The following is a 72,089-nucleotide window of genomic DNA, read 5'->3' on the forward strand; positions in this document are numbered from 1 at the left end:
AAAGTATGGTTTGTTTCAATAGGAAAACGCTGCCCTCTAGTGGTTAGGATATGAACAGATACCTGTGTTGTTGAGATCCCTGTTTATTATTAACTCCACATTTTCAAGTTTGGATTTGGTTCTGTCATTTTACAAAAAATTAGGCACATTTTTATTTGTTTAATTGGTCAGATTTACATGAACAATTATGTCATAAAGACCAAGTTCTAAGTCCCAAGAAACAAAGAGATCTTCTGTTGGATCTGACAATTAGTCTTGATGGTTGTACAGTCGTCTCAAATAAAACTGTGAAGGGCCTCGGCGTTACTCTGGACCCTGATCTCTTTTTTGACGAACATATCAAGACTATTACAAGGACAGCTTTTTTCCATCTACGTAACATTGCAAAGATCAGAAACTTTCTGTCAAAAAATTATGCAGAAAAGTTCATCCATGCTTTTGTCACTTCTAGATTAGACTACTACAATGCTCTACTTTCCGGCTACCTTCCTGTTTCCATTGATCATCCTTGAGATCTTTCAACAACTTGATTGGAGCCAACCTGTGGTAAATTCAATTGATTTGAATATGATTTGGAATGGCACACACCTGTCTATATAAGGTCCCACAGTCTACAGTGCATGTACGAGCAATAACCAAGCCATGAGTTCAAAGGAATTGTCTGTAGAGCTCCGAGACAGGATTGTGTCAAAGCACAGATTAGGGGAAGGGTACCAAAAAATATATCTGCAGCATTGAAGGTCCCCAAGAACCAAGTGGCCTCAATCTTTCTTAAATGAAAGGAGTTTGGAACCACCAAGACTCTTCCTAGAGCTGGCGGCCCGGCCAAACTGAGCAATCGGGGGAGTGCCTTGGTCAGGGAGGTGACCAAGAATCCAATGGTCACTCTGACAGAGCTCCAGAGATCCTCTGTGGAGAACCTTCCAGAAGGACAACCATCTCTACAGCACTCCACCAATCAGGCCTTTATGTTAGAGTGGCGAGACGGAAGCCACTACTCAGTAAAATGCACATGACAGACCGAGAGTCAGACTCGGCCGATGTCATGTGGCCCGAGTCTTTGGCAGTATTACTTATGGCTAGGATGCAGGGATTGAGCTCTGGCCAATTCCGGTGTGAGTTATCTGGCCCAAATGTATTACTTAGGGCTCGGGCCGATTCCGGTGTGAGTTATCTGGCCCAAATGTTTTACTTGGGGCTCAGGACAATTGTGGCTACTCTCTGGCAGATGATTACACCAGCTGCTTTATATAATTAACATTTTATTATTTATTTATTTATACAATGCTCTACTTTCCGGCTACCCAGATAAAGCACTAAATAAACTTTAGTTAGTGCTATACACGGCTGCCAGAATCTGGACTCGAACCCCCAAAAATAATATTTGATCATTTTACTCCAGTGTTAGCCTCTCTCCACTGACTCTAGTGGTTATAGCGTTGGGCCAGTAACTGAAAGGTTGCTGGATCAAATCCCCAAGCTGACAAGGTAAAATCTGGTATTCTTCCCCTGAGCAAGGCAGATAACCCACTGTTTCTTGGGTTCTGAAGATGTAGATGTTGATTTAAGGCAGCCCCCCCGCACGTCTCTGATGCAGAGGGGTTGGGTTAAATGTGGAAGACACATTTCAGTTGAATGAATTCAGTTGTACAACTGACTAGCTATCCCCCTTTCCCTTCTTGCTAAGGCTGATTTCAAGGAGGGGTGCGTGGGTTGAGTCACTGATGTGATCTTCCTGACCAGGTTGGCGCCCCCCTCTGGTTTGTGCCATGGGGGAGATCTTTGTGGCCTATACTCAGCCTTGTCTCAGGGTAGTAAGTTGGGGGTTTGAAGATATCCCTCTAGTGGTGTGTGGGCTGTGCTTTGGCAAAGTGGGTGAGGTTATATCCTGCCTGGTTGGCCGTGTCCGGTGGTATCGTTGGACGGGGCCACAGTGTCTCCCGACCCCTCCTGTCTCAGCCTCCAATGCTGCAATAGTTTATGTGTCAGGGGGCTAGGATCAGTCTGTTATATCTGGAGTATTTCTCCTGTCTTTTCCGGTGTTCTGTGTGAATTTAAAGAATTTCTTTATTTAGTTATTTAGTTTATTTAGTTACATCGGCTGATGTAAAAAGGGCTTTATAAATACATTTGCTTGATGATTGATTGAACTCCTAGAGCAAGCATTTTAGCAAGCATTTTAGCTAGGTAGCCTATGACAACAAAAAACTAAAAGTTTACTGTATGACATTTTTTTTAATGCACGCACAAACACAGAAATCAGTATGGGCAGCCACATCATATCTTGCAACATTGAGTGGACTAAATAGTTTTTGGTATCTTTAAATTTGTATATATATATATTTTTTTTAACTAGGCAAGTCCATATTTACAATGATGGCGTAGGAACAGTCGGTTAACTGCCTTGTTCAGGGGCAGAATGACAGTTTTTTCCTTGGCAGTTCAGGAATTCGATCTAGCAACCTATCGGTTACTGGCCCAACGCTCTAACCATTAAGCTACCTGCCGCCCCATATATACAGCGTATACAGTGCATTCAGAAAGTACTCAGACCTCTTGACTTTTTCCACATTTTCTTACATTACAGCCTTATTCTAAAATCTTTTTTTTTTATCTCATCAATCTACACACAATACTCCATAATGACTAAGCGAAAACAGATCTTTTTAAACATTTTTGCAAATGTATTAAAAATAAAAAACAGAAATACCTTATATACAGAAGTATTCAGACCTTTTGCTATGAGACTCGAAATTGAGCTCAGGCGCATCCTGTTTCCATTGATCATCCTTGAGATCTTTCAACAACTTGATTGGAGCCAACCTGTGGTAAATTCAATTGATTTGAATATGATTTGGAATGGCACACACCTGTCTATATAAGGTCCCACAGTCTACAGTGCATGTACGAGCAATAACCAAGCCATGAGTTCAAAGGAATTGTCTGTAGAGCTCCGAGACAGGATTGTGTCAAAGCACAGATTAGGGGAAGGGTACCAAAAAATATATCTGCAGCATTGAAGGTCCCCAAGAACCAAGTGGCCTCAATCTTTCTTAAATGAAAGGAGTTTGGAACCACCAAGACTCTTCCTAGAGCTGGCGGCCCGGCCAAACTGAGCAATCGGGGGAGTGCCTTGGTCAGGGAGGTGACCAAGAATCCAATGGTCACTCTGACAGAGCTCCAGAGATCCTCTGTGGAGAACCTTCCAGAAGGACAACCATCTCTACAGCACTCCACCAATCAGGCCTTTATGTTAGAGTGGCGAGACGGAAGCCACTACTCAGTAAAATGCACATGACAGACCGAGAGTCAGACTCGGCCGATGTCATGTGGCCCGAGTCTTTGGCAGTATTACTTATGGCTAGGATGCAGGGATTGAGCTCTGGCCAATTCCGGTGTGAGTTATCTGGCCCAAATGTATTACTTAGGGCTCGGGCCGATTCCGGTGTGAGTTATCTGGCCCAAATGTTTTACTTGGGGCTCAGGACAATTGTGGCTACTCTCTGGCAGATGATTACACCAGCTGCTTTATATAATTAACATTTGATTATTTATTTATTTTTCCATATTTTCTCATTATTTCTGTGATAAAAAAATTTAATTAACATTTAAATTGAATTCTTTAAGAGTCCTGTTTAAGTAGTATTTAGTATTTTGATACTTTGTGCATGGCAATTGATAAGCATGAAAAACTTTGTGGATGGGTCCTCTCGAGTGGCGCAGCATCTAAGACACTGCATTGCATTGCAAACTACGTTGCTACAGATGCTGGTTTGATAGCCGTGCCGGGCGTGACAAGGAGACCGATGAGGCAACACACAATTGGTCCAGCGTTGTCCGGGTTAGGGGAGGGTTTGACCGGCCACAATGTTCTTGTCCCATCGCACTGTAGCGACTCCTGTGGTGGGCCAGGGACATGAACGCTGACACGGTCACCAGGTGTACTGTGTTTCCTCAGACACATTGGTGCGGCTGTCTTCTGGTTTAAGCGTGCATTGTATCATGAAGCAGTGCAGCTTGGTGGGGTTGTGTTTCGGAGGACGCACAGCTCTCAACCTTCGCCTCTACGGAAGTTGCAGCGATGGGACAAGACAATTGGATATGACAACAAGTATGTAAAAGAAATTGTGCATGGGTATAAAATGTATAATAGTAGTATTTAAAATGACTAAATAGGGTAATTATGTTTACATTTATTTAAAAATGCATCGGGCCGCTTCTGGAGGGATTCTGGTAAGATCCCTGCAAAGTCACCTGAATTCTGGTAGACGGAAACAGCGTGATGTACTTAGGCGATTCAGGGCAGTCATTCATTTTGATTCCGGGCCGAGTCCGACACCCGATTCCAGGCCGGTTCCTCATTGCTAGCTGGGAAACAACATTGCCCAGCTATTTACCGCTCCCGAATGCAGATGTCGAAGTTATCTTTTAGTTTTACTGCAGCCAACATTTTCGCCCTCTGGTTGGTATTATTATCGGATCAATTAAGTCTTCCTTTAAAAGCAGACTATGGGCGATGTATCTATTTGATGTTCATTACATACAACTGAAAAAAGGATTTCCTTGTTTACCACAGCAAATCTATTGTGGCAGTTTACCCAACACTTTGTATGAGTTAAAAACTAATAGTGTAGCCTACTCATATTATTATATTTGTTTCCAATTTACGTAATCCATTAAATACAACCGTCTTTAAAAGAAAATTGTCTGATATGGTCATTCCTTATTATTATTATTATTATTTCACCTTTATTTAACCAGGGTGGCCAGTTCAGAACACCTTTATTTAACCAGGGTGGCCAGTTGAGAACACCTTTATTTAACCAGGTGGCCAGTTGAGAACACCTTTATTTAACCAGGTGGCCAGTTCAGAACACCTTTATTTAACCAGGTGGCCAGTTCAGAACACCTTTATTTAACCAGGTGGCCAGTTGAGAACACCTTTATTTAACCAGGTGGCCAGTTCAGAACACCTTTATTTAACCAGGTGGCCAGTTCAGAACACCTTTATTTAACCAGGGTGGCCAGTTGAGAACACCTTTATTTAACCAGGTGGCCAGTTCAGAACACCTTTATTTAACCAGGTGGCCAGTTCAGAACACCTTTATTTAACCAGGTGGCCAGTTGAGAACACCTTTATTTAACCAGGGAGGCCAGTTGAGAACACCTTTATTTAACCAGGTGGCCAGTTGAGAACACCTTTATTTAACCAGGTGGCCAGTTGAGAACACCTTTATTTAACCAGGTGGCCAGTTCAGAACACCTTTATTTAACCAGGTGGCCAGTTCAGAACACCTTTATTTAACCAGGGTGGCCAGTTGAGAACACCTTTATTTAACCAGGTGGCCAGTTCAGAACACCTTTATTTAACCAGGTGGCCAGTTCAGAACACCTTTATTTAACCAGGGAGGCCAGTTGAGAACACCTTTATTTGACCAGGGAGGCCAGTTGAGAACACCTTTATTTGACCAGGGAGGCCAGTTGAGAACACCTTTATTTGACCAGGGAGGCCAGTTGAGAACACCTTTATTTAACCAGGTAGGCCAGTTGAGAACACCTTTATTTGACCAGGGAGGCCAGTTGAGAACACCTTTATTTGACCAGGGAGGCCAGTTGAGAACACCTTTATTTAACCAGGGAGGCCAGTTGAGAACACCTTTATTTAACCAGGGAGGCCAGTTGAGAACACCTTTATTTAACCAGGGAGGCCAGTTGAGAACACCTTTATTTAACCAGGGAGGCCAGTTGAGAACACCTTTATTTAACCAGGGAGGCCAGTTGAGAACACCTTTATTTAACCAGGGAGGCCAGTTGAGAACACCTTTATTTGACCAGGGAGGCCAGTTGAGAACACCTTTATTTAACCAGGGAGGCCAGTTGAGAACACCTTTATTTAACCAGGGAGGCCAGTTGAGAACACCTTTATTTAACCAGGGAGGCCAGTTGAGAACACCTTTATTTAACCAGGGAGGCCAGTTGAGAACACCTTTATTTAACCAGGGTGGCCAGTTGAGAACACCTTTATTTAACCAGGTGGCCAGTTGAGAACACCTTTATTTAACCAGGGTGGCCAGTTGAGAACACCTTTATTTGACCAGGTAGGCCAGTTGAGAACACCTTTATTTGACCAGGTAGGCCAGTTGAGAACACCTTTATTTGACCAGGGAGGCCAGTTGAGAACACCTTTATTTAACCAGGGAGGCCAGTTGAGAACACCTTTATTTGACCATGGAGGCCAGTTGAGAACACCTTTATTTAACCAGGAGGCCAGTTGAGAACACCTTTATTTGACCAGGAGGCCAGTTGAGAACACCTTTATTTAACCAGGGAGGCCAGTTGAGAACACCTTTATTTGACCAGGAGGCCAGTTGAGAACACCTTTATTTAACCAGGAGGCCAGTTGAGAACACCTTTATTTGACCAGGAGGCCAGTTGAGAACACCTTTATTTAACCAGGAGGCCAGTTGAGAACACCTTTATTTAACCAGGGAGGCCAGTTGGAACACCTTTATTTAACCAGGTAGGCCAGTTGAGAACACCTTTATTTAACCAGGTAGGCCAGTTGAGAACACCTTTATTTAACCAGGGAGGCCAGTTGAGAACACCTTTATTTAACCAGGGAGGCCAGTTGAGAACACCTTTATTTAACCAGGGAGGCCAGTTGAGAACACCTTTATTTAACCAGGTAGGCCAGTTGAGAGCACCTTTATTTGACCAGGGAGGCCAGTTGAGAACACCTTTATTTAACCAGGTAGGCCAGTTGAGAGCACCTTTATTTAACCAGGGAGGCCAGTTGAGAACACCTTTATTTGACCAGGGAGGCCAGTTGAGAACACCTTTATTTAACCAGGAGGCCAGTTGAGAACACCTTTATTTAACCAGGGAGGCCAGTTGAGAACACCTTTATTTAACCAGGAGGCCAGTTGAGAACACCTTTATTTAACCAGGAGGCCAGTTGAGAACACCTTTATTTAACCAGGGTGGCCAGTTGAGAACACCTTTATTTAACCAGGTGGCCAGTTGAGAACACCTTTATTTAACCAGGGTGGCCAGTTGAGAACACCTTTATTTGACCAGGTAGGCCAGTTGAGAACACCTTTATTTGACCAGGTAGGCCAGTTGAGAACACCTTTATTTGACCAGGAGGCCAGTTGAGAACACCTTTATTTAACCAGGGAGGCCAGTTGAGAACACCTTTATTTGACCAGGAGGCCAGTTGAGAACACCTTTATTTAACCAGGAGGCCAGTTGAGAACACCTTTATTTGACCAGGAGGCCAGTTGAGAACACCTTTATTTAACCAGGAGGCCAGTTGAGAACACCTTTATTTGACCAGGAGGCCAGTTGAGAACACCTTTATTTAACCAGGGAGGCCAGTTGAGAACACCTTTATTTGACCAGGGAGGCCAGTTGAGAACACCTTTATTTAACCAGGGAGGCCAGTTGAGAACACCTTTATTTAACCAGGGAGGCCAGTTGAGAACACCTTTATTTAACCAGGTAGGCCAGTTGAGAACACCTTTATTTAACCAGGTAGGCCAGTTGAGAACACCTTTATTTAACCAGGAGGCCAGTTGAGAACACCTTTATTTAACCAGGGAGGCCAGTTGAGAACACCTTTATTTAACCAGGAGGCCAGTTGAGAACACCTTTATTTAACCAGGTAGGCCAGTTGAGAGCACCTTTATTTGACCAGGGAGGCCAGTTGAGAACACCTTTATTTAACCAGGTAGGCCAGTTGAGAGCACCTTTATTTAACCAGGGAGGCCAGTTGAGAACACCTTTATTTGACCAGGGAGGCCAGTTGAGAACACCTTTATTTAACCAGGAGGCCAGTTGAGAACACCTTTATTTGACCAGGGAGGCCAGTTGAGAACACCTTTATTTAACCAGGGAGGCCAGTTGAGAACACCTTTATTTGACCAGGTAGGCCAGTTGAGAACACAGTTGGCCAGAAACACCTTTATTTAACCAGGTAGGCCAGTTGAGAACACCTTTATTTAACCAGGTAGGCCAGTTGAGAACACCTTTATTTAACCAGGGAGGACAGTTGAGAACACAGGGAGGCCAGTTGAGAACACCTTTATTTAACCAGGGAGGCCAGTTGAGAACACCTTTATTTAACCAGGTAGGCCAGTTGAGAGCACCTTTATTTGACCAGGGAGGCCAGTTGAGAACACCTTTATTTAACCAGGGAGGCCAGTTGAGAACACCTTTATTTGACCAGGGAGGCCAGTTGAGAACACCTTTATTTAACCAGGTAGGCCAGTTGAGAACACCTTTATTTAACCAGGTAGGCCAGTTGAGAACACCTTTATTTAACCAGGAGGCCAGTTGAGAACACCTTTATTTAACCAGGAGGCCAGTTGAGAACACCTTTATTTAACCAGGTAGGCCAGTTGAGAACACCTTTATTTAACCAGGGAGGCCAGTTGAGAACACCTTTATTTAACCAGGGAGGCCAGTTGAGAACACCTTTATTTAACCAGGGAGGCCAGTTGAGAACACCTTTATTTAACCAGGTGGCCAGTTGAGAACACCTTTATTTAACCAGGGTGGCCAGTTGAGAACACCTTTATTTGACCAGGTAGGCCAGTTGAGAACACCTTTATTTGACCAGGTAGGCCAGTTGAGAACACCTTTATTTGACCAGGGAGGCCAGTTGAGAACACCTTTATTTAACCAGGGAGGCCAGTTGAGAACACCTTTATTTGACCAGGGAGGCCAGTTGAGAACACCTTTATTTGACCAGGTAGGCCAGTTGAGAACACCTTTATTTAACCAGGGAGGCCAGTTGAGAACACCTTTATTTGACCAGGAGGCCAGTTGAGAACACCTTTATTTGACCAGGGAGGCCAGTTGAGAACACCTTTATTTAACCAGGGAGGCCAGTTGAGAACACCTTTATTTGACCAGGAGGCCAGTTGAGAACACCTTTATTTAACCAGGAGGCCAGTTGAGAACACCTTTATTTAACCAGGGAGGCCAGTTGAGAACACCTTTATTTAACCAGGTAGGCCAGTTGAGAACACCTTTATTTAACCAGGTAGGCCAGTTGAGAACACCTTTATTTAACCAGGGAGGCCAGTTGAGAACACCTTTATTTAACCAGGGAGGCCAGTTGAGAACACCTTTATTTAACCAGGGAGGCCAGTTGAGAACACCTTTATTTAACCAGGGGGAGGCCAGTTGAGAACACCTTTATTTAACCAGGTAGGCCAGTTGAGAACACCTTTATTTAACCAGGGAGGCCAGTTGAGAACACCTTTATTTAACCAGGAGGCCAGTTGAGAACACCTTTATTTAACCAGGAGGCCAGTTGAGAACACCTTTATTTAACCAGGAGGCCAGTTGAGAACACCTTTATTTAACCAGGGAGGCCAGTTGAGAACACCTTTATTTAACCAGGGAGGCCAGTTGAGAACACCTTTATTTAACCAGGAGGCCAGTTGAGAACACCTTTATTTAACCAGGTAGGCCAGTTGAGAACACCTTTATTTAACCAGGGAGGCCAGTTGAGAACACCTTTATTTAACCAGGGAGGCCAGTTGAGAACACCTTTATTTGACCAGGGAGGCCAGTTGAGAACACCTTTATTTAACCAGGGAGGCCAGTTGAGAACACCTTTATTTGACCAGGGAGGCCAGTTGAGAACACCTTTATTTAACCAGGGAGGCCAGTTGAGAACACCTTTATTTGACCAGGGAGGCCAGTTGAGAACACCTTTATTTAACCAGGTAGGCCAGTTGAGAACACCTTTATTTAACCAGGTAGGCCAGTTGAGAACACCTTTATTTAACCAGGGAGGCCAGTTGAGAACACCTTTATTTAACCAGGGAGGCCAGTTGAGAACACCTTTATTTAACCAGGGAGGCCAGTTGAGAACACCTTTATTTAACCAGGTAGGCCAGTTGAGAACACCTTTATTTAACCAGGGAGGCCAGTTGAGAACACCTTTATTTAACCAGGTAGGCCAGTTGAGAACACCTTTATTTAACCAGGGAGGCCAGTTGAGAACACCTTTATTTAACCAGGGAGGCCAGTTGAGAACACCTTTATTTAACCAGGGAGGCCAGTTGAGAACACCTTTATTTGACCAGGGAGGCCAGTTGAGAACACCTTTATTTAACCAGGGAGGCCAGTTGAGAACACCTTTATTTAACCAGGGAGGCCAGTTGAGAACACCTTTATTTAACCAGGTTGAGCCAGTTGAGAACACCTTTATTTAACCAGGGGAGGCCAGTTGAGAACACCTTTATTTAACCAGGGAGGCCAGTTGAGAACACCTTTATTTAACCAGGAGGCCAGTTGAGAACACCTTTATTTAACCAGGTGGCCAGTTGAGAACACCTTTATTTAACCAGGTAGGCCAGTTGAGAACACCTTTATTTAACCAGGGAGGCCAGTTGAGAACACCTTTATTTGACCAGGGAGGCCAGTTGAGAACACCTTTATTTAACCAGGTAGGCCAGTTGAGAACACCTTTATTTAACCAGGTAGGCCAGTTGAGAACACATTTATTTAACCAGGGAGGCCAGTTGAGAACACCTTTATTTAACCAGGGAGGCCAGTTGAGAACACCTTTATTTAACCAGGGAGGCCAGTTGAGAACACCTTTATTTAACCAGGAGGCCAGTTGAGAACACCTTTATTTGACCAGGAGGCCAGTTGAGAACACCTTTATTTAACCAGGGAGGCCAGTTGAGAACACCTTTATTTAACCAGGTGGCCAGTTGAGAACACCTTTATTTAACCAGGGTGGCCAGTTGACCAGAACACACCTTTATTTAACCAGGTAGGCCAGTTGAGAACACCTTTATTTAACCAGGGAGGCCAGTTGAGAACACCTTTATTTAACCAGGGTGGCCAGTTGAGAACACCTTTATTTAACCAGGTGGCCAGTTGAGAACACCTTTATTTAACCAGGTGGCCAGTTGAGAACACCTTTATTTAACCAGGTAGGCCAGTTGAGAACACCTTTATTTGACCAGGTAGGCCAGTTGAGAACACCTTTATTTAACCAGGGAGGCCAGTTGAGAACACCTTTATTTAACCAGGGAGGCCAGTTGAGAACACCTTTATTTGACCAGGAGGCCAGTTGAGAACACCTTTATTTAACCAGGGAGGCCAGTTGAGAACACCTTTATTTAACCAGGTAGGCCAGTTGAGAACACCTTTATTTAACCAGGGTGGCCAGTTGAGAACACCTTTATTTGACCAGGTAGGCCAGTTGAGAACACCTTTATTTGACCAGGTAGGCCAGTTGAGAACACCTTTATTTGACCAGGGAGGCCAGTTGAGAACACCTTTATTTAACCAGGGAGGCCAGTTGAGAACACCTTTATTTGACCAGGGAGGCCAGTTGAGAACACCTTTATTTAACCAGGGAGGCCAGTTGAGAACACCTTTATTTGACCAGGTAGGCCAGTTGAGAACACCTTTATTTAACCAGGGAGGCCAGTTGAGAACACCTTTATTTGACCAGGAGGCCAGTTGAGAACACCTTTATTTAACCAGGGAGGCCAGTTGAGAACACCTTTATTTGACCAGGAGGCCAGTTGAGAACACCTTTATTTAACCAGGAGGCCAGTTGAGAACACCTTTATTTAACCAGGGAGGCCAGTTGAGAACACCTTTATTTGACCAGGGAGGCCAGTTGAGAACACCTTTATTTGACCAGGGAGGCCAGTTGAGAACACCTTTATTTAACCAGGGAGGCCAGTTGAGAACACCTTTATTTAACCAGGTAGGCCAGTTGAGAACACCTTTATTTAACCAGGTAGGCCAGTTGAGAACACCTTTATTTGACCAGGTAGGCCAGTTGAGAACACCTTTATTTAACCAGGTAGGCCAGTTGAGAACACCTTTATTTGACCAGGTAGGCCAGTTGAGAACACCTTTATTTAACCAGGTAGGCCAGTTGAGAACACCTTTATTTAACCAGGAGGCCAGTTGAGAACACCTTTATTTAACCAGGAGGCCAGTTGAGAACACCTTTATTTAACCAGGAGGCCAGTTGAGAACACCTTTATTTAACCAGGTAGGCCAGTTGAGAACACCTTTATTTAACCAGGGAGGCCAGTTGAGAACACCTTTATTTAACCAGGTAGGCCAGTTGAGAACACCTTTATTTAACCAGGAGGCCAGTTGAGAACACCTTTATTTAACCAGGTGGCCAGTTGAGAACACCTTTATTTAACCAGGTAGGCCAGTTGAGAACACCTTTATTTAACCAGGTAGGCCAGTTGAGAACACCTTTATTTAACCAGGTAGGCCAGTTGAGAACACCTTTATTTAACCAGGGAGGCCAGTTGAGAACACCTTTATTTAACCAGGGAGGCCAGTTGAGAACACCTTTATTTAACCAGGGGCCAGGCCAGTTGAGAACACCTTTATTTAACCAGGAGGCCAGTTGAGAACACCTTTATTTAACCAGGTAGGCCAGTTGAGAACACCTTTATTTAACCAGGAGGCCAGTTGAGAACACCTTTATTTGACCAGGGAGGCCAGTTGAGAACACCTTTATTTAACCAGGGAGGCCAGTTGAGAACACCTTTATTTACCAGGGAGGCCAGTTGAGAACACCTTTATTTAACCAGGGAGGCCAGTTGAGAACACCTTTATTTAACCAGGAGGCCAGTTGAGAACACCTTTATTTAACCAGGTAGGCCAGTTGAGAACACCTTTATTTAACCAGGTAGGCCAGTTGAGAACACCTTTATTTAACCAGGAGGCCAGTTGAGAACACCTTTATTTAACCAGGAGGCCAGTTGAGAACACCTTTATTTAACCAGGGAGGCCAGTTGAGAACACCTTTATTTAACCAGGTAGGCCAGTTGAGAACACCTTTATTTGACCAGGGAGGCCAGTTGAGAACACCTTTATTTAACCAGGGAGGCCAGTTGAGAACACCTTTATTTAACCAGGGAGGCCAGTTGAGAACACCTTTATTTAACCAGGTAGGCCAGTTGAGAACACCTTTATTTAACCAGGTAGGCCAGTTGAGAACACCTTTATTTAACCAGGGAGGCCAGTTGAGAACACCTTTATTTAACCAGGGAGGCCAGTTGAGAACACCTTTATTTAACCAGGGAGGCCAGTTGAGAACACCTTTATTTAACCAGGGAGGCCAGTTGAGAACACCTTTATTTAACCAGGGAGGCCAGTTGAGAACACCTTTATTTAACCAGGGTGGCCAGTTGAGAACACCTTTATTTAACCAGGTGGCCAGTTGAGAACACCTTTATTTAACCAGGTGGCCAGTTGAGAACACCTTTATTTAACCAGGTAGGCCAGTTGAGAACACCTTTATTTGACCAGGTAGGCCAGTTGAGAACACCTTTATTTAACCAGGGAGGCCAGTTGAGAACACCTTTATTTTACCAGGGTAGGCCAGTTGAGAACACCTTTATTTAACCAGGTGGCCAGTTGAGAACACCTTTATTTAACCAGGGAGGCCAGTTGAGAACACCTTTATTTAACCAGGTAGGCCAGTTGAGAACACCTTTATTTAACCAGGGAGGCCAGTTGAGAACACCTTTATTTAACCAGGGAGGCCAGTTGAGAACACCTTTATTTAACCAGGGAGGCCAGTTGAGAACACCTTTATTTAACCAGGGAGGCCAGTTGAGAACACCTTTATTTAACCAGGTAGGCCAGTTGAGAACACCTTTATTTAACCAGGGAGGCCAGTTGAGAACACCTTTATTTAACCAGGAGGCCAGTTGAGAACACCTTTATTTAACCAGGGAGGCCAGTTGAGAACACCTTTATTTAACCAGGTAGGCCAGTTGAGAACACCTTTATTTGACCAGGGAGGCCAGTTGAGAACACCTTTATTTAACCAGGGAGGCCAGTTGAGAACACCTTTATTTAACCAGGGAGGCCAGTTGAGAACACCTTTATTTAACCAGGTAGGCCAGTTGAGAACACCTTTATTTAACCAGGGAGGCCAGTTGAGAACACCTTTATTTAACCAGGGAGGCCAGTTGAGAACACCTTTATTTAACCAGGAGGCCAGTTGAGAACACCTTTATTTAACCAGGGAGCCAGTTGAGAACACCTTTATTTGACCAGGGAGGCCAGTTGAGAACACCTTTATTTAACCAGGGTGGCCAGTTGAGAACACCTTTATTTAACCAGGTGGCCAGTTGAGAACACAGGTGGCCAGTTGAGAACACCTTTATTTGACCAGGTAGGCCAGTTGAGAACACCTTTATTTGACCAGGTAGGCCAGTTGAGAACACCTTTATTTGACCAGGGAGGCCAGTTGAGAACACCTTTATTTTACCAGGGTGGCCAGTTGAGAACACCTTTATTTAACCAGGTGGCCAGTTGAGAACACCTTTATTTAACCAGGGTGGCCAGTTGAGAACACCTTTATTTGACCAGGTAGGCCAGTTGAGAACACCTTTATTTGACCAGGTAGGCCAGTTGAGAACACCTTTATTTGACCAGGGAGGCCAGTTGAGAACACCTTTATTTAACCAGGGAGGCCAGTTGAGAACACCTTTATTTGACCAGGGAGGCCAGTTGAGAACACCTTTATTTAACCAGGGAGGCCAGTTGAGAACACCTTTATTTGACCAGGGAGGCCAGTTGAGAACACCTTTATTTAACCAGGGAGGCCAGTTGAGAACACCTTTATTTGACCAGGGAGGCCAGTTGAGAACACCTTTATTTAACCAGGGAGGCCAGTTGAGAACACCTTTATTTAACCAGGGAGGCCAGTTGAGAACACCTTTATTTAACCAGGTAGGCCAGTTGAGAACACCTTTATTTAACCAGGGAGGCCAGTTGAGAACACCTTTATTTAACCAGGTAGGCCAGTTGAGAACACCTTTATTTAACCAGGGAGGCCAGTTGAGAACACCTTTATTTAACCAGGGAGGCCAGTTGAGAACACCTTTATTTAACCAGGTAGGCCAGTTGAGAACACCTTTATTTAACCAGGGAGGCCAGTTGAGAACACCTTTATTTAACCAGGTAGGCCAGTTGAGAACACCTTTATTTGACCAGGGAGGCCAGTTGAGAACACCTTTATTTAACCAGGGAGGCCAGTTGAGAACACCTTTATTTAACCAGGGAGGCCAGTTGAGAACACCTTTTATTTAACCAGGGAGGCCAGTTGAGAACACCTTTATTTAACCAGGGAGGCCAGTTGAGAACACCTTTATTTAACCAGGGAGGCCAGTTGAGAACACCTTTATTTAACCAGGGAGGCCAGTTGAGAACACCTTTATTTGACCAGGGAGGCCAGTTGAGAACACCTTTATTTAACCAGGGAGGCCAGTTGAGAACACCTTTATTTGACCAGGGAGGCCAGTTGAGAACACCTTTATTTGACCAGGGAGGCCAGTTGAGAACACCTTTATTTAACCAGGTAGGCCAGTTGAGAACACCTTTATTTAACCAGGTAGGCCAGTTGAGAACACCTTTATTTAACCAGGTAGGCCAGTTGAGAACACCTTTATTTAACCAGGTAGGCCAGTTGAGAACACCTTTATTTAACCAGGTGGCCAGTTGAGAACACCTTTATTTAACCAGGTAGGCCAGTTGAGAACACCTTTATTTAACCAGGTAGGCCAGTTGAGAACACCTTTATTTAACCAGGTAGGCCAGTTGAGAACACCTTTATTTAACCAGGTAGGCCAGTTGAGAACACCTTTATTTAACCAGGGGAGGCCAGTTGAGAACACCTTTATTTAACCAGGTGGCCAGTTGAGAACACCTTTATTTAACCAGGAGGCCAGTTGAGAACACCTTTATTTAACCAGGGAGGCCAGTTGAGAACACCTTTATTTAACCAGGGAGGCCAGTTGAGAACACCTTTATTTAACCAGGAGGCCAGTTGAGAACACCTTTATTTAACCAGGTAGGCCAGTTGAGAACACCTTTATTTAACCAGGTAGGCCAGTTGAGAACACCTTTATTTAACCAGGAGGCCAGTTGAGAACACCTTTATTTAACCAGGTAGGCCAGTTGAGAACACCTTTATTTAACCAGGGAGGCCAGTTGAGAACACCTTTATTTAACCAGGGAGGCCAGTTGAGAACACCTTTATTTAACCAGGTAGGCCAGTTGAGAACACCTTTATTTAACCAGGGAGGCCAGTTGAGAACACCTTTATTTAACCAGGGAGGCCAGTTGAGAACACCTTTATTTAACCAGGTGGCCAGTTGAGAACACCTTTATTTAACCAGGAGGCCAGTTGAGAACACCTTTATTTAACCAGGGAGGCCAGTTGAGAACACCTTTATTTAACCAGGAGGCCAGTTGAGAACACCTTTATTTAACCAGGGAGGCCAGTTGAGAACACCTTTATTTAACCAGGAGGCCAGTTGAGAACACCTTTATTTAACCAGGGAGGCCAGTTGAGAACACCTTTATTTGACCAGGGAGGCCAGTTGAGAACACCTTTATTTAACCAGGTAGGCCAGTTGAGAACACCTTTATTTAACCAGGTAGGCCAGTTGAGAACACCTTTATTTAACCAGGTGGCCAGTTGAGAACACCTTTATTTAACCAGGTAGGCCAGTTGAGAACACCTTTATTTAACCAGGTGGCCAGTTGAGAACACCTTTATTTAACCAGGTAGGCCAGTTGAGAACACCTTTATTTGACCAGGTAGGCCAGTTGAGAACACCTTTATTTAACCAGGTAGGCCAGTTGAGAACACCTTTATTTAACCAGGTAGGCCAGTTGAGAACACCTTTATTTAACCAGGGAGGCCAGTTGAGAACACCTTTATTTAACCAGGTGGCCAGTTGAGAACACCTTTATTTAACCAGGGAGGCCAGTTGAGAACACCTTTATTTAACCAGGGAGGCCAGTTGAGAACACCTTTATTTAACCAGGTAGGCCAGTTGAGAACACCTTTATTTAACCAGGGAGGCCAGTTGAGAACACCTTTATTTAACCAGGTAGGCCAGTTGAGAACACCTTTATTTAACCAGGTAGGCCAGTTGAGAACACCTTTATTTAACCAGGGAGGCCAGTTGAGAACACCTTTATTTAACCAGGGAGGCCAGTTGAGAACACCTTTATTTAACCAGGAGGCCAGTTGAGAACACCTTTATTTAACCAGGGAGGCCAGTTGAGAACACCTTTATTTAACCAGGTAGGCCAGTTGAGAACACCTTTATTTAACCAGGGAGGCCAGTTGAGAACACCTTTATTTAACCAGGGAGGCCAGTTGAGAACACCTTTATTTAACCAGGTGGCCAGTTGAGAACACCTTTATTTAACCAGGGAGGCCAGTTGAGAACACCTTTATTTAACCAGGGAGGCCAGTTGAGAACACCTTTATTTAACCAGGGAGGCCATTTGAGAACACCTTTATTTAACCAGGGAGGCCAGTTGAGAACACCTTTATTTCACCAGGGAGGCCAGTTGAGAACACCTTTATTTAACCAGGTAGGCCAGTTGAGAACACCTTTATTTAACCAGGGAGGCCAGTTGAGAACACCTTTATTTAACCAGGGAGGCCAGTTGAGAACACCTTTATTTGACCCGTTGGCCAGTTGAGAACACCTTTATTTGACCAGGTGGCCAGTTGAGAACACCTTTATTTAACCAGGGAGGCCAGTTGAGAACACCTTTATTTGACCAGGTGGCCAGTTGAGAACACCTTTATTTGACCAGGTGGCCAGTTGAGAACACCTTTATTTAACCAGGTAGGCCAGTTGAGAACACCTTTATTTCACCAGGGAGGCCAGTTGAGAACACCTTTATTTAACCAGGGAGGCCAGTTGAGAACACCTTTATTTAACCAGGGAGGCCAGTTGAGAACACCTTTATTTCACCAGGTAGGCCAGTTGAGAACACCTTTATTTAACCAGGGAGGCCAGTTGAGAACACCTTTATTTGACCAGGGAGGCCAGTTGAGAACACCTTTATTTAACCAGGTAGGCCAGTTGAGAACACCTTTATTTGACCAGGGAGGCCAGTTGAGAACACCTTTATTTAACCAGGGAGGCCAGTTGAGAACACCTTTATTTAACCAGGTAGGCCAGTTGAGAACACCTTTATTTCACCAGGGAGGCCAGTTGAGAACACCTTTATTTAACCAGGGAGGCCAGTTGAGAACACCTTTATTTAACCAGGAGGCCAGTTGAGAACACCTTTATTTGACCAGGGAGGCCAGTTGAGAACACCTTTATTTGACCAGGGAGGCCAGTTGAGAACACCTTTATTTAACCAGGAGGCCAGTTGAGAACACCTTTATTTAACCAGGGAGGCCAGTTGAGAACACCTTTATTTAACCAGGTAGGCCAGTTGAGAACACCTTTATTTAACCAGGAGGCCAGTTGAGAACACCTTTATTTGACCAGGGAGGCCAGTTGAGAACACCTTTATTTAACCAGGGAGGCCAGTTGAGAACACCTTTATTTGACCAGGGAGGCCAGTTGAGAACACCTTTATTTGACCAGGGAGGCCAGTTGAGAACACCTTTATTTAACCAGGGAGGCCAGTTGAGAACACCTTTATTTGACCAGGAGGCCAGTTGAGAACACCTTTATTTGACCAGGAGGCCAGTTGAGAACACCTTTATTTAACCAGGGAGGCCAGTTGAGAACACCTTTATTTGACCAGGGAGGCCAGTTGAGAACATCTTTATTTGACCAGGGAGGCCAGTTGAGAACACCTTTATTTAACCAGGGAGGCCAGTTGAGAACACCTTTATTTAACCAGGGAGGCCAGTTGAGAACACCTTTATTTAACCAGGGAGGCCAGTTGAGAACACCTTTATTTAACCAGGGAGGCCAGTTGAGAACACCTTTATTTAACCAGGAGGCCAGTTGAGAACACCTTTATTTAACCAGGGAGGCCAGTTGAGAACACCTTTATTTGACCAGGGAGGCCAGTTGAGAACACCTTTATTTAACCAGGGAGGCCAGTTGAGAACACCTTTATTTAACCAGGTAGGCCAGTTGAGAACACCTTTATTTGACCAGGTAGGCCAGTTGAGAACACCTTTATTTGACCAGGTAGGCCAGTTGAGAACACCTTTATTTAACCAGGGAGGCCAGTTGAGAACACCTTTATTTAACCAGGTAGGCCAGTTGAGAACACCTTTATTTAACCAGGGAGGCCAGTTGAGAACACCTTTATTTGACCAGGTAGGCCAGTTGAGAACACCTTTATTTGACCAGGGAGGCCAGTTGAGAACACCTTTATTTGACCAGGTAGGCCAGTTGAGAACACCTTTATTTGACCAGGTAGGCCAGTTGAGAACACCTTTATTTAACCAGGTGGCCAGTTGAGAACACCTTTATTTGACCAGGTAGGCCAGTTGAGAACACCTTTATTTGACCAGGTAGGCCAGTTGAGAACACCTTTATTTGACCAGGTAGGCCAGTTGAGAACACCTTTATTTGACCAGGTAGGCCAGTTGAGAACACCTTTATTTGACCAGGTAGGCCAGTTGAGAACACCTTTATTTGACCAGGTAGGCCAGTTGAGAACACCTTTATTTGACCAGGTGGCCAGTTGAGAACACCTTTATTTGACCAGGTAGGCCAGTTGAGAACACCTTTATTTGACCAGGTAGGCCAGTTGAGAACAAGTTATCATTTACAACTGCGACCTGGCCAAGATAAAGCAAAGCAGTGCGACAATAACAACACAGTTACACATGGGATAAACCAACGTACAGTCAATAACACAATAGAAAAATCTGTATACAGTGAGTGCAAATGAAGTAAGGAGGTAAGGCAATAAATAGGCCAATAGTGGCGAAGTAATTACAATTTAGAAATTTACACTGGAGTGATAGATGTGCAGATGAGGATGTACAAGTAGAAATACTGGTGTGCAAAAGCAAAAACAAAAACAAATATGGGGATGAGGTAGGTAGTTGGTTGGTTGGGCTATTTACAGATGGGTTGTGTACAGCTGCAGTGATCGGTAAACTGCTCTGACAGCTGACGCTTAAAGTTAGTGAGGGAGATACGTATAAGTCTCCAAATGCAGTGATTTTTGCAATTCGTTCCAGTCATTGGCAGCAGAGAACTGGAAGGAAAGGCGGCCAAAGGAGGTTTTATCAAGATGGGGGTAAATAAAATGTCCCAGGACAGTCCATATTTGAAATGTGTAACTAAATCAGGTAAATCATTGAGTTAAGCCGATAATCTATATTATTTTATCAACTGAAAATGTCGTCTATACAGTTATTTTGAATGGCTTATACTGTATTATTGTGTAATTTAAGGTGAAACGTTTGATCAAAATTATAGGCTACTACTTCGATATTATTTTGCTCAAATAAGTATTTTTACATTCATCACCAGCATTACAGTTTCCTATGCTACTTGATAGGTCGATATTTCACTGGGGGCGGGAGTAGAGAATCTAGATCAGCTGTCCGGTATCATAATCACTTGACACGGTAACGAGAGATCAACTGATCTAATGGTTCATCCTTGTGGGGGTTTTCGCAGGGGCATTTCATCTCCTGTCAGAAGTGTTTTAAGGAATCCAGCGGTAACCTGCAGGAGTGCATTAAGTTCCAAGCCTGTTAGTTGAAATCGACGATCAGAAAATTACATGTGTGATTTCAAACTCACTCAAAAACACAGTTCTTGATTTAAAGAACACAAAAAATTGGGGAAGGGTACCAAACAATCCTGTCTCTACAAATTGGAAGATGGTCCTCTTTTGATGAAGAGGTAGTTGAAGACGGTAAATGGAGAGAGAAGGCAGAAGAAGAGCTCAGTGACAACCAGGTTGAGGGCAAAGATCTCCTGGGTGACCTGAACCAGAGGCCCCCCAGTGACCATCCACAGATACCAGGTGTTGGTGACACAATAGTCTTCCCATGGAAACTTGGTGGTGTGGTTTGTCATGGGAGGAGTTTCTAGAAATCCTGGTGGAAGGATTCCAGATGTCCTGTTAATTCCCAGGAATCTTCCAACCAGGATCTCTGGAAAAGTTTCCAGAATTGTAAAACCCTACCTAGAAGTCAACTTATGATGACTTGCAAAGTGATGTGTTATACCTGTTCGAATCCAACCAGAACATCCAGCTGTTGGAATTGTTATTCACCTGCAACTTGCATTGTGAACGAGGTTAGAAACATTGTGGGACGACGTAAATCATTCCTGTAACGGGGGCAAAATTCTAACGCACTGATTGGATTCGTTTAGAAAACATTTGTATGTTCAAGTAATCAACGCATGTTCATTTAGAATAAAATGGCAACAAAAAAACACATTCATGAAACAAATGTCATCAATTTATTTGTGTTTTAAACTGCATGTAGTAATTTCATGACAGTGTCTACTATTTACAGGGCAAACAAATACTTTACTAAAACATTTTAACCAGAGCTGCATATGTCCGCTCAATCAGAAATCATCTTTACATTTCTGTCACGCAACATGTAACGCTTCAGTGATCCAGATTGAATAGAGCCCCTAATCTTGATTTCTATACCTTAATTCTAACTCTTCACACCGCATGCTTATATAATGGTAAGGCATTCACATTTCTCTCAAAAAGTGTTAATAATTGAAAAAGGAATACGTGTAATACATGTATTATATTTATAAAGTGGTAATCAAATCTATAGAGAAGCATATAAAGTGACTTGTTCACCCTTCATTTATGTTAAAGCACCTCAACACACTCAGCAAATGACAGTAGCAGCCTTCTAAAACCATTTGACTAAAAATACAAATACAAAAAAAGAAAGAATTCAACAAACAAAACATCCTATACCAAAGTCATTCCTAACTCGCTGCTATGGCAACATGTGACATGTGACAGCCGACAACCTGTATAAGCAAATCACCAACAGCCGCCACCACAGTTCAACCAACCAATCCTGTGTCTCTCAGTACTGTAGATGTCAGGTGAAGAGCATGTAGTGATGGGGGACTGAGGGGTTGTCTGTGTCTCAAATGGTACCCTATTCCCTATAGAGGCTCTGGTGAAAGTAGTGCACTAATATGATGGTATAGGGTGTCATGTTGGGTGGAACTCTGTCAAACACTTGCAGTGACTGAAGCATGTCATTGTAACCTGTCAAATCAGTCACACCACGGAGTTCAAAGAAGTCCCATCCCATTTCTGGATGATTGACAGAACACAGAGATTTCCGACACATTCTTGAAGTTACAGAGCAGGGTTGGGGTCAATTCCTTTTCAATGAAGTAAATTCAGGAAGTAAACTGACATTCTAATTCCAATTTACCGCAATGCTTAGCTATAAGACATTTTTAAAATTGGAATTTCATTTGACTTCTTCAATTAAACAAATTGAAATGGAAATGGCCCCAACCGTTGCAGCGTTCCGGAAGTCTCAGCGCCCCGCCTTCTACCATGGGCATCATCACACTCTTGCCACAGCGACAACAATCAGTGGTACTGCATCCGTACGGACCGGCCAATGAGGAGGAAAAGGAGTCCTGCCAGCAGGCAGAAGGAGATGCCGACGGGGGCGAAGAAGAAGGACAGGCCGTAGTGGATGGTGAGGTCAAAGGTGGGACAAATAGAGGAGCGCTGGTGGTCCACGTAGACCTGTACCACATCCAGCACCTCCACCCACAGCACATACATCACCACCACAACAAGAAGGAACAGAGCTGTAGGGAGCAGGAAGGGTGAGAGAGAGAGAGACAGCGGTAGACTGTATCAGATTGGCTGCAGTAGATATTTGTATTAGTGATGGTATGGATGAGCTCTTCATCTTTGTACATCTCTTCAACAGAGATAAACTGTTGTGCTCAAGCCTATCTTAAATGTTGTATCCTAAAAATGATGATGATATAGGCCAATAACTCACCAGATGTCAGGAAGAGCACACCCCCAGCCTTATATAGACGGTGACTGGCAAATGGGGCGGCGCAGATGATGAAGAACCCACCTAAAACGACGGCAGCCACCCCAATTAGCATGAAGATACTCCAGAAGCCTCTGTAGACTGGACAATAGAAATGTCAATCATTGTTAGAACCATGGCAACCAGTGAGCAACAGAATTATACTTTAATTTGAATACTCACTCACAATCTCAAAGTAGGCTACATGGCAATGGCATATAAAATATATATACACACAGAGATAGAGAGAGAGAGAGAGAGAGAGAGAGAGAGAGAGAGAGAGAGAGAGAGAGAGAGAGAGAGAGAGAGAGAAAAGCACTTACTGATTGCGGAGTCATATGCGGTGGCGTTGTGAGTCTGTTGAGACACGGGAAAGGGGAAGAGGTAGGCGTGTGTGCAGACTTTAGAGTGGGGCTGATTGGCTAGGGAGAGACAAACAGGCACATTGTTAGATACATTCAATCATATCACATTATAGAACTAATAAAAATAGCAATAGGTTGTGGCACTGGCATTAGCAAATATCCTCTCCCCATCAAGGGCCCTTATATTCCAAAGACAGCATATACTAGTAGGATCAATACAGAGACTAAGCTGGCATTGTCTTCAGGTTTTATCGAATGCATTAAATTTGATAATTGAATTAAATCTAATCTAATTTGTACTCTTAATACTTTATTTGTATCTATTTATCTTCCTCCTCTCCCTCTCTCCTCTGCCCTGTGGAATTCAGCAGACCCTCGCAAGGTCGTTCCCTGAGCTTTAGGGTGTTTGTGACAATGACCCTCCCTGGATGTTCCCTATTAGAGATTTTCAACACATTTCATCAGATGGAAAAGGACTTGAATAACATCACATGATACAGCCTTTCCATAGAGTCACATGACATAACATCTCATGATAGGAGTCTCATACTACCTCAAAGCATCAGAAGTCACATTCGATAAACAAGTGATTTAGCTTCATGACTTTCATGAACTGTTTGCATTGTTCTACTGTCCCTGTACTGGCCCAAATGTAGATGAAAGAAAGTAATGGGATAGAGTGAAAGAGAGTGAGAGTAGAGAATGGAGAGGTAGGGTCTAAAGCTTCAGGCATATGTGTTTCCCAATATCCAAACATGCATATAAACACATGTGTTGTACATGCCTACTAAAAAGCACTGGGGCTGTTACACACTTTGTCCGAGTATACAAACCAGCATATTGTGTATGGCCAAAACCCCAGTGTTATACTTAATACAAGTACACAGGAAATTGGTCGTTGTTACCTAGTGTTGATTTTTCTGTGTAACATTTCTAGTGTTGATTCAGGAGTTAAATTAACTCTCTAAGAGTGAATAACCAGTGTTGAATGGGAGAGTGTGATTGTGTCAATTTACTCTGCGGAGAGTAAAACGTTCCCGTCAAAACCACGCCCATTATCATATTTCCCGCATTCTCTACTGCAGCTAGATTTTTAGGATTGTTTTTAATATCTGTGTTTGTGTACATTATTTGATTGATTAATCTTGTCACACAAAGATAAATAACATACATTTTTCTAAACTAATCCAATCAGTTAGTTACATTTATTGCACCCGTTACAAAAATGGTTGTTCAGTTTAAAATGGTGTTGGTAGTCTCTTTTATTAATGTTCCTAACCCTGACAGTCATTCTGCATGCAGCTTGCGGGGGAATAAAAATACCAACTGTTGGTTGTTCTGGCTGAATTCCAAAATGAATTACATGCCAGCATAATTTGACTTGCAGGACCGCATGAGGCCTGTAAACCATGAGGTTCCTAACATCACTGTGATATGGTAAAACTTGATCATCAAAGTAAGGCCTTGTAATATATGTAATGCATTTTCAAAAACTGTTTAATTAGTGATAACATTCACCTACAGTCAAAACGCACTCGGTGAAGTCCAAAGGACTGAAGATGAATGAATTCAATAACCATGTCTCTGTTACAAACAAATGTAGTCATGCGTGGTAACTACAATTCCCTTTAAAAGGTAAGGCACACTGGGAAATTATATTGGAGGCATGGCTTAGTGGGCGACATGGCTTTCAATTAGTTACTTTTGGCCAACCGTAAGTGGAAGTGTTGTATCAGTTTTAGTGGTCTATGGTTATGTTAATTAAGTTTGAGTGTGTCTGTTTACAGCAATGTATTCTTTTGAAATGGTTACATAAGCACATGTAGCAATCAAAACATGTTAATATTATTGTAATGTCCTTAACCCAACACTGAGTGACCTCATCAAGAGATATAGACTTCTTGGTGTAATGGTTAAAAATACTATATGAGGTGTTATTGCTTTCACCATTAGTGTAAACTATATACACTTCCTAGTATTAAAAATAGCATATGGGGTGTTATTGCATCACATTGAAAGTGTTAATTCACACTGTTGAAGTGTGACAGCTTCAGCACTAAGCACAGGGTTAATTTAATATTTTAAAAGTATGGACCCATATAGACACTTGCTCAGTGTTAAATTTAACAGAATTTGCAGAATATGTTATCTGACTTACTGATCCAGAACTTCAAGAGGGTATCATCGTCCAGGTTTCCCCCGAAGGAGCACCTCCAGAAGAAGCCCTCGTGGTAGAAAGTGGTGTCTGGGGGGAACCCCATACCGGGTTCCACCAGAATCATGTCACCACGCTGAGGGAAGATAATAATAGTAACAACACATTAGTAGAACCCTCCATCATAAGTCCTTCATATTACAGCCGTAACAATGACATAATAACATGTCATAAAAAGTCTTAGTCGTCTTTACATTTTGCCTGGTATTTTCTTTTCTAGCATTAGCCATAATGTAATGTATTATGTCGTACCTTGCTAACTGGTTCACATAAATGTTGTCACAGTATATGGTGCTAGTGCTACAACTGCTGACTGTAAAGGTCAAGGGTCACGCTGAGGGAGCACCTTTAGCTTTTTTTGATCGTCTGGATATCATGCAGACATTCCTTTGTCATTGCTCATTGTGAGAACCTGGATCTGCTGTAGTGAGTGATATTTGATATTCAACTACATATCACTGTGGTGTTGTATTTCTAGCACTCAGGAATCCAAGGTGTCTCATTTGCTGGATGGTTGCAGAGCAACTGCATTAAACAGTGTCTGGTTTCACTAGCAGCCCCTAGGGAGGTATGTATACTGTAGTGGGGTGCGACTTTTGCTATAGGGACGGGGTGGACATGTCCCCCAGACATTCTGAAATTGCATTTTTGTCCCCCCCCAGTTTTATCATAATTGTTGTTGTTTTTTAAACCACGACTGTGTGCTTTAGGCCTCTGATGCCTTGAGTAGACTGATAGCGTCATTGCATCAATGCTGCATAATAAATTCTGCAGTCAAACTTTTCATTATGTAATCGAAAATTGTGAGCAACAAAAGTTCACATTCACCTTTTGCTGCTATTTCTGCCAAGTCTACTCAAACAATTTGATGCGCACATTGGATATATCCAACGTATGCACCACACAGAACACAGAACACACTGCAACTTCCTCTGCAACACAATGCTGCAAGGCAAATGCAGCGTTCCATGGGAAATGAATGTACTTCTGGTGTACCAAAAAGCAATGACGCTGTCGGTGTAATCGAGGCTATTTGACCAGGCAACCAATGTTTTTCTAAAGCCAATGAGGCATGTTGAATTAGTTTTCTTCCTATGAATTTGGCTCTAGTATTTGAACGGTTTGAACAGTGACAAAACCACACATAATGACTGGGGGAAATGAATTGATCTTCTGCTCTAAGAAAGATGAAATACACAATGATGCTGGTGATCTTCCTTCTGCTTTCCTGAACCTGTCAATACCTCTCTGATGCATTTCAATCATTCAAGCATTCTCATTTAGACTTAAATTTGGCATTACCTGATTTGACATATCTTATTGTTATTTCTAAGGCCAGATTAAAAAGTATCATCAAATCATTTTTACACATTAGTTTCGGATACCCCCAAGTGCCCTAAAATAGAAAATAAAATAGTGTGGTGGTCCGTGTTATTACTTTTTTAAAACAAATATGTCTTAATAGGGCAGTAATATAATACAGGAAATGCTATTCAGAGGAATTGACTGTAGGCTACTTCAGCATTGTAAAGGTCTGTCCCCCCCCTCCCACACACACATTTTTGTTCTAGCCCAGCACCAACACAGCTGATGCAACTAATTATATAAACATCAAGGCTTTGATTAGTGGAATCAGGTTTGACCTTGACCCCGACACCACTTCCTCTAAGGAGACTCCAACCAGAAAAGGAACAACTTTCCTTGACTTCTATGGTCTATAATCAGTCTCTGACCAGCTGATCCTCCCAGACTACCTAAACCCACCATAACCCTAACCTCCAACCCCTAACCCTCAATTCAGCAAATAGAGACAAAACAACAGTCTTAGCCAATGTTACCCCCAATCTTACACCAATGACTACCTTTTTCGTCTCCTTTGTTTGTATTTTGTGACCACTGATATAAAGAGAAACGAGGACCAGGAAAAGGAACATCCCAGAGAGGCTACATCAAACCTTTTCTTACTTTCACCTGCTGTTTCCACCTGCTGTAGTGCTGGTTGTTTCAATGAAAAGTTATTACTTTGTCATTATTACATGATTATTACATAGGTAATAATATAATGGGTAAATATTGGACTAAAATATTTGAAGTATAACAACAGAAAATCTCATGACGGTAATCAGGAAGATCCATGTTCCTTACCTCTATGGCAACGCCCCCAGGTCCTATGGTTCTGTTAGTTTCTTCGTCGCATGTCTCAGAGGCCAGGAGCCAGTAATCTGTCCCGAAGGAGAGGAGGACAAACATGGCTGCCAGTGCCCCGAACAGCCCCGCGAAGAACAGAGCCACACTCAGCTTCATGGTGCAGGACAGGCCAGACACACTGCCACTGTATGGAGAACCTTGGCCCAATCAGCTAGCCCTGTATGTGCTTGTGTGTTCCTCTGAGAAGTCAAGCACACTCTTTTCCCGCAGTCGGAGTGTGTCTGCCAATGCAGGGTCCACTAACACACTTCTATAGCTATGTGTGTATATTCCCAGTGTCCCAATATATTCCAAGCTGAGATTCTTTCTCCAAGATGGAATGTCACTATGCTGTGTATTGGTCTTATCCTGGCTCTTCTCTGTTTGTCTCTTTGTGGGTTGCTGTGAACGGGAATGGGCTGGGCTGGACTGGACTGGGCAGGAGGTGATAGTCAGGGAACTCACAGGGGCGTGGATCCCTCTCCCTGTGCTATTTTGGGGGGCTGATTGAAGGTGCCTGCTGCCCACACTCTCCCGACTGTCACGGGGGGGGGGTCCAACACAGAAATATCTACCAGCAACTGGACACCCCCCACATGCACAAGAAAATCATAGAGGGAGGGGGTAAGCAGTGAGACTGAAACGTTGCCTCCTCCAAGTTAAAGCCCATCACACACACACACACTCACACACACACTCACTCACAACCCCAAGCCACCACCCCATGGTGGGATGTGGCGATAGTAGGTGGTGGGTATTGAAAACAGGATGCGTCACTTCCATGGGATCCACAGTTGTCATCTGACTCCATGACAGCAGAGACAGAGATGATGTGACGCCAAACTCTCTTATCTTCTCTGAGATCTGGCTGATAGAACGGCCAGGGCCTCCAACGTTTTATTACTCCACTGGCATCTGTACAGTTTAATTGGCTTGGCAGCATAGCCTACTGTAATTTAATATCACACGTAATACTTTAGCACAGTTATAGCAGTGAGGGACCCTTCTGATTGGAAATAAACAAAGTACTGAGCACTCTGAGAGTAGGATGGTGCAACATATTGGTAGTGGACTGAGCAAGTACCAGTATACACTTTAAAGAGATTTGAGAACTAAAATCGCTGTATAAATAGAGAGCAGTATACACCAAGCTATTTTCCAACCAGTTTGTAGCCAATGGCCTGGCTGAGTGTGAGTGGAACTGAGCTTAGCTGGCTGCTCATTAGTGTGTAACAGGGATATTTAGCACATTGCCCATAGAAACACACTGCCATACACGCACACACCACACACACACACACACACACACACACACACACACACACACACACACACACACACACACACACACACACACACACACACACACGCACACACACACGCACACACACACACACACACACTCACACACACACACACGCACACACTACACACACTCGCACACACCACACACACACACACACTCACACACACCACACGCACACACCACTCACACCCACACACCACACACACACACACACACACACACACACACACACACACACACACACACACACTCACACTCACACACACCACACACACACACACACAGGGATATTTAGCACATCGACAATAGAGGCACACAGCCTAATTAGCACAGTGCTGCCACTGAGGACACAGGAAGCAAACTATGGGCTTTTCTCCGCTTCTCTTTACTTTCCACTTTTATCTCCTCTCCTCTGAGATCGGAATGCAGATGTGGGATCTTAATTTAATCACTCTTTTGTTGCTGAGAGTTTTCCTGCACAGCAGGAAATGCAAACTTGTAGCATATTCTAGGTTTTAAAAAGGCTTCTAAAGTTTGTCATTTCCACTTTAAAATGTCAGACTTGATTTGCCCTAATGAAAAATGTATCAACACCTACAAACAAGGTCCATGAATTATAATTCACATAATAATTCACATTTCCTGTCGCTGCCTGAATTTTTTCCTGCTGTATTAAACTGGCTCAAATGAAGATCCTACATCTATAAACAAATACTCACCAACTAGCTCTCACAGTCTCACGTCAGAATTAGACGTTCATCCATGTTTCTCAAACGTCAAATTTCGAAGTAGTTTCAAATGTCAAAGTTTTTACAGGTTAAGTTCAGGAATTACTTCCAAAGTTTAAAGGTTAGGGTTAAGTTCAGGCATTAACTACAAATTATTAAGCTTATGCATTACCTCTGAATGGTTATGGTAAGGATTAAGTTTTGGTATAGGCTTAAAATATATATATGGAAAAAAAGCTATATTACTGGATTTGAAATTGCAACCTTTGAAATCAGAAGTACATGCTTACATACTTACAGCCATCCACCATCCTTGTCCACAGTGTCCTAGCTAAAGTGAAACCTACTTAAAAAGGTAACAGCGCTCACTGTTGCCCCTAGTGGCCGGTTTCGATGTCATTCCCGACTTGTATCGCCGATTCCTGTATTGAAGACTTTTCCTTTGTTTCGGGTTTAAAAATGAATATCATTAAGTCAGAAAACAAAGAAGAAATTGAACCTCTGGTTGCTGAGAGATAAGCCTCACAACCTACGGAAAAATATTCTCACTAATACCCAAGAACAAGCAGGTCTTGAGGTTTTAGATTTCAATACTCTAAATAATACTTTTTAAATAAATTGGATTCTGAAGTATATTAAGAACCAGAACAGTATTTGGAATGTATTCCCTAAGTATATATTTGACTCTGTTGGTGGTTTAGAATTTTTGCTTCGATATAATTTTGATGTTGATAAAATCCCAGTAAAATTGGCCAAATTCCATAAGCAGGCAATTTTAGCTTGGATGTTAGCGTATTAACACAATTTTTCTCCTCACAGATACTTTCCATGGAACAACAAAATAGACGATTTAAAAATAAGTATCTTTTTTTTTAGTAACTGGTTTGAGAATAAAATTGTTTTGGTTGGTCAGTTACTGAATGAGGATGGATATCTACTCTCATATGGGGAATATCTTGATAAATGTAAAATTCCAATAACCCCAAAAGAATATGCAATTGTTTTGATGCGATTCCAAGGGGTGTTGTATCTCTTTTAAATTCCTCTGTGGTTGATGTAAGTAACATAGATTTACATGAAAATATATTAATTGGCAATACTAACGTCAAATATAAATGTAGTAATAAACAGATTAGGAATATTGTTTGTGATACTACAATTCCCTCAGCAAGATTATTTTGGCCAAATATCTATGGTGATATACAATGGGGGAAAGCAGGGAAAATTGCTAACAAATATTATATCAGTAACAAGGTAAAGGAAGTTTCATTTAAAATGTTACATAGAATTTATCCTGTAAAACATGTTTTGGAAAGATTCAAGCTGAATATTGACTCTAAATGTGATTTCTGTGGAATGGAGAAGGAGACCATTTTGCATTTGTTTTTTGCCTGTATTTATAGTAGAATTTTTTGGAATTGACATACAGAATTTTGTTACAAAAAAATATGACCGGATGTACTATTAAATGGTTTTGATATAATGATTTATTTCAGAAATTCTGACATAGATGAAGTATATTTAATTCAACTGCTAATAATACTAGGTAAATGTAATATTCACAAATGCAAATGATCTCATTCAAAACCCGACTTTTTTCACTTTATAAATTAATTTAAACAATATGGCACTACTTTAACAAAATGAAAAACAAAAAGGCAATTAAAACTTGTATTATTAATGAATATGATTTGTTTGTTTAGGATTTCTGGCAATGTACATAGTTTGTATGTATGCTTGTTTGCATGTGACTATTCCTCTTTTGTTTGTTGATATTTGTTAATAAAAAATGTCAAATGTAAAAAAAAGACTAACTTGTATCACAGGTGACCTGGCTGAAAAACACATAGTTCAGGAGCAGACAAATAACAAATAAGCACTTTGCACAGAAGCACAGAAGGAATAAAGCAAGCAAGCCTAATGTTGTTTGTTATTGTGAGAGCCATGGTCTAATAAACTGAGAGATTTCCAGTGGGTCTCTTTGATCCCTCTGTGTCACAGGAGAATTTTCAATCCCAATGATAATAACAATCAATCAATAGCTTTGACCAATCCCCGAGGTTTATAAGACCATGGGTTTAATAATAATTAGTCAAAGACTCAAAGAGTTTATGCAAAAGGTTAGTGCAGTTTATTCACGAGAACGTTCTGAAGTCCACAATACAAAGACATCCATTTTATAGCAGCGCACATACTTCCGCAAACAGTAGATATCATACGCACAGACATACACACGAACAGTAGATATCATACGCACATACATACACACGAACAGTAGATATCATACGGACATACATACACATGAACAGTAGGTATCCTAAACACATACTGTATCATTACCCAGCCGACAAAGATTATGGAGACCGTGAGAAGCACTCCCTGTCCTCCCCCAAGATTATGGAGACCGTGAGAAGCACTCCCTGTCCTCCCCCAAGATTAGGGAGGCCGTGAGAAGCACTCCCTGTCCTCCCCCAAGATTAGGGAGGCCGTGAGAAGTACTCCCTGTCCTCCCCCAAGATTAGGGAGGCCGTGAGAAGCACTCCCTGTCCTCCCCCAAGATTAGGGAGGCCGTGAGAAGCACTCCCTGTCCTCCCCCAAGATTAGGGAGACCGTGAGAAGCACTCCCTGCCCTCTCCCAAGATTAGGGAGACCGTGAGAAGCACTCCCTGTCCTCCCCCAAGATTAGGGAGGCCGTGAGAAGCACTCCCTGTCCTCCCCCAAGATTAGGGAGGCCGTGAGAAGTACTCCTTGTCCTCCCCCAAGATTAGGGAGGCCGTGAGAAGCACTCCCTGTCCTCCCCCAAGATTAGGGAGGCCGTGAGAAGCACTCCCTGTCCTCCCCCAAGATTAGGGAGGCCGTGAGAAGTACTCCCTGCCCTCCCCCAAGATTAGGGAGGCCGTGAGAAGTACTCCCTGCCCTCTCCCAAGATTAGGGAGGCCGTGAGAAGTACTCCCTGTCCTCCCCCAAGATTAGGGAGGCCGTGAGAAGTACTCCCTGTCCTCCCCCAAGATTAGGGAGGCCGTGAGAAGTACTCCCTGCCCTCTCCCAAGATTAGGGAGGCCGTGAGAAGCACTCCCTGTCCTCCCCCAAGATTAGGGAGGCCGTGAGAAGTACTCCCTGCCCTCTCCCATATCTCTCAGTGGCCCCTAGCCAAGGAAGGGCAGCGAATTTTGCTCATATAATCTGTGTTTAAGATACTATAAAGACATAGTGTACAGATATATTGTTTTACCCTAATTCTGACAAAACTACACACATCATTAATGATACTTTTACTGACTAAAATTACACACATCATTAATGATAATTGTATTATTCTAATCAATTTCATACAATTATATGGTTTCTGGGTGGAATATTCTAATCATTAATTTAAACATATAAATTCCATTAACAGTCACTCTCCAGAGAGATGGAGATAACAGCACATCATACTGTTACTTTTTACATCATTAGTGCTAAGTGACTAGTGCTTTTTGATGTCGGTTCGGTTTTGGTTCCATTATTAAAAAATAATCATGGATTACGATTTTGGTTTTGATTATTTGGGTTGAATGCTGTATTATTTGATTACTTTATTATTTAATTCCGAGTCATCATCTCATCTTTATAGCGCTACTGCTTATGCTGTCTGACAAAATCACTATTTGTTAGTTCTTCAAAATAAATAAGGCAGACTTGTAATTAATTACATGTTAAGTAATTTAGCAGACACACTTGTCCAGAGTGACTAGGGTTTAGTGTCTTGCTCAAGGGCACATAAACTGATTTTTCACCTAGTCATCTCGGGAACCATCAACTTTTTGGTTACTGGTCCAACGCTCTTAACCACTAGGCTACCTGCCACTGAATGCCGACTATCAATCACTAAGATCATGCTTTTTCAGGTAGAGATACCTTGCGAAGCAACAGCTGCTCTATATCCCCTTACATCACGCATTCTGCTCAACACATATCACTTCAAACACACCAACAGCTGTTTGCATTTTGGTACACAAGAATTACATTAATTTCCAATGAAATGCTGCGTTTGCCTTGCAGCATTGCGTTGCAGAGGCAGTTGCAGTACGTTCGGTGTGGTACATATGTTGGATTTATCGAACGTATGCGTCAAACGTAGACGGCTTGACAGAAATGGTAGCAGAAGGATGAGGAACTTTGTGCATACATATCCAGATGATATTGCATACTATTTTTTTGCGCAATGACGCTGACGGTGTGGCAGACGAAAAATAAATACAGACCGGACAAGTAGATGCACAATGGGTTATGGTCATTGTAGTTAATTACAACATTTTATGCGCTAAACAATGGAGAATATTGGCCTGTTGGAAACTACAACTCCCTACTACATAGCAAAGTTATGGCTGGATCTGATCTAGCTCTAGAGAAACTGTAAAATGAGCGCATTGAGCTCACAGATATAAACGAATGAAATGGAATTCAAATAATTGAACCGATGTTGGTCAATTTGTTGTTTAAAAACCAAACAATAACTGAGATTTCAGTTAATTGCCAACACTATACATCATACTGTTACTTTATTACAATATACTGTTACTTTATTACATCATACTATTACTATATTACATCATACTGTTACTTTATTACATCATACTGTTACTTTATTACATCATACTGTTACTTTAATACATCATACTATTACTATATTACATCATACTGTTACTTTATTACATCATACTGTTACTTTATTATATCATACTATTACTTTATTAAACACAGACAGAGAGCGCATTGGCGATCTCAGGCAACAGATTACATTTATGTTGGTCTTCAAAGCACTTCCCATCATGTAAGCCGACTGAGACTGATAGTTTGTACAGAGCTTGTATTTGTGTATGCACCATACATTAGATAGTCTGCTGTGTGTCTCCCCTGCATGTTTAGTGTGTGTGTGTGTGTGTAGTCATTTGGGAACTATCAGTGTCTCAGCTGTTCAACACAGTGTACACAGCAGCAACCTGATATCCACACTCCACACCCCTTCAGTCCCGCTACACACCATGGGTAAACAAAATTCCACTAGACATACTGTCTATAAACAGAGGCTGACTTAGTTTTCCCACAGGGCGTGTGTGTGTGTGTGTGTGTGTGTGTGTGTGTGTGTGTGTGTGTGTGAGATCAGATCAGATCAGATCAGCTAACCTGATACCTTGGGAAAATCTCCATTGCATTTCCTTGATTTGTGCGTCATCTCATCTCCTTTTCAAAATCCATTGGACGAGAAGGTCCCTCTGACCTTTTCTTCCAATGGGTATTGAGGAGGCGAGGAAAGAGGAGTCAGAGGATGCGGGGAATCAAGGAAATGCAACTAAGATTCTCCTCTGGAGAACTCAACCTCTGGGTCCCTGGGCCTGAAGAAGATGAGAATGAGGAAGGGAATGCCTTCATCTACCTGCTATGACAGTGTGAAATATGCCAGTGATAAATAAGTCTGTAAGTCTATATCTTCGATGAAACAGATGCTAGAAAAGTGGAATGCATAGTGAGAAGGGGCAGCATTTAATGTTCCAGCCGAGTCCAGTAGGTGGAGTAATAGCAACCGTAAAATGTTCCTACTTTTACCACTTACCCAATCACAGACATGCCTTTATTGTATGCTACAGTGTTATTGCATTTTATGAACAATCTTTCTACCTGTGACAATGTGGCTTTGTGCCAACATTGCACAGTCAGAACATGTCATTCTCAGCAAGTGCAACTCAATGGTAAATACCTGTAGTACAAAATGTTCCTACTTTTACCACTTACCCAATCACAGACATGCCTTTATTGTATGCTACAGTGTTATTGCATTTTATGAACAATCTTTCTACCTGTGACAATGTGGCTTTGTGCCAACATTGCACAGTCAGAACATGTCATTCTCAGCAAGTGCAACTCAATGGTAAATACCTGTAGTACACTGAAAATAATTGATAGACGTGTTTATTCTAGCCTTTTCTTAGTATTCTGGATATATTTGTATATATTCAAGTTGACTGCCAGACAGTGAGCACCATGCTGTAAGTAAAACACCTGGCTTCACCTGGAAGATTGCTGTCCAGTGCACGCCATGTCCCTTGGCTGTCAGAATAACAAAGAGTCCAGAATATAACAATATATACTTTATATTATATTGTATATATGATTTTATATTATATTCTAGGCTGAGTGTCTTGTTCCCATCAGAGCTGTATGGTGCCCTTGTGACTGACAACTATATTAAAATACAGCGCTTGGCCTTGTCTGACGTCTGGTCGATACCATCTGGTAGAGCTCTCGTTGCGCCAAATGGGAAGAGATGAGACCTCAGCAAGCTCAAACATTTTTTTAATCCACATTGATTAAATGTAGGCTATTTTCTGTCGAATATGAAAATATTGGCAATTCATCAACAGAATGACTTTCGGTTCTCGGGAAGTTGAATCGAACAAGAACATCCCTGAAGAGAGCGATTATCGCACGGACCGGGGGGTGTTCTTTGTTATGGCCACAGAGTTTCTACAACCATAGGCGCATCATCGCGAGACTTCCAGGAACTCTTGCAGAACAGACCAAACAGACTACGCCGAGGTTTGGGGTTGAGAAGTCAATGAGAGAAGTGAAAACATATTCCCTAGTTGTTAATCTTCTCGAAATCTAATTGCAGAACCTAGATTCAAGGCAATATATTACGTAGATTAATATGTTATGACTTCAATCTCGTGAAAGTGACAAACTTATAGATTTTAAATGTCTTCAAAAACTACTTTATATCCAAGAGGTGCCGTTTTTTTGATGGCCTGCACATGCGCAGTTCTGCAGGAGACGACCGTTAGACCCGATGACGTGTTTCTACGCATGAGTTTAGCTAGCTAACGTCGCCATGACATCGCCTACAATTGTGATCATGGATTTCTATTGGAGAAGCAGTTGTAGCCTATCTTCATACTGTACTGTCTTCGTTATGGTTGATCGGCATTGTAACAGCCAGTGAGCGCTTCCGCATTGACAATCGGTGAGCTGTCATTGCGGGAGAATGAATAACGCGAAATGTAGCATATTAAATCAGATACCAAGGAGACGAAAGCGGATTATACAATGTGTCTATGTGGTGGGGTTCATGGTAAGTGCAACATAACCTTTGTTGAACATGTGGCTACATTTGAGAACGTTTGGTATTGCTGTCATTCTTTCATTTCTTTCCCAAAAGGTTATAGAACAGCAGTTCACTTTGGACACAACCTTACGGTTGAGGCAAATGAGTGGCGATGACATCTGTTTATTGATCTGTTGGCTGTAGTCAATTGTACAGAGGCTACATCATGACATTAGGGGCTTTAGACTATGTAAAATATTATTCTGGTTCAGGCGGCTCCTTGCTCCATCATGACATTTGAGAACCTGACCTGCAGGCTACCACAAAATACATCAGATGTATTAAACAGCCTACTCGATTGTTCTTCAGTCACTCAAATGCTGATCCAGCTATTTAGAAGAGGCGGGTTGAGCCCTATCATAGCACTGTCAAAACAACCTGTCCAGCAGAATCCAGTCCTTGGAAATCTGAGTTCGCCTCAGAATGACTTGTTATTCTGAGATGCTCAGGGTGTTCACAAGAACATCACACTGACTCTGTAAAACTCAGTAGGATAAACATAAATATCCTGTTGTACAGGATTAGATTGATGTAATGTTTATTTAATCTGATGTGGATTTTGGACTGGACACACACTTAGCATAATGTAAACTCACAGAACTGGAGTGTCACAATGATCATTTTGAAGACATTATATTGGGGAATGCTAAACGTTTTCTGTGTGTAATGCTATCCAGATAAAAGGAATGGAAGTGAATGCTGCAGAACATCTCATGAACATTCTCAGCCAAAGAATATTCCCCTGTGAATGGTCTCTCTCTCTCTCTCTCTCTCTCTCTCTCACACACTATTTATTTATTTGACATTTTAGTCATCTAGCAGATGCTCTTATCCAGAGCAATTAGGGTTAAGTGCCTTGCTCAAGGGCACACACACACACCGTATATTTGTGCCCAGTTTGAATACAGAAGTAGAGTTGAACTGAGGAGAATCAAACAGTTAGTTTAATGGGTGGGGCTGTGAGATCGCAGGAGCTACAGTGTGACTTCAATCAAGTCTCTGGCAAGAGCCTCTCTGGAGATGGCCTCATAAATGCAGATAAACAGGTTTGGAAAGTGTCTATTTCTCTCCTCAGGCCCTGAACTCTCTCTGTTGCACACTCACTAAACATCAGGCTAGAAAAAACTGGTATTCCCTAGGTCTCTAGCTGATCTCTCTAACTCCAGCCACAGAGCAGCCATGGAGATACCAGCCCATCCACAGAGAAGAAACTATCTCCAACAACACTGGTGGTTTGTCATGCAGTGGCTTCACTATGTTTGATTCAGTCATTGTCCTTTTGAATAAATCAGTTCCACAGACAAAACAACTGAATCTCTAATGCCTCATTACCCTGCTGAATATAAGTTTCAGCGTTTGTGAGCCCCACCCTTTATAAACAGTTAGAACATTTTAAAGCAAGGGCACACACACACATGCACTAACGTTGATGCATGCTGAATATTAGAAAGGGTGATTTGTCAGGCCGGTCACATTAACCCTTAGTCACATTAACCCTTAATGTGACTGTGTTTTCATTGGCTATTGATAGGTCAACCTCTGATCATGATACACATCATTCAACTGCTTCCTGGATTTTTGTTTTTGGTCATTGTTTGTTTACGTGTCTATTTATTGTCTATGACAATGCAGTTACTGTAGCTCAACAGGGTTTAAACTGAATGTACACCTACTGCAGTCACTCAAGTCTTTGGTGTCATTCATCATTGTTTTTCTTCTTCTCTCTCTCCTCACCAGGACCTGTTTGGGGTGAGCATGATCATTCCCCTGCTGAGTCACCATGTCAAGGCGCTGGGGGCCAGCCCCACCGTGGCAGGCTTAGTAGGTAGGTGGGATGATGATGATGATGATGTAATACATTAAATATGGAAGAGTTCACATCAGCGCCAAAGATTGTAAGATGTTTTCATACAGTACATCAGACGTGGTTGTATAATTTAGCAGGAGCAGGCAAACCAATACATTGTAAAATTCATTTTAATGCATTAAATATTGCCAAATATTGTATGGAACAAAATGAAGAAGACCTCTGAGGACATCAGGCATCGAAGGACGACAGATTAAGGAATGGCGTGTAGCGTAACTGTTTGAAATCACCAGCTGATATGCTCAATCATATGTCTAATTTCATAACTCCATATCGCTGTGGGCGCTGATTGAGGTCACAGGGTCTGATAGTTTCTGCAAAGCGGCATGCATTGTAGACTAGCTGTAATCATAAATGTCCTTCATGTGCCATAATCTGTACCTAATGCATTGATTCATGTTTCAGGCTCCACATATGGGATCTTACAACTCTTCTCTAGCACTATAGTAGTAAGTATTCTCTTTGTGTTCTGAAGACAAGTATTTGTGTTGTAGTACTGCATGCCTTGTGCTATACCAGTGTAATGCTTGCACACACACACGCAGACACACACACACAACCCTACCATAAGACCTCTCCCGACATGGTGTTTGTGTCATTTGTCAACATCTGAGGTTATGATGGTACGCCAGCGGTGGACTGGAGCTGGATGCTCCACCATGCCCTAACCATTAACACTCAATTAACATCCACACATTCCTCTGAATCCATGTCTCTTAACAAGGTTGACTTGTTACTGTACACTGAGTGAGGCCTTCTCTGAAGAGAGATCGAGATTCTCATAGTTGAGTTGTGTAAGGCACTCCTCCTCCCCCATGGTCTCCTGAAATTGGTTTAAATCTCAGGGGTCATGAGACAAATTAAAGGAGGAGAAGGAGTCATTTGTGGTCCCAGTGAACAGACAGGCAGGGAGGGGTAGTGTGATGGGGGGGAAGAGGGAACAGCAAGGCCTCTATGGTAATCCTCACAGGCCACATCCAGAGCACAGCAAATTCAATTTACCCTGATTTCATTATATTGTCATTGCGTGCGTGTGTCCATTTCTACATGCACACTATCTAGTCAAGTTTTGTGTTATGTGTTTGCATGTGTAGGCCCACCTACGTGTGTGTGTGTATTTCTAGCTGTGCATAGAATTGTGTGTGTGTGTCATTCATATATCAGTGTAGTGAGAGACTGAGTGGAGGCGCCTGGGTTGCTTGGCCAAGAGGACCAGGCTGTGGAATTCCTCTGTTTGGGGTCACCTGACCACTCACACTCATGTCCTCGTGTTACGACCTCAGAGAGAGGGGCGGGCTCTCATTATCTTATACATATGTTGTTTGTTGGGCAGCCAGGCTGCATCTCAATAGTTTTAAGTGGATTCCTTTCCTCGTCTACCTGGGGCTTTGAAGGAAAGAAAGCCAGTGCTAACCATTGAGATGAACACTGTATCCAGCAACATTGTGGAGATGTTTAATGCCTTGTGTTATTATGTGAGAAAATACTCCTCTTTCCTATATGCCACTTCCAGTGATGTGATGATGGCGGTTGTGATTGGCAGGGCAGCTGGAGTGACGTGGTGGGGAGGCGGTACTCTATGCTGACGTGTCTGCTGCTGAGTGCTCTGGGCTACGGCCTGCTGGGGATGTCCACCAGCATCGGCCTGTTTGTCCTGGCTAGGATCCCTGTGGGTGAGTCTGTCTGGGGGGGAAACGTCCTGCTTCAGAGGCTTGGGCATTGAAAGAGCTCTACCTTTTATGTGAATCTTAATCACATGTAATTAAAACAAGAAAATACATTGATGTTCCACAAAGGGTGAATTTGATTGCACCGTGATGTCCACTACCTACATAAATACATACATTAAAGACATAATTCATCAGTAACATTCTGTTACACACAAATATAACAAAAATATAAATGCAACCTGCAACAATTTCAAAGATTTTACTGAGGTACAGTTCATATAAGGAAATCAGTAAATTGAAATAAATAAATTTGGCCTTAAACTATTGATTTTACATGACTGGGAATACGGATATGCATCTGTTGTTCACAGATACCTTTAAAAAAAGGTAGGGGCTTGTATCAGAAAACCAGTCAGTATCTGGTGTGACCACCATTTGCCTCATGTAGCGCGACACATCTCATTCGCATAGAGTTGATCAGGCTGTGGATTGTGTCCTGTGGAATGTTGTCCCACTCCTCTTCAATGGCTGTGCGAAGTTGCAGGATATTGGCGGAAACACGCTGTTGTACACGTAGGTCCAGAGCATCCCAAACATCCTCAATGGTTGACGTGTCTGGTGAGTATGCAGGACATGGAAGAACTGGGGCAGTTTCAGCTTCCAGGAATTGTGTACAGATCCTTATGACATGGGGCCGTGCATCATCATGCTGAAACACAAGGGGATGGTGGCAGATGAAAAGGCACAACACTGGGCCTCAGGATCTGGTCACCGTATCTCTGTGCATTCAAATTGCCATCGATAAAATGCAATTGTGTTCATTGTCTGTAGCTAATACCTACGCATATCAAAACCCCACTGCCACCATTGGGCACTCTGTTCACAACGTTGACATCCGCAAACAACTTGCCCACACAACACCATACTACTCACTGTCGACCATCTGCCCGGTACAGTTGAAACCCGGATTCATCCGTGAAGAGCACACTTCTCCAGTGTGCCAATGGCCATCGAAGGTGAGCATTTGCCCACTGAAGTCAGCTACGACGCCAAACTGCAGTCTGGTCAAGACCCTGGTGAGGACGACAAGAAAGCAGATGAGCTATCTTAGGGATAAACTATTCCCTGAGACGGTTTCTGACAGTTTGTGCAATACATTATTTGGTTGTGCAAACCCACAGTTTCAACAGCTGTCCAGGTGGCTGGTCTTATACGATCCCGCTGTTAAAGAAGCTGGATGTGGAATTCCTGGGATGGCGTGTTAACATGTGGTCTGCGGTTGTGAGGCCGGTTGGACGTACTGCCAAATTCTCTTAAAACAATGTTGGAGGCAGTTTATGGTAGAGAAATTAACAAAAAATTATCTGGCAACAGCTTTGGTAGACATTCCTGTAGTCAGCATGCCAATTGCACACTCCCTCAAAACTTGGGAGACATCTGTGGCATTGTGTTGTGTGACAAAACGGCACATTTTAGAGTGGCCATTTATTGTCCCCAGCACAAGGTTCATCTGTGTAATGACCGTGCTGTTTAATCAGCTTCTTGATGCCACACCTGTCAGGTGGATGGATTATATTGGCAAACGAGAAATGCTCACTAACAGGGAAGTAAACACATTTGTACACACAATTTGAGAGAAATAAGCATTTTGTGTATATGGGACATTTCTGGGATCTCTTATTTCAGCTCATGAAGTATGGGACCAACACTTTACATGTTGCGTTTATATATTTTAAATCTGTGTCGTGTCCTTTCCCTCTCTCTCTGTCCTCCAGGGCTGTTCAAGCACTCCCTGTCTATCTGCCGGGCCCTGCTGTCTGACCTTGTGTCTGAGGCAGAGCGCCCCCTGGTGATGGGACACTTCAATGCTGCCTCCAGCGTGGGCTTCATCTTGGGACCCGTGGTGGGGGGATACCTTACAGAGCACGAGGGGGGCTTCTACACCTCCTCCTTCACCTGTGCCGCAATCTTCCTCCTCAACACAGGTGGATGGGGAGAGGGGAGATGAAGGGAGGGAGGGGCAAGGAGAGAGGGGATGAGCAGGAGAGCAGGCAAAGGGGGTGTAAGGCAATTATGTTGGTTTTCACAAATTCCCACCAATTCTACATCACCTTAATTCTAAGCACTTTGTGAATGTGAAAGAATGGGATAGGTGCAAGCAATATAGTGAAAATAAAATCAAAGTTTATTGGTCACGTGCACAGTTTAGCAGATGTTATAGTGAGTGCAGCTGAATGCTTGTGTTACTATCTCCTAACAATGCAGTAAAATGTCAAACAAGTACACAAGTTTTAAAAAATTTAACAAGAAATCAAGAAATATCGTAACGAATCCAATTAACAACCAAAATAGCACTGTATCGGTAATCCAAATGCAATCTATACGTATATACATCGGATTAATTTACACAAGATATACTAAGAATGATATGTACTGCAGTAGATATATTAGAATGAGCCATGTCAAGAATCCAGTATATAAATAAATAAATATGGTGTGTACAAACAGTGTAACTAAAATGCAATGTACAGTAGTAGATTTTTATATATATATATATTTCACAAGGTAGGCCAGTTGAGAACAAGTTCTCATTTACAACTGCGACCTGGCCAAGATAAAGCAAAGCAGTGCGACAAAAACAACAACACAGAGTTACACATAAACAAACATACAGTCAATAACGCAATAGAAAAAAATATATCTATGTACAGTGTGTGCAAAAGTAGAGAGTAGGGAGGTAAGGCAATAAATAGGCCATAGAGGCGAAATGATTACAATTTAGCATTAACACTGGAGTGATAAATGTGCAAAAGAGCACAAGGATAAATAGCAATGTGGGGATGAGGTAGTTGGGTGGGCTATTGTGGGACAGCAGTGTTGGACAGCAGTGTTGGCTGTGGGACAGCAGTGTTTGCTGTGGGACAGCAGTGTGGGACAGCAGTGTTGGCTGTGTGTGATTGTGAGTAAGTCCATGTGTTGTTAGTATGGGAGTGTGTGTGTTAGTGAGTGTATATGTGAGTGCAGGAGAACTGTGCATGAGGTGTGTGATAGCTTGTGTGTGTGTTTTGTGTGAGTGAGTGTGTGTGCGCACCAACTGGCTGTTCAACAGTCTGATGGCCTGGAGAGAGAAGCTGTTTTTCAGTCTCTCAGTCCCGGCTTTGATGCGTCTGTAGTGTCTCAGATATTATCATACAGCACATGCGTAGCCAGTCTATGTGCTTTCTAACCTTGTGTTTGTCGTGTTCCATCCAGGTCTGGTTTGGCTGCTTCCCTGGAGCGATGCGCTAACCCCACGGGCCAATGCTAACTACAACAGCAGCGCTAGTAAAGCCAGCTGCCACGTCAACGACAACCACGTCACCTCGACACAGCAAAACTCATCCCATGGCAACAGCAACAACCACACTACAGCGTCGGGGCCAGCAGTCACAGGATCGGGGGCTCCAGAAACAAACCAGAGGGTCTGGAGCTGGGACCTAGACTGGGGGGAGGTGTCACTGCTCCAACCTGCCTGGCGTCAGCTCTCCTCAGTGGGCTCCAAGATCCGCACGGTGGCCTCCTCAGACATGTGGGACCTGTTCCTGGTGCGTCTGCTCATGGCCATTGCCATTATGCTTTACTACAGCAACTTTTCTCTGGCCATGGAGGAGCGCTTCATGCTGAAGCCCAAAGCCACAGGTTATCTAATTAGCTACAGCTCTACCCTGGGGGCCTTGGCCGGCTGCTTGGTGGGGCCCGTCACCAAACTGTACGGTAACGACATGCCGGCATTGTTGCTACACTCTACAGTCCTCACGTGTTGCCTGATCCTGCTCTACGCCATGGCGCCGAGTGTCTGGCACGTGTTGTTAAGTTCCACTTTCTTCGCCATCTCCACGACCATCGGACGCACCTGCATCACAGACCTTGAGTTGCAGAAAGGGGGAGCTCACGCCAGTGGCACACTAATCGGGGCAGGGCAGTCGGTGACTGCGGTGGGTCGGGTGCTCGCCCCCCTGCTTTCGGGGCTGGCCCAGGAGTTTAGTCCCTGCGGGCCACCGAGTCTGGGGGTGGGGTTGGCGTTAGCGGCCGTCGCACTGCTGCTGGTAAGAGTTCCCAAATGGGACGGGAGATGCAAGAGGAAAGAGGCCAAACTTGATAAAACACACAGAGAGTGAGAGTGAATGAATGAGAGAGAGAGAAAGAGCACCGACGCGAAACTACCATCCTCAGGAGATGTCTGGTCTAAAGACAGCACTGGAGAGAGAACTGATACAGAACTGTTGGGGTTTGTTGTTGACATGTCAGCGGGGTGTTTCGTTGTTTGTTTTGTAGCTGTTGACAACGGAACCACATCTCCGCTCTGCCGTTCTGTTGGTTTGGTCTCAAAGTGATGACATCACAGCACCCTGAAAGGAACCGGGTCATCATCAGCATTGCTGTTCCCGTCCTTCAGTACACCAAACAGGTTTAACTGTGAACAAACACCTAGGCCAGCAGCCCTCTGTAAAAGGAGTGAGGGGGTCAATGCTCAAATAGACTAGCATAGGTCATCATGTCAATGGCACATACAGCCGTGTTAATAAAGCCTAGGAATAGTCACATTTTTATATATGTCTCTTGTGAGAGACAATAATAACATTAAAAAACACAAAATATAAATATAATGTACTCCTGCTCTTCCTTTATAACCACTACAAATAGTCTAGGAATGCCTTGAGGTTTCTTTGTCCTGAAAATGCACTTCATTTCCCAAAATGCTCTGTTTCTGACCTACCCTATGAGTGTGGGCAGCAGGTGAAGAACCTTCTCTTACCTCTCTGGAGCCGAATTCCATTTTCTTTCCCTTCTCACTGCAGTGTGTACTCATTCACCCTCCCTTGAGGGTTGAAAATAATTAGATTGGTGTGAAAGTGTCCACACCAATCCAATACCTTTAAATCCATTGTGGGGGAGTGAATGAGTACACACTTTGGGGAAAAGGGTCAAGCACTGAATTGAGCTTGAGTAAGGGTAGTCCACAGCCACAAATCTAGGATAAGCTTACATTTCCCAAATTCTAACCCAAAAGTGTCTTAGATCAGTGTATGTTGGTAACTTCAGCCTACTTCTTTTTAAACCACTGTTTACCCTCATTGCACTGCTTTTTAACAGGATCCTGTCGAACTAAGGTATCAGGACACTTTCAATGGACGTTTGTATATATTTTTTGCTTTTAATTTTAAACCCCATAGTCCATATTGATTTTATTCAAATTAATTGATTTATCAGAAAGTGGGCTTAATTATCAATCAAATAAAAACATTTGAATTATTATTTTGATATGACGTTTTCCTCTTATTTTGAATGGGGTTGCCCTTACAATGACCCAAATGCTACTGAATGTTATGAAGACAAAATTATTTTATTGAATGATAGATCAATCCAATTCTAGTATATCTAAACTTGTGAATGCCAACGACAGTTCCATAACTTACGTTTTATTAAATGTTTTATTTGATGATGGATGACTGAATGTTCAAGTTTTTGTGAGATTTCTTTCTCCTACAAGGTGGTTTTAGCTCTGTTACTATTGGCATCTCGATACGACTGAGGGAAATCAACACGAACGCCCCTCCAACTTGTAATTACTAGTGAGAAACTCGTCTATCATCCCTGTGCTCCCACATGTTGAACTCTGACATATCCTACTAAGGAAATGACCTTGATAACAGCGTTTTCAGCAGTTAAATACAACAAGAACACATTATTTATTCGTTTTTTTAACACAAACTTGTTTACAAGCATAATAGCTGTACTTTTAGTTTGTAGTTGACACTGCTTGTTTGCCATTAGCCGATCTGCATTCGTAATGAGGTTAAAGCAACTGAATGCACTCAACTTGTTGCTCCCGGTTTATAATTAGTATTTTTTGAATTCCCACTTGTCATGAACGCAGCATAAGACTATGAACACTGTTCCATCTCTAACAAGACCACCATGATATATGGGCCTAAGGCCGAGACAATAAGACGAGACAATAAGACGACACACCTTGGTTTCATCACAAACCCGGAGAGCAACATCTGTCTGGTGAAGTCCACAAAGCACATTGCATGTAACAAATGACCTACAGCATGGTCAAGCAAGTTAATGTTTCTGACATTTTCAGACTAACAACCTTTGATTTAGAACCACGGAGAGTTACTGCAAGTCAAAAAGAAAACAGGAGCTGCCTCCAATATTCCAACAGCATTTTAACATGTTCAAATCACCTATGCTTAGTCTAAAACAGTGACAACTAAAATATACCCATAACTATTTAGTCCAATCAATGTAAGCTAAATATGATGTGGCTGTCCATGGTACTGATGTGTGTGGTTGTGTGTGTGTGTAAGTAGAAAAACCTGTTGACTCACCCTACTAAAATGCTTGCTAGCTAAGATAACTTCCGGTCATGGGCAACGATGCACCAGGCCAGCTAGTTAACACGAGCCTATTACATCTAATTAGCTACACTGAGCTTCCATGCTCTCAGGCCAGGGGCACAATGTATACATTTATAGTTGGATCAGAATCACCGTTAGAATCACTGTTATAGTCATTGACCAATATGGATAATTAAGTAAAACCACAAGTCCAAATCTCTATCTCCATTCATGGCTAGCTAGCAACCGGAGGACAACACAACGAGATGCAACAAGTCAAGTTTTTTTGCAAATAACATTTAGCTTTTGATGTGTGATTGGTGTGAAGCCAAATCCAAACTGGCTTCCCTTGACACTTCCTTTTGATGTGCCAGGACCATTCACAGTTGAGCTCACTCAGTTGAGCTCAACACTGATTGGCTATAAAAAAAATAAAAATAAAAAAAATATTAAGGGAGGCCAAATGCTCTCTGGCTTTCCTTACATTCAATGCTATGGGCGGCAACAATGTCACACTCTATTTGACCAAACAGCATCAGATAGATTCTCAGGTTAGATACATTCAGCCTCTTGCAAATTGAAGGAATTTATGAAACACAGAAATGAACGATACATTATTGGTTATCTTTTGGGGGAAGCCTTGCTTCCCTTGGTAGCCATGTATACACGAAGTTAGGAGACACACTACATGACACACTGGCACGACTCTTGGTGGTAGTAACGCCTCGATCACACCTACATTGTTTTTGCGTTTTGGTTACACCAGAAGTACACGTATTTCCAATGGAACACTGCGTTTGCCTTGTAGCATTGCGTTGCAGTGGGTTCGGTGTGGTGCATAGCTTGGATTTATCGAATGTATGCATCAAACTTTATGTGTAGACGACTTGACAGAAATGGTAGCATCAGGTGAATGTTGAACCTTTGTTGCCCAAATCCAGATGGTGCTGTGTGCCATTTTGCGTAATAAAACTATCAGTGTGATCAAGGCATAAGAAAGCCAACGCCATCTTCACCCATCTGCTTAGATGTACCTTTTTATTACTTCTAAACAAAATAACTTTTGGGGGTTTTCATTTACTTGCAATGGTGTGTTGGTTCTTGCTTGAACATTCGCTAAGATTATATTTGGTTGTGATCTTTGCAACATAACTATTTTAGATGCAGCAGTTGTTAGCTGGAATGCTATCGCTCATTGATATAGGCTGTAGCAAAAGCTAGCCAGAGAGCCATTTTACTGGTTGAAGTTGGAAATGTTTTTAAGTATAATGCAGTTGATTTGGGATGATGACACAAACATTATATTGCCTAAAGAACAATACAATATAAACGAATAAGCACAATATTTAATATAATTCAGGCCTAAAGCAAATATGGCACAAATGTGGAATCACAATTACTATTTCAGTTCAACATCGCCACAATTTATGAAGCACGAGACTGCAGATGGAGCGCGCAAAAGCCCCACTGGAATGGATGGGCGGGCCTCCCAGCAGGGTTATTACGTAAAAATGTGTCACTCGGAGCATGGGGTAGGGCAAATCCTGTACCACTGCAGACTCCGTCGACTCAAGGAGGAACCGAGATGAGCATCACTAGGCTATCAGATAAACTGCACACTTACCGTTTCAATACAGGGATGGTTACCCGTTACCCGTCTCATAAAGTAAGTATATTTAAATACGTATGCGTTTATCGCTGAAATGTATTAGGCTATATATTGACAGCCCACAATAAACACGTTATAAAATCGCTATTCTGTGATGTCAAATAAAAAAGGTCTGTTTGCATGACATGACCATCCCGTTGTAGCATATTTCTGAATAACGGAACTGCTCATCCAATAAGCATTACCAACAACGAGTTACCTTTGAATGAGCTTCAGAATAGCAGATTTCATCATGACACAATATTTGTTATTGTCGGAGCATCAGAGGAAATAACACTCATTGAGACTGGTGTAGGCCTAGTGCAATAGAATACAAATAACAGTATGATTGATTCAGGTACTATACTTATCCAATGGTGTATGTAGCCTAATTTCTTTATGTCTGCATCATACAGCCTATAGTACAGCCCTAGACAAACTGCGGGTGGTTTGTTGACGCCCGGATCAGTCTTACAAAGAGCAGCATCACTTAGGCCTACAGCAAAGGCAGTGACTGGTATTGCGTGTGGTTGTATTTAACTGTGGGCTAAGTGACTGCATGAACGAGATGTTCAAAATCATTATGTTCTGGAGAGGATTAGCTTTGATCTGTTTAATCATTAGCAGTTTATTTATTATGACAAGACAGCTATGTGTGTGATGAACACAGACTGATTAAAACCATTGACCCTAAGCAGCGCAAGGCTATCTCTCTCAAGTCTTTATCATAGACCCTCAAGTGTCAGTAAAGCAGTCCACTAAGTAATCATTTATAGCTTCAACATGATTAAAAGCTCCATGACCAGTAGTGTGTGTGTGTGCGTTTGTGTGTGTGTGTGTGCGCGCGCGCGCGCGTGCGAGAGAGAGTCTGACTCAGAACAGCATAATTATGAAGATCAAGGTCTTGCTTCTTCATCTTCCTCCCCCTCATTAATATTAATAAAGGTCACTTTCTCATGCTGTCTGACAGTGTGGAAGAACAACCTTGTTGTCCAGGTGTAACAAGAGCTTCTTTGTCCTGGGTTCCTTCCTCATTATGTGTCTGGTTTACCTCTGAGAGTCCCCTGAGTGTGCTCTGCGTCTCAAAGCCGCCATAAGGGGTGTATCTCAATGGTCTCAAGTGACCTCCTCTCTTAATATCTCTGTCTTTATCAACACTGATTTAAGAACACCTTCACAGTGCAGACACCTTCACAGTGCAGATGAAGGAAAGGATAGGAGAGTCATCTGTTTAGATTGGGATTTACACAAAGATTTATCTCCTCTATGGCTAAAGGATGTACTGGGTTGTTTGATATTAAACCTCAGCTTTTACCTGATCAATGAGAGGGATTGATTGGTTAGGCCTGGGAGATCAGAGTCAGATCAGAGTTACCACCACCTACAGTACATTCTCCAACACATAGACAATATATCAGTTCTGTCAGGATTCTGTATCTATGCTCCTACATGTGTGCCAGCTAGAGATTCCACATGTCAAATGATATATTTCCATTCTGCTCACTACAACCACATTGGTCAGTCACTTAGGGCTCTGGTAGTGTACTACTGAATAGGTAATAGTGTGTACTTTCAGACAGATCCAGAGTCTTAGAAATAAGAATGAATAGAAAGGGCATCTCCATTCAAGTCAGTGGTGGCATGAAGCCATTTTGAGTGTACCCACGCCAGGAAGTCAAATCAGGAAGTGTACCCTTCAATCTGTGTAATGATTTGTTGAGTAAACTCAACTGACATTACAAAAAATACATTCCATTCCATGAGCCACAGCAGTTAGCGTCATTTGAATGAGCATTCTGCATTACCATGGCAATCCATCATCAGTTGATAGAACATTCCAAAACACCATGGAAATGATTGCATCCTAACAGTGCGGAGCAAGGTCAGCTAAACCCATATTCTGATTGGATCAATAGATCCTGTATGGAAGGAGAGAGCAACAGAAGAGAGGTGAAAGGACGAGACAAGAGGATATGGAAATAGAGCAATAAAGAGGGGAGAGGGGATGAGATGAGAGAAAAATAGACTGGGGAGCAGAGAATAGAGTGAGACAGAGAGAGAGAAAACCACAGAAGAGATGGACAATGGTAGGCAGGGGAGAGGAAGGGGGAGAGGAAAAGGGGAGGTGGACAGGAAAGAAGGAAGAAGGAAGGGGAATAGATGAGGATGAGAGATGCTCCAGTCCAGACAGTACTGACAGTCTCTGCAGGATGTCTTCTGTACCACACAGCCAGAGCCAGGTCCTCCTAACTGGGTCACTGTCCTCACCTTCCATGCATCCCTGGAGAGGGGTGTCTGAGCTGTCTGAGCAGCTGACTTTGAACTGGCCTCCTCTCAACCCTGACCCCTTCTTTCAGCCTCTCCATCACAGAATTGAAGTACCCCAAACCCCATAGGACCAGCTACTTTACCTCTCTCTCAACCCCCACCCCACTCACCTTATGACAGGCAAGACCAATTTCTCTTACCACTTTCTCTCCTCAAAAAACAGGATACCTTTCCCCCCACCACCTTTCATTACAATGCAAAATCCCCTCTCTCATCCTCCCTGCCCAAGAAGGAGGAGCCTCCCCTTCAAACTCCCAAAACCACTCATCTACCAAATTCCCCCATCCTCAAGCCCATAAAGCTATCCCTTCTCTTGACAGGACCCCGCAGACTGTGGATGTCTGATCTGTGATGGATCTCTGGAAGATCAAAATCAAAGTTCAAATCAAAGTTTATTGGTCGCGTACACAGTTTAGCAGATTTATGTTACTAGCTCCTAACAATGCAGTAAATGTCAAACAGTACGCAAAAATACAAAATAAAATGAATCAAGAAATGTCTAATACAATTAACAACCAAATAGCACTGTGGCAGTAATTCAAATGCAATCTATATGTATAAACACCAGATTCATTTACACAAGATATACTAAGAATGATATGTACAACAGTCAATGCATTTGAGTGGGCTATGTCAAAAATACAGTATATAAATACGCAGTGCAAAACCGTATGGCAAAATGGATAGAATTGCAGGAAATTAGCATCTGGTCCAGAATCTGGAATATAACTATATATAGTTGAAGTCGTACGTTTACATACACCGTAGCCAACTACATTTAAACACAGTTTTTCACAATTCCTGACATTTAATCCTAGTAAAAATATCCTGTCTTAGGTCAGTTAGGATCACCACTTTATTTTAAGAATGTGAAATGTCAGAATAATAGTAGAAAGAATGATTTCAGCTTTTATTTCTTTCATCACATTCCCAGTAGGTCAGAGGTTTGCATACACTCTATTAGTATTTGGTAGCGTTGCCTTTAAATTGTTTAACTTGGGTCAAACGTTGCATGTAGCCTTCCACAAGCTTCCCACAATAAGTTGGGTGAATTTTGGCCCATTCCTCCTGACAGAGCTGGTGTATCTGAGTCAGGTTTGTAGGCCTCCTTGCTTGCACACGTTTTTTCAGTTCTGCCCAAATTTTCTATGGGATTGAGGTCAGGGCTTTGTGATGGCCATTCCAATACCTTGACTTTGTTGCCATTTTGCCACAACTTTGGAAGTATGCTTTTGGTCATTGTCCATTTGGAAGACCCATTTGCGACCAAGATTTAACTTCCTGACTGTCTTGAGATGTTGCTTCAATATATCCACATAATTTTCCCTCCCTCATGATGCCATCTAGTTTGAGAAGTGCACCAGTCCCTCCTGCAGCAAAGCACCCCCACAACATGATGCTGCCACCCCCATGCTTCACGGTTGGGATGGTGTTCTTCGGCTTGCAAGCCTCATCCTTTTCCCTCCAAACATATTGATGGTCATTATGGCCAAACCGTTCTTTGTTTCATCAGACCAGAGGACATTTCTCCAAAAAGTACGATCTTTGTCCCCATGTGCAGTTTCAAACCATCGTCTGGCTTTTTTAATGGCGGTTTTGGAGCCGTGGCTTCTTCCTTGCTGTGTGGCCTTTCAGGTTATGTCGATATAGGACTCATTTTACTGTGGAAATAGATACTTTTGTACCTGTTTCCTCCAGCATCTTCACAAGGTCCTTTGCTGTTGTTCTGGGATTGATTTGCACTTTTCGCACCAAAGTACGTTCATCTCTATGTAACTGACAATTAGCCTGTAAGTCTATGTCGTTGTTTTTTGTTTGAATTGTTTACGTGTTCGCTATGCGGGGGAAATGATACGACAAGTGGAAGTACGTGGCTAATAACTGTTGTAACGGGGATCATTATCGTAGCAACACACCTTTGAAGTGAAGGCAATCCCGCGCTGTGTTAGCTAAGTTTTCATGTCATCGGGTGTAGTTCGTAAAGGTTGAGGTGTGTATGTTAGGATGGTAACGTTATAATAATTAAGGATGAAGTGTGTATGTTAGGATGGTAACGTTATAATAATTAAGGATGAAGTGTGTATGTTAGGATGGTAACGTTATAATAATTAAGGATGAGGTGTGTATGTTAGGATGGTAACGTTATAATAATTAAGGATGAAGTGTGTATGTTAGGATGGTAACGTTATAATAATTAAGGATGAAGTGTGTATGTTAGGATGGTAACGTTATAATAATTAAGGATGAAGTGTGTATGTTAGGATGGTAACGTTATAATAATTCAGGATGAAGTGTGTATCTTAGGATGGTAACGCTTTAATAATTAAGGATGAAGTGTGAATTCATGCCAGGAATAATAAGTGTGAGGTTTGATTTCCTCCCTTCTGTAATAAGCAGCCAATGAGGTATTTTTCCTTTATTCATGTGTTTAATCTGATACGGTTACAGCTCCGGCTAAACTGTTTATGTATGTAAGCACTTCAGAGTTATACCAAGCTAATAAGTCACTCGTAAGATAAGAAGGTTGTAAGAGTGTGCTTAACTGTATTTTCATTTACTTTATAGTTCTCATGGAAGGTGATCATTCTGACTAAAACTACAGAGTAAAACCGCCAGTTAAAATCAAGGAACGGTTGTGCCCGTGGTTACTGGAGGGAGCTACACTCTAGGAGACAGAACGCGTCTCCTTCCTGAGCAGTATGACGGCTGCATTGTCCCATGGTGTTTATACTTGATGAACCTTCAAGCGTTTGGAAATTGCTCCCAATGTTGTACCTTCAGGCTTTTGAACCAGACTTGTGGAGGTCTACAATTTTTTTCTGAGGTATTGGCTGATTTCTTTTGATTTTCCCATGATGTCAAGCAAAGAAGCACTGAGTTTGAAGGTAGGCCTTGAAATACATCCACAGGTAAACCTCCAATTGACTCAAATGATGTCAATTAGCCTATCAGAAACTTCTAACGCCATGACATAATTTTCTGGAATTTTCCAAGCTGTTTAAAGGCACAGTCGACTTAGTGTATGTAAACTTCTGACCCACTGGAATTGTGATACAGTGAATGATAAGTGAAATAATCTGTCTGTAAACAATTGTTGGAAAAATTACTTGTGTCATGCACAAAGTAGATGTCCTAACTGACTTGCCAAAACTATAGTTTGTTATATAGGATGAGTCATGACTAGAATACAGTATATACTGTACATATAAAGTGAGTAAAACGATATGTAAACATTATTAACCTTTTACTGCAGTGGGCTAAATCAGGGTCACACAAGGTGCTTCTTGATGGTCTTAAACAAATCTACTTTGAAACAAAAGTATACACCTCACACACATGGTTATGGGCTTAAAAAAACAAGACACCTGTACCATGTCCGATCAAATTTACGTTGAAATGTATTACATTTTGAGTTTGCATCCCAATATTTACACTTTATATACGTCATAGGAGACTGAAATATAACAAAATCGTTTGACATAGAAACACCGGATTTTCAGTGATTTTTTTCAAATAATGTTTATTAATTAATTATGAAATTATGAAAAATATTAATAACATTCCACCCATTAGGCCACTAGGTCATTTGACTGCAGGAAAGGGGTCTACAGTGACTAATGCTCAATGACTCTATGTACATATGGCAGCAGTCTCTACGGTGCAGGGTAGAGTACCGGCAGGCAAGTGACAGTGTCTACGGTTCAGGGCAGGGTACTGGGTGGAGGCTGGCTAGTAATGACTGTTTAACAGTCTGATGGCCTGGAGATAAACAGCTTCTATCAGTCTCTCGGTTCCAGCTTTAAAGCACCTGTGATGTCTCCACTTTCTAGATGGTAGCGGGTGAACAAGCCGTGCCTCGGGTGGCTGAGTTCCTTGATGATCTTCTTGGTGGTCCTGTGACATCGGGTGCTGTAGATGTTCTGGAAGGAAGGCAGTGTGCCCCCAGTGATGCGTTGGGTCAGATATCCACGGTTCTGATGTTTCAGTCTCCTGGAGCAGGGTGCTTAATGCAACACCAGTGTTGTGGGGTTTGATCCCTCCTGCTGGGCCACATCCACTGATAATGAACTACAAGTCGTCATCATCATGATTTGTGATGGATGTCTGATGTCTGATTGGCTCCCCATGGCTGTGCCTCAGATCCAGAAAGACAGGGCATCACACAGTCCTTCTCCCAGAGCCCCAGGGGCCCAGGCTATGAGGATTACAATGTGTTAAAGCCTGTTCCCGCTGACAATGACTCATACAGCCTAATGATACCAGTGCCCATTACCAGACTTCTAGTGGTGCTAATTGCCCACTGTCTGGTTTCATACGGAGTTGCCAGATTACCCTGGCAGTGATTGAATGGGTAAACGAGCAGCCTTTCTGGGAGGGTAGGAATCTTTATGTCTGTATAATGGTGAATGCGCGCTTCTCTGTGACTGCCTATGTTTTCATGAGTAGGAATGTGTGTGTGTATGCTAAATAGACTTGCATACACAGAAGCCCTCTGGATGGATGCACAGGCACACACATGAGGGTCTCTATTCAAGTATCATACACAGTCACAAACAAATAGCTGCATGTGCACACACACACATACCCATCCACCTACTGTTACACACAAAGGCTTAGCTTGAGTTCCTGTGCCCTTTTGTCCCAGTACTGAAAAAGTATTATTTACCCGACAATAAACAGATCCGGAAGACAGATCGGAAGGAACGTGTGTGTGTGTGTGTGTGCATGCGCTCACCTGTGTGTGTGTGTGTGTGTGTGTGTGTCTGTGTGTGTGTCTGTGTGTGTGTCTGTGTGTGTGTGTGTGTGTGTGTGTGTGTGTGTGTGTGTGTGTGTGTGTGTGTGTGTGTGTGTGTGTGTGTGCATGCGCTCACCTGTGTGTGTGTGTGTGTGCGGTGTGCGGGAGTTTCTGTAAGAGGAAATGTCAAGCATGTCAGACATGCCACAGGAAAGGAAAACGTTTGCTCTCAGGGCGAGCTCAAAATCCTTTCAGGTTAGATTAGTTCTCAGAAGTACTTCTCACTACTTTCTTTTTTCTACTCTTTCCTTTCTCTTTTTATCTTCACTCTCTGTCTCTCATCTTTTTCATGTTCACTTCTTTTATTATGTTATGTTATCTTTTCATTATTTTATTATCTGCTGCCTCTATTCTAGAAAAAGAAAAGCTGTTAAGTTGGGGTGGCAGGTTGCCTAGTGGTTAGAGCGTTGGACTAGTAACTGAAAGGTTGCAAGATTGAATCCCCGAGCTGACAAGGTAAAAATCTGTCATTCTGCCTCTGAACAAGGCAGATAACCCACTGTTCCTAGGCCGTCATTGTAAATAAGAATTTGCTCTTAACTGACTTGCCTAGTTAAATTAAATAAAAAATTAATTTGTTGAGCAGTGAATTTTGGAATTTACTCTCTACCTAAAAATGTATCACATCCTTGATGTGTTGCTGTGTCTCTGCATATCAGTAAGAAGTAGACCAGGTTAGTCATATTGCTTGTGTCACCGTACTTTAAAACCTCATGGCTAAGCAAGACAGCACCTCTGTGGCTGTGCTCCGTGATTCTGACTCAAGTGACAGTTGTCACTCAGTGTTGTCATCAAAATGCCTTCCCCCTGTCTGTAAAAATCTTCTACTTGTCAGTTTATGGTTCCTATTCCTCCACCACTCCGTTCTGCCTCTTCTGTCTTGCTGAAATCAGAAGTGGTGTGTGTGTTGTGTAACAGAACCGCATTGATCAGCTGTTAACAATACTGCAGAGAAGAGAGGTGAGAGTGTGGGAGATCATTTTGTAAGAAAGGGATCGAGAGAGAGCAGAGAGAAGGAAACAGAGTTGTTTTTAAACTGATGTGATTGTACAGGGTTATGCAATGAGCAAATCAAATGAAGGCCTTGTGAGGGCTCTTCTGCCCTGAAAACAACTCTGAGGTCAAAGGGGGAGAGAGAGAGAGAGTGTCACAGTTCCCCCCCTGGTCTGTGACCAGGAGGACATGGTTGTACGTTTGTGTTTGACAGTTAGGCAAGGCGACAGAGTGAGTTTCCTGTTTCCTGTTTTCATTCAGTTGTCTAGGTGTAGCTGCTGCAGCAGTAAACATCTCTGTGACAAAATTCATATTGGATGCAAATATGCACACTCGATTAGAGGTGAGAGAACGGTCATTAATACACATATTTATACATAGAAACAGAGCTCCTTATAGATACCATGTTAGTGTAGAATAAGGAACTGGCAAGCTCAACTCAGTATAGACATAAGTATTGTATTTCTGGTAGGGATTTCATTCTTCCGATACTTAAAAAAGACACCTTCCTTCCTTGAAGTACTCACTGATCTGATGGTAAACAAGAAGTGAAAGCAGTGTCCACTTTCTTTCATCTATCCAGTCAGATGATCTGTTATTACCTCCAGGAACCATCCTATTTCTTGAAACAGGGCTAATGCCAAGAGGGAGGAAGGAGCAATGAATCAAAGGATTCTGGGAGCTTGGCCTGCTTTTCATGCTGTGTGTAGCAGGTGTTCTCCCTGGCTAGGACCATGCAAACTGGGATGTGTGTGTGTTATTTAATTTTATTTGACTTTTATTTCATCATGGGAGCCCATTGAGACCCAGCGGCACAATGGAATCAAGACGCAGGGAGTTCTTTAGGTTATTCAAAAACTGAAGGCAGATTTATCTTATTCAGTGGAGATCCCACAAAAAAATACTAACAAATGCTGTGGGGAGAGGCTGATTTGGGGGAAAAGTGTGTGTGTGTGAGCGTTCGTTCATGCAGTTGTGCGTCGTGTGTGCTATCTTTGTCTGTAAACTATTGCTGGGAAAAATAATGAGAATTAGACAAGCACCAGTAGTTCTTTGACACAAAAGATGAAGTGTTGATTTACTTTCCCCCTAACTCAGCCTCTCCCCACTACATATGTTAGCACTTTTTGCAGACAGTCGCACACTGTGTCTGTACATAGTCAATGGTAGACTTCGAGGGGACTACTACGGTAGGTACACCTACAGCTCATCCCTTGGCAGTAACACTGTAGATTACTTTATCACTGACCTCAACCCAGAGTCTCTCAGAGCATTCTCAGTCAGCACACTGACACCCCTATCAGATCCCAGCAAAATCTTAATCTACTGAACAGTGCAATACTGAATCATGCAAAATCAAAGCCGAAATAGCTGCCTACTATTAAAAAACGCTGTAGATGGAAGCAGGGTGGTGTAGAAACCTTCCAAAAAACTATTTGCAACAACAAATTAAATCCATTTTTAGACAACTTGGTTTGATGAAGAAAGCAAAAACCTAGGAAAGAGAATTGAGAAACCCATCCAACCAAGAAAACCTGAGCCTTCACTATGGTGAAACACTAAAACAGTACAGAAATAACAGAATAATACCAAACACCAAATAATGCACACAGAGCAAAATTAGGACAATACCCACTAATTATCAAAATCCAGAAAAGAGCTGTTAAATTCTTTAAACACTTAAAAGGAAGTGATTCCCAAACCTTCCATAACAAAGCAATCACCTACAGAGAGATGAACCTAGAGAATAATCGACTCAGGAAGCTGGTCCTGGGGCTCTGTGCACAAACACAAACAGACCCTACAGAGCCCCAGGACAGCAATGCAATTAGACCCAACCAAATCATGAGAAAACAAAAAGATCATTACTTGACACATTGGAAAGAATTAACAAAGCAAACTGGAATGTGACTTGGCCCTAAACAGAGAGTACACAGTGGCAGAATACCTGACCACTGTGACTGACCCAATATTAAGGAAAGCTTTGACTATGTGCAGACCTGGCTCTCAAGAGAAGACAGGATATGTGCACATTGCCCACAAAATGAGGTGGAAAAAATATTTGTGACCTGTTGCTTCAAGAAATGGGCAACCAGTGAAGCACAAACACCATTGTGAATATAAACTATATTTATCTGTCTATTTATTTTCCCTTTTGTACTACAACAATTTTCACATTGTTACAACACCTTACATAGCCGTAAAATAACATTTGAAATATCAACAAAAAAAATGTGAGTAATGATTACTGTTCATTCCTGATGATTTATTACTTGTTTATTATTTATTCCACTTGCTTTTTAATGTTAACACGTTTCCCATGCCAATAAAGCCCTTTGATTTGAATAGAAATCAGTCGCCACTGTGCACAGATTATCCATCACGGTGTACCTCATCTTCTACCTTTCACTCACTGTTGTCATATGCTTTCCTTTTGGAATATCCAAAGATTCCTAGCACTTCACACACATTCGCTGTCCCCCCAGGCTCTGGAGTTTGGAGTTTTCTGGATCACACTCAACTCTCCCATCAGTTCATGAAAGCGGAAGTTTTCTTGGTTGTCATCCCTGTCTCCGAGCTGTTGAATATTTCAATGTGTTGTTAGGAATCAATAATTATAGAGGAGCACCAACTGAGACCGGAATGGAAAGTCAACTTTAAAGTATAAATGTAAGACTACTTAAAGGCAAGTACAGTCAAGTCCATAATTATTGGCACCCTTGATAAAGATTAGCAAAAATACTTTTTATAGCCCTCAGAACAGCCTCAATTCCTCGGGCATGAACTTTACAAGATGTCGAAAGCGTTCCATAGGGATGCTGCCCCATGTTGACTCCAGTACTTCCCACAGTTGTGTCAAGTTGGCTGGATGTCCTTTGGGTGGTGGACTATTCTTGACACACACGGTAAACTGTTGGGCGTGAAAAACCCAGTGTTGCGACACTTGACACACTCAAACCAGTGCGCCTGGCACCTACAGTACTACCATACCCCGTTCAAATGCTCTTAAATGTTTTGTCTTGCCCATTTTCCCTCTGAATGTCACACATACACAATCCATGTCTCAAGGCTTGAAAATCTTTCTTTAACCTGTCTCCTCCCCTTCATCTACACTGATTGAAGTGGATTTAACAGGTGACGTCAATAAGGGATCATAGTTTTCACCTGGATTCACCTGGTCAGTCTATGTCATGGAAAGAGCAGGTGTTCCTAATGTTTTGTACACTCAGCGTATAACTCAATATTTGTATAAATAAATTATACAAATAGTGAGCTATATTGTATGCTCAAAAAGTTGGGACATGATATTATTTTATACTAATACAATTGCTCAGAGAACAAGATTGTGTTAAACAAGTAATAAAAAAGACGGGTCAAAATGATTGGCACCCCTGTTTTCAATACTCTAGCACCGTCACCTTCTGAGGATAATGACACTGAGCCTTTTTCTAAAATATTTTATGAGATTGGAAAACACGACGGGAGGGATCTTATACTTTACCTCCGTACAGAATCTTCCCAGATCCTTGATATCCTTCGTCTGCTCTTATGGTTTCCTCTTCAATTCAAACCCCATGTTTTCAATGGGGTTCAAGTCCTGTGACTGAAATCCCATTCCAAAATGACATTGTGTAGTCAATTAAGCATTTATTTGTGGATTTTGATTAATGCGTGGGGTTATTGTCTTGCTGAAAGATCCACTTGCGGCCAAGTGTCAGCGTCCTGGCAGAGGCAACCAGGTTTTTGGCTAAAATGTCCTCATATTGAGTAAAGTTAAAATGATGCTGTTTACAGGACCAGTGGAAGCAAAATAGCCCCATAACATCAAAGATGCACCACCATATTTTATCGTAGCTTTGAGATATTTTTCTGCATATGCTTCCGTTTTTCAACGCTAAATCCACCACTGGTATGTGTGGAGTTTGATAAACGGCATTGGCACTTGGATTGGAACCAACACTATGGTCAGATGTCATGAAAATAGAGCTCTTTGGCCACGCACACCAATGGTGAGTTTGGCGTTGAAAAACGGAAGCATACAGTTGAAGTCGGAGGTTTACATACACCTTAGCCAAATACATTTAAACTCAGTTTTTCACAATTCCTGACATTTAATCCTAGTAAAAATGCTATGTCTTTTGTCAGTTAGGATCACTACTTTATTTTAAGAATGTGAAATGTCAGAATAATAGTAGAGAGAATTATTTAATTCAGCTTTTATTTCTTTGGGTCAGAAGTTTACATACACTCAATTAGTATTTGGTAGCGTTGCCTTTAAATTGTTTAACTTGGGTCAAACGTTGCATGTAGCCTTCCACAAGCTTTCCACAATAAGTTGGGTGAATTTTGTCCCATTCTTCCTGACAGAGCTGGTGTAACTGCGTCAGGTTTGTAGGCCTCCTTGCTCGCACATGCTTTTTCAGTTCTGCCCACAACTTTTCTATGGGATTGAGGTCAGGGCTTTGTGAGAGCCACTGCAATACCTTGACTTTGTTGTCCTTAAACCATTTTGCCACATCTTTGGAAGTATGCTTGGGGTCATTGTCCATTTGGGACCAAGCTTTAACTTCCTGACTGATGTCTTGAGATGTTGCTTCAATATATCCACATAATTTTCCCTCCCTCATGATGCCATCTATTTTGTGAAGTGCACCAGTCCCTCCCTGTCAAACGATGTATGGAATCAATCTTTAGGATGTTTTTAACATAAAACTTCAATAATATTCCAACCGGAGAATTCCTTTGTCTTCAGAAAAGCAAAGGAACGGGAGATACCTCTCATGCACGTGACCAGCGACTCATTCCTCTCTCATTCGGTCCCACTTCACAGTAGAATCCTCAAACAAGTTTCTAAAGACCGTTGACATCTAGTGGAAGCATTAGGAAGTGCAACATAACCAATATCCCATTGTGTATTCAATAAGGGCTGTTTTGAAAATCGACTAACCTCAGATTTCCCACTTCCTGTTTGGATTTCTTCTCAGGTTTTTGCCTGCCATATGAGTTCTGTTATACTCAGAGACATCATTCAAACAGTTTTAGAAACTTCAGAATGGTTTCTATCCAATACTAATAATAATATGCATATATTAGCAACTGGAACTGAGGAGCAGGCAGTTTACTCTGGGCACCTCTGGGCACCTTTCATCCAAGCTACTCAATACTGCCCCTGCAGCCATAAGAAGTTTTTAATTAACAAGAAATTTGTGGTTGTAGTTGAAAAACGAGTTTTAATGACTCCAACCTAAGTGTATGTACATTTCCGACTTCAACTGTATGTAGAAAAGTACCTCATACCTACAGTAAAATATGGTTGTGGATATTTTATGTTATGGGCTATTTTGCTTCCACTGGTCCTGGAGCCCTAGATGTTTTTTAAAATTGTTCTCTGAGCAATTTTGTTAGTATAAAATAATATAATAAACCCATTTTGGAGCATGCAACATAGCTTATTTTATACTGTCTTTTTTGTTAATCTTTATCAAGAGTGCCAACAATTATGGACCTGACATATGTAGATGTAGAATTGACTAGAATTGCACATAGGAGATGCAGCTGGGTTTCATTGCCATTGTTTTATTCATGACACTCCTTAGCTACAGTGTATGTGCATCACCAGCATAACAATACCTGCTTAATTCAACTGAGAAGGGTAATGTAGATGTCAAATAAAGATCAGGTGAAGTGTGTGTCCACTCCATCTATTCACTTTCTATGTTGACGTGGCTAATACCTTTGTTGTCATTCTCTCTCTCTCTCTCTCTCTCCCTACAGCTCCACACTAAGAGTCCAGAGATTGAAGAGATAATCCCACAGGAAAGGATCCTTCCAAAACACACATAGGGATCTGATCTGCAGAGAGTGTGTGTGTGTGAGAAGGACGTGTGGTATTTGTTCTTAACCCCCTCCACCCCTCTACTCTTTACCCAAAATCCCGTTCTCCAACCTCCCTTACCCCCTGACCCTTAACCCCCAGACATGATGTCGGGGAAGGGGAAGGCTAGCCCGCGTCATCGGCCATGGTCCGTGTACCGGGCTAACACCTTTGACCTCTCGGCTGAGATAATGGGGCTGACTCTGGCAGGTAAGGGCCATGTTACCATAGTTACCGTAGTAACAGTATTCCTGTATGTTTGCCCACTGAAAATAAGTATGTGCATAAAGTTGCCTTGTTTGTCGCTGTAGTTGTAAAAAATATATAATAATAACTTGTGTTCTTGTAGGTAACAGTCAGGACCCAGATGAGCCAGTGCTGGAGTTTAGCCTGGGTGAGTGATGTTGCTGAAGTCCTTCTCACTCTGTTCAATTGTCTTTGATATTTATAACAGTACCAGGGTTTCTGTTAGCGGTTAATAGCCGGCTTTTGTCCAGTTAAAAATATTGAAAAGTCCATCAATAAAATTGCCGCTGGTCAATTGTCAGCGTCCCATTACGAAATTATGCTTTTTAGCCTATTCATTGATGGAAATACCAGTCGACAGAAATACATTTGACTGGTCATGCTTATCGGTCTATAGGTTCATTTGCATGATTTAACGGAATTAAATTGGCGCGTGTACAGTATATTTGTTATGTAGGCTATCTTATTTATCACACGCTGTCAGACAGCGCAAGAGCTGCTGCTGCAACATCTTGTGGTGCTTTCAAGACAACTGAAGTCTGAAAAATACAAGGTCAAATCGTGATGTCAGTGATCTTCAGGTAGGAAAGTCGGCACTCTAGAAAGAGGCCTGAATGTTTTAATACATATTACGAGGCATGTCTTAACTTTCTTCAAAGTAGCCATTTAGATCTCCTCTCTTTCTAAATTTGTAACTGATATTTGCAGCTCTGTCACATGAAACCTCTGGAATGTGCAGTGCCCTTTTGACAACAGTGTTTGGCTGCTAATTGCATTATGGAACGAACACCCGCACGTAGCCTACTGCCTTGTACGCATTGCTGTGAAATATTATATTGTGAAAAAATAATTGTTTATCAACATTTCAAGCTAAACGTTCTCATCTGTTACATCAGACTCTTGCTAGGCCAACTGGTTGTATGAATATTGGATCTGTCCCAGAGTTTGGAATAAACAATATATTTCTCGACAAGCTGATCAATAGAATAAGTAGCCTAAACGTTTCTACTATAGTAGATTGACATAGCTAGTGATTTTGCTGATCGTCACACGTGTTGTTGTCTAAGGAAAAGTAAGTGTGGCGCCGAAGAACATGGCTGAGGTTTTACATTCTCCCAACCAATTGTTCTATTTTGTTCGTTTTTTGAGTTTTGTGTAACTTATTTTTTAAACTTATTTTGTACATAATGTTGTTGCTACTGTCTCTTATGACTGAAAATAACTTCTGGACATCAGAACAGCGATTACTCACCATATAGGCAAATTATTACAATTTAGGTAGTTGGGTGGACAATTTACAGATGGGCTGTGTGCAGGTTCAGTGATCGGTAAGCTGCTCTGACAGCTTATGCTTCAAGTTAGAGAGGGAGATATGAGTCTCCAGCTTCAGTGATTTTTGCAATTTGCTCCAGTCATTGGCAGCAGAGTACTGAAAGGAAAGGCGGCCAAAGGAAGTGTTGGCTTTGGGGATGACACGTGAAATATACCTACTGGAGCGTGGTCGATGGGTGGGTGTTGCTATGGTGACCAGTGAGCTGAGATAAGGCAGGGCTTTACCTAGCAAAGACTTATAGATGACCTGGAGCCAGTGGGTTTGGCGACAAATGTTTAGTGAGGGCCAGCCAACGAGAGCATACAGATCGCTGTGGTGGGTAGTATATGGGGCTTTGGTGACAAAACGGATGGCACTGTGATAGACTACATCCAGTTTGGTGAGTAGAGTGTTGGAGGCTATTTTGTAAATTACATCGCCAAAGTCAATGATTGGTAGGATAGTTAGTTTTACGTGGGTATGATTGGCAGCATGAGTGAAGGAGGCTTTGTTGCGAAATGTTGCGATTCCAGATTTAATTTTGAATTGGAGATGCTTAATGTGAGTCTGGAAGGAGAGTTTACAGTCTAACCAGACACCTAGGTATTTGTTGTCCACATATTCTAAGTCAGAACCATCCAGAGTAGTGATGCTAGTCGGGCAGGCGGGTGCGGGCAGCAATTGGTTGAAGAGCATGTATTTAGTTTTACTAGCATTTAAGAGCAGTTGGAGGCCACAGAAGTGTTGTATGGCATTGAAGTTTGTTTGGAGGTTTGTTAACACAATGTCCAAAGAAGGGCCAGATGTATACAGAATGGTGTCGTCTGCGTAGAGGTGGATCAGAGAATCACAAGCAGCAAGAGTGACATCATTGATGTATACAGAGAAAGAGTCGGCCCGAGAATTGAACCCTGTGGCACGCCCATAGTAAATGCCAGAGGTTCGGACAATAGGTCCTCCGATTTGACACACTGAACTGTATCTGAGAAGTAGTTGGTGAACCAGGCGAGGCAGTCATTTCAGAAACCAAGGCTATTGAGTCTGCCGATAAGAATGCAGTGATTGACAGAGTCAAAAGCCTTGGCCGGGTCGATGAAGACGGCTGCACAGTACTGTCTTTTATCGATGGCAGTTATCATATCGTTTAGGACCGTGAGCGTGGCTGAGGTGCACCCATGACCAGCTCGGAAACCAGATAGCATAGTGAAGAAGGTACGGTGAGATTCGAAATGGTCGGTGATCTGTTTGTTAACTTGGCTTTCGAAGATTTTAGAAAGGCAGGGCGGGATGGATATACTGTAGGTCTATAACAGTTTGGTTCTAGAGTGTCTCCCCCTTTGAAGAGGGGGATGACCGCAGCAGCTTTCAAATCTTTGGGGATCTCAGACCATACAGAAGAGAGGTTGAACAGGCTAGTAATAGGGGTTGCAAAAATTTAGGCTGATCATTTTAGAAAGAGAGGGTCTAGACTGTCTAGCCCAGCTGATTTGTAGGGATCTAGATTTTGCCGCTCTTTCAGAACATCAGCTGTCTGGATTTGGGTGAAGGAGAAGTGGGGGAGCAAGTTGCTTCAGGGGGTGCTGAGCTGTAGGACGGGGTCGGATAGGATAGGATAAAGTAATCCTTCTCACCCCCCCCCCCCCCCCCCCTTAAAAGACCTAGATGCACTATTGTAAAGTCGCTGTTCCACTGGATGTCATAAGGTGAAAGCACCAATTTGTAAGTCGCTCTGGATAAGAGCGTCTGCTAAATGACTTAAATGTAATGTAAATGTCGGGGTAGCCTGGCCAGCCGTAGAAAAATGCGTATTGAAATGATCGATTATCATAGATTTATCGGTGGTGACAGTGTTTCCTAGCCTCAGTGCAGTGGGCAGCTGGGAGGAGGTGCTCTTTTCTCCATGGACTTTACAGTGTCCCAAATCTTTCTGGAATTAGTGCTACAGGATGAAAATTTCTGTTTGAAAAAGCTAGCCTTAGCTTTCCTAACTGACTAAGTACATTGGTTCCTGACTACATTGGTTCCTGAAAAGTTGCATATCGCGGGGGCTATTCGATGGTAATGCAGAACGCCACAGGATGTTTTTGTGCTGGTCAAGGGCAGTCAAGTCTGGGGTGAACCAAGGGCTATATCTGTTCTTAGTTCTACATTTTTTGAACGGGGCATGCTAATTTAAGATGGCGAGGAAATCATTTTTAAAGAGCAGCCAGGCATCCTCTACTGATGGGATGAGGTCAATATCCTTCCAAGATACCTGGGCCAGGTCGATTAGAAAGGCTTGCTCGTTGAAATGTTGTAGGGAGCGTGATATTGATGAGGGATGGTCGTTTGACCGCGGACCCATTACGCACGCGGGAAATGAGGCAGTGATCGCTGAGATCCTGGTTGAAGACAGCAGAGGTGTATTTTAATGTGATTAAGACAAAAGAGCTGATTGTGGACTGTGGTTCATCACCAATGAACTATCAGTCGTGAAGAGGGCACAACAAAACCTTTTCCCCCTCAGGAGACTTAATAGATTTGGCATTGGTCCCCAGGTCCTCATAAGGTTCTACAGCTGCACCATCGAGAGCATCCTGACCGGTTGCATCACCGCCTGGTATGGCAACTGCTCGGTATCTGACCATAAGGCACTTCAGAGGGTAGTGCGTATGGCCCAGTACATCACTGGGGCCAAGTTTACTGCCACCCAGGACCAAAATAATAGGTGGTGTCAGAGGAAAGCCTATCAATTTGTCAGAGACTCCAGTCACCCAAGTTTTAGACTGTTTTCTCTGCTACCGCAAGGCAAGCGGTACCGGAACGTCAAGTCTAGGGCCAAAAGGCTCCTCAACAGCTTCTACCCCCAAGCCATAAGACTGCTGAACAATTAATAAAATCACCACCGGACTATTTACATTGACCCCCCCCCCCCCTCCCTTTTTACACTGCTGCTACTGACTGTTTATTATCTATACAAAGTCACTTCACCCCTACCTACATGTACAAATTACTAACCTGTACCCCGCACACTGACTCGGTACTGGTACCCGCTATATATAGCCTCATTATTTTTATTAATTTTTGTTACTTTTTATTATTATTTTTTTTACTTTAGTCTATTTCGAAATATTTTCTTAACTCTTCTTGAACTGCACTGTTGGTTAAGGGCTTGTAAGTAAGCATTTCATGGTAAGGTCTACACTTGTTGTATTCGGCGCATGTGACAAATAAAGTTTGATTTGATTTTAGTCTAACATTTTCAAAGTGCACTTAAGAATTCGGTAAGAAGGGCCGCACATCGTTGCATCCTCAACTTGCATGTTCTGTTAATATGAATTACCATATTCTAAATTTGATTTATGTCATTCTGAGCACTGTGGGAGGACGCCCTAATCAGGTTACGCACCCAATGCATATGGATCCGGTAAATGTTTTAAATGTCCGGTCAATTAAAATGTTGCCGGTCAAATGGAAACCCTAAACAGTACCCATTGATTCTTGAAGAATAAAGCTTATAAATGCCTTATTAGTTTATTACAACAGTCTTACTTATCATAACACAAAAAAGTTACTTGTATTACTCTGACTATGAATTTGAGAAAGGTAACCAATTACATTTCCCCGGCCCCATCCCTATTTTAGGGCCAGGATTGAGATGACAGATTTTTCCTTTAATGTTCACTTCCCTGTTGTACCCCCAGCGTGCAGTGAGCTGATCACCCCAGCATTGGACCGTAAACCAACCAGCTTTGTGGCGGTCAGCTGTACCACTCCTCCCCAGGCCTTCTGGACCAAATATGCTCAGACAGAGATCATAGAGGTAGAACCACACCCAGAGATGGGCAGTATTGAATTACTTATGAACTACATTCTAATTTATTGTGTAACTTTTCTATACCATTCTTTATAGTGGTTCACAATTTTGTGACCCCCTTTAACCATGCATTGGTATCAGAAGGCTGATGGCACTAGGGTGTGATAAGAGTGCTGGCTAAATGACCTAAATGTAAATGTAAAATGAACACTTGTAAAGCATGCTGGATATTATTATAATGAGCTCTGCCTCCCAAAAAAGGCCAATAATAATTCCCAGTGTGCTTTTTGGTCATTTAGCAGACTCTCTTATCCAGAGCGACTTACAGTCAGTGAATTCAACTAAGGTGGATAAACAACCACATATCACAGTCATTGAAAGTACAATATTTTTTTTTACTGATAAGGATGTTTTAGTGAAGGAGTGGTCTTGCAACTCTCTCTCTCTCGCTCTCTCTCTCTAGGGTACTAGTAATCCTATCTATCTGAGCAGTATAGCATTCTTCCAGGACTCTCTGATCACTCAGCAGACCCAGGTTAAGCTATCTGTGTATGACGTCAAGGACCGCTCCCAGGGCACGGTACGAAATTTCACCCTCAAAAACTACTCCAACTCCCCCACTAGAGTCAACTGCCCAAAACCTCACAACCTTCCTAACTCTTCAACCCCAAACTAATTAAACACTCTACTCCCAGATGTACCTGCTGGGGTCAGCCATGTTCCCTGTGAAGGAGCTGCTGCAGGACAAGCACCACAGACTCCACCTAACCCTCAGGTAACACACACACACATACACACATATACACACACACTCACACAACCTCCACATACATCCTCAGCTATTGTTAAATAGTAGGGCCGGGTATGGGCATAAGAGCCTAAGTACTGTAGAGACACCTATTACTGTCTGTCCCCAGGTCAGCGGAGAATGAGCGCATGGGCAACATCACCATCATCGCCTGGCAGATAGAGGAGAGGAGGGAGCAGAGAGCCCCTGTCGCCCGGCAGGACACCATCAATGGCAGGGTGAGTGGCCTGGTCTGGATCTTACTGAGGAAGGAAGACCGTAAGGTCAAAACTTAGTAATATCCATATTATCTCATTTGTTTGAAGATGGACCACAGAGTATGTACTGTAGACCTACTTTGTTAAATGATTGTAGGATTATATTTTGCACTTTTCTGGCTTACCTGTCTGTGTTCAGATCACTGCCCGAGGCAAGCTAGGGACAACCAAACTGCTTTCAAGAAGGACAAGGAGAAAGATTAAATCCACATGGTAGAAATTCAGCCAGTCGGTTCAGGTTACTGTTCAGGTGAAGGGCATCCAGGATGAATCACACAATGAAGATGTCTGTTCCTTTTGTGTTTCTCAGATGGTTCTTCCAGTGGATGATAGCCTGACTGAGTCCGTGAACATCAGGGCCAAGTCTGCGTCTCTGTGCAAAGACACACTGCTGAAGGCTGGTGAGTGTGTGTTCCAGTGTGTGTCAGCGTGTGTTTCTCTATTGGCAAGTGTGTGTTGGTCTGAAAGGGCAATTCCGCCACTTTTCAACCTCATATTTATTATCTCCAGCACCAAAACAGTGTATGTGAAAACAGCACATTTCTATAATCTGTGGTTAAAAAGAAAACAAAGGTCCTAAAAAACGCTTCTCTGTGACATCACAGAGTAGGATTAAAAGTAAAACATTTAATTTAAAAAATGCAATTTTCAAATCGGGGAATGAGTTTCTATCCAGAGGGAGGGTATTTTCTTGATTGAGACATTTTCACAGACATGTTCAATCTATCCTCATGCCAGTGTAACAGTATAACTTTAGACCGTCCCCTCGCCCATACCCGGGCGCGAACCAGGGACCCTCTGCACACATCAACAACAGTCACCCATGAAGCATCGTTACCCATCGCTCCACAAAAGCCATGGCCCTTGCAGAGCAAGGGGAACTACTACTTCAAGGTCTCAGAGCAAGTGACATCACCGATTGAAATGCTATTTAGCGCGCACCGCTAACTAAGCTAGCCGTTTCACATCCGTTACACTCACCCCCCTTTTGACCTCCTCCTTTTCCGCAGCAACCAGTGATCCGGGTCAACAGCATCAATGTAACAGTATAACTTTAGACCGTCCCCTCGCCCATACCCGGGCGCGAACCAGGGACCCTCTGCACACATCAACAACAGTCACCCACGAAGCATCGTTACCCATCGCTCCACAAAAGCCGCGGCCCTTGCAGAGCAAAGGGAACTACTACTTCAAGGTCTCAGAGCAAGTGACGTCACCGATTGAAACGCTATTTAGCGTGCACCGCTAACTAAGCTAGCCGTTTCACATCCGTTACACCAGTCTGTAATCCCAGTCTGTAATGCCGCCCCGCTTCGTGGGGCGGCAGGGTAGCCTAGTGGTTAGAGCGTTGGACTAGTAACCGGAAGGTTGCAAGTTCAAACCCCCGAGCTGACAAGGTACAAATCTGTCGTTCTGCCCCTGAACAGGCAGTTAACTCACTGTTCCTAGGCCGTCATTGAAAATAAGAATTTGTTCTTAACTGACTTGCCTAGTTAAATAAAGGTTAAAAAAATATATATTTTTTAAATAATAAAATAAAATATATATTTTAAACTGATCACAATTGTCCCTGTTCCCAAGAGCTCCAAGATAACCTGTCTAAATGACTATCGCCCTTCAGCACTCACATCTGTAATTATGAAGTGCTTTGAAAGACATGATACACATCAACACCATCATCCCAGAAACCTTACTGTAGACCCACTCCAATTTGCATACCGCCCCAACAGATCCACAGATGATGCAATCTCTATTGCACTTCACACTGCCCTCTCCCACCTGGACAAGAGGGGAAATAACTTTCTACACCATAACAACACTTTCAACACCATAATCCCCTCCAAGCTCATCACAAAACTAGGGACTGCAACTAGATCCTTGACTTCCTGACCACGGGCCCAGCCTTCAACACAGGGCCCCTCAGGTGTGTGTGCTCAGTCCCCTCCCGTACTCCCTGTTCACCCATGACTGCGTGGCCACGCCTGACTACAACACCATCATCAAGTTTGCTGCCGATATGGCGGTGGTAGGCCTGATCACCGACAACGATGAGTCAGCCTACAGGGAGGAGGTCAGAGACTTAGCAGTGTGGTGTCAGGACAACAACCTCTCCCTCAACGTCAGTAAGACCAAGGAACTGATCGTGGACTATAGGAGAAAGAGGGGAGAGCACGCCGCCATCCACATCAACGGGGCTGTTGTGGAGTGGGTCGAGAGCTTTCCTTGGCGTCCACATCACTAAGGACTTAACATGGTCCACATACACCCCCCACAGCCGTGAAGCGGGCACGGCAGCACCTCTTCCCCCCCAGGAGGCTGAAAAGATTGGGCATGAGCCCTCAGATCCTTAAAAAGTCCTACAGCTGCACCATCAAGAGCATCTTGACTGGCTGCATCACCGCTTGGTATGGCAAATGCACCGCCGTTGATCTCAAAGCTCTACAGAGGGTGGTTCGGAGGGTCCAGTACATCACTGGAAGGGGGCAATTACTTTTTCACACAGGGGCATTGGATGTTGTATAACTTTGTTAAGGAAGTAAATTAAATAAGTATGTAATTGTTGTGTATTTTTTCATTCAGGTTCCCTTTATCTAATATTAGGTTTCGGTTGAAGATCTGATAACATTCAGTATCCTAAATATGCAAAAATAGAACAAATTAGAAAGGGGTAAATACTTTTTCACAACATACATACATACACATTACACTCACACACACACACACACATTTACACTCATTTACTGCTGCTACTGTTCTTTATTTGACTATTATTATTATTATATATCCTGATGCCTAGTCACTTTAGCTTGCTTTCATTTACATATCTATCTCAAATACCTTGTACCTCTGCACATTGATCTGGTACTGATACTTCCTGTATGTAGTGCCATTCTTGTGTATTTTATTTGATTTCTCTGTGTTACTATTTTATTTATATTTTAAGACTCTGCATCGTTGTGAAGGGCTTGTAAGCAAGCATTTCACATTAAAGTCTACACCAGTTGTATTCAGTGCGTGTAACAAATCAAATTTGATTTGAGTTGATTCCCACGTCACCATGATTCTCAGTGTTAAAAATTATTGTTTTTAAAATGTTTTAACTTTTGATGATGTCATCGGGTAGAACTTTTTAACTATGTCTATTCTACAAAACATAGAAATGTGCTGTTTCACTTCTGTAGACACTGGTATTGTGCTGGAGATAATGAACATTTGGTTGAAAGTGTTGAAATGACCCTTTAAGTGTGTGTTTAAATGAGATAGTATGCATGTCCTTCTCTATTCATAGCACACTCTTAGGTTCTAATTCTCAGAGTAAAAAACTCTGACACTATGCAAGCTTA

The 72,089-nt window shown here is 42.6% G+C and overlaps 3 protein-coding genes across 5 annotated transcripts in view; 2 read left to right on the top strand and 1 right to left on the bottom strand.

The window, feature by feature from the left end:
- Positions 1-21,213: 21,213 nt before the first annotated feature.
- On the bottom strand, positions 21,214-28,068 carry LOC115118110 (transmembrane protein 182-like). Its single transcript, XM_029646681.2, has 5 exons — positions 27,548-28,068; positions 25,346-25,478; positions 23,146-23,244; positions 22,787-22,924; positions 21,214-22,586 (listed from the first exon to the last, which is right to left on the bottom strand). The coding sequence occupies exons 1-5, from the start codon at positions 27,704-27,706 to the stop codon at positions 22,360-22,362; spliced, it is 756 nt and encodes a 251-aa protein (XP_029502541.1). The 5' UTR covers positions 27,707-28,068; the 3' UTR covers positions 21,214-22,359.
- An 8,146-nt stretch (positions 28,069-36,214) lies between these two features.
- On the top strand, positions 36,215-45,785 carry LOC115118191 (major facilitator superfamily domain-containing protein 9-like). Its single transcript, XM_029646796.2, has 6 exons — positions 36,215-36,731; positions 38,502-38,589; positions 39,037-39,080; positions 40,175-40,304; positions 42,077-42,286; positions 43,554-45,785. The coding sequence occupies exons 1-6, from the start codon at positions 36,645-36,647 to the stop codon at positions 44,456-44,458; spliced, it is 1,464 nt and encodes a 487-aa protein (XP_029502656.1). The 5' UTR covers positions 36,215-36,644; the 3' UTR covers positions 44,459-45,785.
- Positions 45,786-48,245: 2,460 nt separating this feature from the next.
- Positions 48,246-72,089, top strand: part of inpp4aa (inositol polyphosphate-4-phosphatase type I Aa) — a 43,276-nt gene continuing 19,432 nt past the window's right edge. For 2 of the 3 annotated variants that reach the window (XM_029647102.2, XM_029647180.2), the window contains exons 1-8: positions 48,246-48,353; positions 62,227-62,536; positions 62,676-62,720; positions 67,568-67,686; positions 68,144-68,260; positions 68,376-68,455; positions 68,598-68,706; positions 69,056-69,146. In XM_029647102.2, the coding sequence (XP_029502962.2) occupies positions 62,431-62,536; positions 62,676-62,720; positions 67,568-67,686; positions 68,144-68,260; positions 68,376-68,455; positions 68,598-68,706; positions 69,056-69,146 (667 nt within the window). In that variant the 5' untranslated portion in view covers positions 48,246-48,353; positions 62,227-62,430. Of the gene's footprint in view, positions 48,354-55,598; positions 55,915-62,226; positions 62,537-62,675; positions 62,721-67,567; positions 67,687-68,143; positions 68,261-68,375; positions 68,456-68,597; positions 68,707-69,055; positions 69,147-72,089 lie in introns of those variants that run through there. The other variant, XM_065017086.1, reaches the window with a different exon arrangement.

The sequence above is a fragment of the Oncorhynchus nerka genome, linkage group LG1 (assembly GCF_034236695.1).
Source record: "Oncorhynchus nerka isolate Pitt River linkage group LG1, Oner_Uvic_2.0, whole genome shotgun sequence".
Classification (NCBI taxonomy): Eukaryota; Metazoa; Chordata; class Actinopteri; order Salmoniformes; family Salmonidae; genus Oncorhynchus; species Oncorhynchus nerka.

Coding starts and splice junctions, on each gene's coding strand:
- LOC115118110 (XM_029646681.2), bottom strand. CDS start 27,706: ATGAAGCTGAGTGTGGCTCTGTTCTTCGCGGGGCTGTTCGGGGCACTG. Junction 25,479..27,547: donor CTGGGGGCGTTGCCATAGAG/GTAAGGAACATG, acceptor ATCTTCCCTCAG/CGTGGTGACATGATTCTGGT. Junction 22,587..22,786: donor TGTGCTCTTCCTGACATCTG/GTGAGTTATTGG, acceptor TGCTCCCTACAG/CTCTGTTCCTTCTTGTTGTG.
- LOC115118191 (XM_029646796.2), top strand. CDS start 36,645: ATGAATAACGCGAAATGTAGCATATTAAATCAGATACCAAGGAGACGA. Junction 40,305..42,076: donor CCTGGCTAGGATCCCTGTGG/GTGAGTCTGTCT, acceptor TCTGTCCTCCAG/GGCTGTTCAAGCACTCCCTG. Junction 42,287..43,553: donor AATCTTCCTCCTCAACACAG/GTGGATGGGGAG, acceptor TGTTCCATCCAG/GTCTGGTTTGGCTGCTTCCC.